Genomic DNA, 71,637 nt, shown 5'->3' on the forward strand with positions numbered 1-71,637 from the left:
GGAGGGACGATACGGCAAATGGAACAGGCCCTCTGAATTTTCCAGAGCACATGCACACTGCAAGGCTCTCCAGATGCTTCGTTTGCCTGGAGTGAGGCTGCGATGTGATGTTTGCGAGGGACTGAAGCATGAACTGCCCTGCTAACGACAGCAGATGTGAGCAACAAAGGAGAAGGAGTAAAAGCCTGATAATCAGGAGGAAAAGAAAACGGCCAAGAGATAAACCTTCCTACAAAGGCAGCATGAGAGAATATTAATGGTTAACTTTCCCCCATTGTTGGCTACAAGGAAAAACGACATTTTAAAGGAAAGAGAAGTTTACCTTGCAAAGCAAATTTTTCATTCATTGTGCCAAATTATTGTTGTTATTCTTTACTCTTTACCTTCTGAAAGATAAAGGGAAAGCATGCAAATCATCCTCAAACTGCAGGCACAGCCTCCCCCCACCCCCCAATCCTCCCCACCTCCCTGCTTGCATCCTCATTCGCAAAAAGAGGGGATGCTAAACACAGCCCTTTGAATGACTGGAGGGTAATTGATTCTCTGACGTTGAGAAGCCCACAGAACTCCTAAGGGAGCACAGGTATAAAAAGAGAAGGCGCACTTCCCGCAGCAGCTGGAGAACTGCCACGGGAGTTGGGGAGATCTGAAAGAGTCTTGGTCCCAGTCCTCTGGGACCCTGCACAGGTAAAGAACTAACGAGGAAGGAACCCAATCCAGTTTGCTGAAGTAACAAAAGCTGGCAAGAGAGTGAGAGAGAGAGAGAGAGAAATATTTTTAACAGGGAGAAGAAACCACGTAGAGATCTGGGAAGATCCTATTTCCTCAGGGAACGGTAAGTTTGATCCTGTGCATGTGTGTTTAACAAGATACCTGCTATTTGGAAACTGGGGACAATTCAGTTACACTACAACACAATCAGATTTGGCATCAGTAATAAGATTTATCAGCAGCCTAAGTACCAATCACAAAGGGCTTTATGGATTGATTAAGTTATAGACTGAAACAATTAATAACTGAAGTGTCTGATACACGTAAATATACTAAGTAATGTTTTTAGAATAGCCTTGCAAAAAATTCTGGCACAGAATCTGCTCCCCGATCTTACAATATTGATGATGAAAGCCACCACAAAACTAATGATATTGTACGCACCCATTAATAAATATTTAGTTGAGCCAAACAGAAGAGGTGAGTAGAAATTTGAAAGACTGACAGGAAATGCAAATCCAATTACAGGATAACAGAGGAAGCAATTTGTAAATATCCTTGTACTTTGAAATGCAATATTGTACTGTATAAAAATCTGAACCTTACCAGACTGCAGGAGAAATTAAGCTCTCATTGCATCCCCATAGCAGTATTTTCAGGACTGATTAAACACGGATCCCAGACGCAGTGAGGAACAGAAGGAGTGATAGATCTAATCCATCCATCACTATTTTTACAAACACTGCAACATTAAAATTGCATTACAGGGTGTCAGGAAGCTGTTATGATTTATCTTTTGCAATCATATTAAATGCTTTTCATCTTACAGGGAATTTCTTTATTCATTTTTTCCCCACACACTGCTAGAATGGAAAGCAGAGAAGTGAAATGAACCCTATCATAATTAAGACAGGGACAAGATTTTGCAGGGCTGTCAACTTGGCCATGTTCAGAGAGTGCCACCTGGACATTCTTCTGTTCATCCTCTGAAACAGCAGCCACGTTGGTGAAGATGAGCAGGACTCCAGCTTCAGTATCCCTCCTGCACAGGGTGGGAGAAAGACCAAAGGGGAGAGCAATGGAGGGATATGAGAGAGAGAGAATGGAAGAGTGGAGAGGGGCAAGAGAAGATAAGGAAGATAAAAAAAAACAAAAAAACAGAGAGAAAAGGAAAACAGAAAAACTTCTTTAAGAAACTAATTGGGTCAGAGGGGGGCAGAACAAACATTTCAAAAGGATTGACAACAATTTGGAGGAACACCTGGCTCTGGAGAAAGGGGAGCTGGATATAGAAGGAAAGGGTGATAAACAATGTGTGACAGGGTCTCTTTCCTTTTTTCCTCTTTGTCTTCCTGGGTAAGGGCTATATTCTCCCCGTGTGCAACCCCACTGCCATGTCATTGCTATGCTCATGTGTTGGTTTAGCTGTTCATAATATAAAGAACATTGATCAGCACTGCCCCAGACGTCGGTGCCAACACCCTCTTGAAGTGTCTAGGTCACCCTAACTGGCTTTCTCTGAAGTTGATGGATATGATTTGGGACATACGTTAGGTATTGGGGAGGAGGGGGGGCATGCTTCCTCCAGAAAACAGCAGTTTAATCCTAAAACCGGAAGCTCTATAATTCTGTCCCACAGGAGTAAGTCACTGGTTCGGTTCTCTGGCATTCTGAGGGTCTTGAGGCTGATGTGATGGTTTCTAAGAGGCAAGAAGTCTTTGGGAGGTGGAGTCCACCCACTCTGTTGCCAACAGTCAGCGCTGTCCTAAAGCTAGGACAAGCCACTTCACTGCCAAAAGAACAACAGATGGAAACGCTGCTGAAGGCTGAACCAGCCTGCAGATTTGAAGCGCAAGCAGCTGTAAACGGGGAAGCCAGACAGCAGGCTGAGGAACTGTTGACAGTAATGAATAGTGCCATCCCGCTTCTTGAGAGTCTGATTCTGCACCCACTGGTCAGTGGGGGCTTAACTTTGGGGGCAAAGACTATCTTTTTGTTCTGTGTTTGTACAGCACCTGCCACAGTGAGGTCTGGTTCATAACTGGGGCTCCTAGGCAAAACAATAAGTAAGTAACATCAGCAGCAGCAAAATCAGATCCTAGGCTGCAACTTCTTCGCTCTCATTTTGTCCCACACAGCCTCTCTCTCCTCGTTCAAACAGCTCTTTAAAACACAATCCAGCCACGAGGGTTTTCACTGATAACCCACCAAACAGGATCAAAAGCACAAACTCGCCCAGCCCTTCCGTGGGTCATCGTGCTGTTTGATTTCCATGTTGAGCACCTTGGCCCGGGGCTCGTATCTGCGCAGCACCATGTGCTCTGGTGGCACTCCATCGATAATCAACAGCAGCCACAATGCTCTCTCCTCAGGGATAGGCAAACCAGCCTGTGCTTTGCAGACATGCAGCCGGGCCTGAACCCTCCACTGAACCTTTGAGGTTCACTCTCCCTCACCCACATGATCCTTTCTATTATTTTGCATTTCCATTTCATCTCCCCCATCTTCGATCATTTCCAAGTTATTTGCACGTGCAATTAGATGCCTTCTCCTTCATGGTCAGCCTCCTGCTGCCTGTTTGATCTCTTCAGGCATTGAAAGAGAAGAAGGAGATCTTTGTGCCTATGGCACAGGGTCAGGAGATCTGGGTTCTATCCAGGCACTAAACAAGCCATTTAGGGCTTGACAGAGGCCTGTAGGTGCTGCAGTCTGTTGAGGGGCAGCACAGCCTGCATGAAGCTCTGGGAGGAGTTGGCTGAGCACAATCCCTGTAGAACTCTGCTGCTGCCCCCATGCACGGAAATGGCTGGGCATCCTCTCCTCCTGCAGATGTCAGTGCGGAGAGAGAAATAGCTCCATCTCTCACATCATCCCGCTCCTCGCCGCTCACTTTGTCTCTTTCTATACGCAGCGCTGCACCTTCTTTCATTCCTCTGCTCGGCACAGCTTCCCCCTCACTGTGTGCCATGCAGCCTCCCTGTCCTCCCTCAGATCCCTCTTCGCTCACAACAGCTCCTTACCTGGATCTCCTTGTTGATAGTCACTCCAGGCTCTTGTGTGTCTTGACCTAATATCCTGCACGTGAGATCTCTCCCAGGGAGCGTGCAGGCAATTCGCAGTTGGGACTTTGGGCTTCCTATGCACTTTGCAGGGTGTCGTCTATACTCACAGCTCTACAGATAAATATGTGTTTGGATTTTTACTAAACTACAATAAAACAGCAACCATCTGTATTCTGGGAGCCCTTGGCAATATATTAAAAATACGCAAGTGAATAAAAAGGCCCGTTAATTACCCCAGATCTAACAAACTAACCCAGAAACATTCTAACTAAACTAATGACCTTCCCCAAAGAATGCCCACAAATGCCACTAGTCAGCTCTACCCAATTCCTCACAGGCAAGATGAACCTTGCACAGTGTGCCCTAACAGAACAGAAACCTGGGGAGGAGGGTGTGTCAAAGGTTCCGGGCCCTGAGTGAGAAAGCCCTGTCTTGTTTAGACCGATCCTCATACAAGAGGGGAGAATTAGGGCTACAGCCAGGTGAGTAGCAAGATAAACCTCATGCACAACATGTTCCACTAGCGCTGGGTTGTTTTTTTAAAGGGTATATATTTTGCAACATATTTGTGAGAAATGAACATTTTTCTTTTCATTTGAAACTTTGAAATTTTTCAAAATATTTAAAAAAAAAATCCCTTTCACCTCAGTGAGAATAAAAACCTCTTTCACTTCTCTCCCCTTTCCTTTTCTCCAGTGAAAAAAGTATAAAAGAATGAAAGTGCAGGTGTGGGCAGGTGGGGAAGTTGTGATTGAAACCTAATTAGTTTTTTTTTTGTTTTTTTTTAAACTAAGTATTTTTTCCAGTTTGGAATATTTTTGTTGACAAATTTCCATCCAAATTATAATGTCCTGCAAAAATTTTCATTTGGATCAAAAAGGTACTTTCCAGTGGGGAAAAAAGATTTGATGGAATTTTTTTCTACCAGCTCCAATGTCCACAAATAAAAGCACAGAGTTCAATTCACTCTGGTCTGTGGACTTGGAATATTCCTGCTCCCAAGTATCCAGACAGCTGCCAAGCAATCGTGAAAGTGTTCTCTTCTTCTGAAACGTTCATGGAAGTTTATCCCTCCGCAAAAATTTTGTTCCTTGTTTTCCCACGTCAAGTGCTGCAGCCATCCATTCAGGAGGAGAACCACATACCATGCAACTAAGATGACCAGCTGCACAGCACAAATAGTGTGTTGGCAGATGCTAGGCTAATGGACTAGAACCCAGCTCACCTTCCTAATTCTGTCTGTGCCTATGGTGAATCACTCTGCTTACTATGCCTCCTTTTCCTCCTTGCACTTTTTCCTGTCTTGTCTATTTAGACCGTAAGGTCTTTAGGGCAGGGACTGCCTCTCACTTTGTTTGTGCAGCGCCTGACGCAAAGAGGCCCCAATCTCAGCAGGGGCTCCTATGTGCTACCATAACACAAACAACTCCTCAGAGGGTTAAAGATATTTGTGCAAACTATCAGGCAAATATTTATAAAGAGCAAATCCATTCAGAGAAAATCAGGGCTGGGTTCACTAGCCCAAAAAAGAGCTTGGCTCTGAACAAAGTAGTTCAAACAGCTCTAATTAGGCCAATTAAATCCTATCAACTCAGTCCCAAACTCCCTACTTCTGGTCTCTGACTTGTCTGGTGAAACACGCCCCAGCAGTGGCTGGTGCGGGCAGAAAGGTTTGGTGAGAGGGACCGTATTCTGATCCCAATTCACAGGCAGATCCAAGGGCAGCGTTTGTATCACCATCAGCATCCCCCAGAAATGGGTTCTAGAGCCTGGAAATAAATCACCAAAGGAAGAGAAGCAGCTGGCTGACCCAGAGTTCCAGGCAGAGGCAGGCATTGGAAGGGGGTTCTCTTTCTTGAGATGGTGGCTGGTCATCCTGTATGTATATGATAAACATCATGCAATGCCGAGACACTGATATGCTGAGGCCACTGTCTTGTAAGGGAGAGCACATGGCAGGTGTCATACGGAGAAGGCGCACTGGGTGATTTCTGTTCTATGGATACTGACAACACAGAGATGCAGGGGCTTGAGTCTGGCTGAGAAAATGACGCAGGTGAGAGCTCCCACGCACATTAGACTCAGAAGATTAGAGTTGGAAGGGACCTCAGGAGGTCACCTAATCCAACCCTCACATTCAGGAAGCCTTCTCTCAGCTCACTGGCAGTGGTGTGTGCTCAGAGCCCCCACATGCTGCGTGTGAGATCAGGAGTTATGCTCTGTTACCGTCACTGATTTTGATTTCTCTTGATTTCAGGTCACTCCACAAGGGTAAAGGATGCTGCACAGGGCCATCTTCCTCCTGTTCCTCCATTTAGTCATGTGCTCCATCTCTTCTCCTCTCTATCCAGCTCTCAGGTAGGCTCCAGTCCCCCCATCTCCCTGACTTCACTCCTGCTATTTTCTGGCCTGGGCATTTGGTGGATTTTCATACAAGGCTCATGAAACTGCAGGCAGCATTTTGCAACCTTCCCCCCACAGCTCTGGCAGTGCAGTCCATGCTGACTGGCAAAGCCCTCTGCTCTTTCAGTCTGCAGTTCTTTTCAATCCTGATGGTAACATCCACTGCTATTTCAGTCCAGGGCTCCGGGGCCCTCATGCAACTCTGTCAGTTCACCTCACTCCTGACCCGCAGCACCCCGTGCTATTTCCGTCTTGATCTCTGCCCCTGGCCTGTAGCCCTGTCAGCTCATCTCTATCCTGACCCACACCCCCTCCTGCTATTTCAGTCTGGAGCATCTCCCGCACATGGCTCTGGCAGTTCAACTCAGGCGTGAGCTGCAGCACCCCCTGCCATGCCGGAGCTGAGAGTCTCCTGAGCAGACCCCGCAGGTTGTGCCAAGTTGTCTTGTTTAAACATTACTTTATGCTTCAGCGAGGACAAGCTTTTCCTCCTCCTCATTCCTCTGGCTGGGATGAGAAAGGGGAGCCTGCGCCGTCTCCGTGAGCAGCTGTTCACATTGCTGTTATGGGACCCGCAGCTTTCTGATGCGTCTGGGTCCTTGGCTCACAGAGGACGCACGGTACAATACTGAGTCCAGTACCCACACCCTGCCCGCTCTTTGTTAATGGGCATGCAGTCAAGATGTGGTCTAATGGACCACAAGGATTCGCTGTCCTTGCTGTTGTTAACATACCTTGGGTCTGACGTAAGGAGAAGCGTAAAAATAAGGCAGTTGAGGAGAAAACTGGACGCTGCTGAAACAAGGGACGGCAAGAGTCAAACGGCCTAAACAGTTTTAAAGCAAAGTATTTATGTAAGTTCCAGGCTGGTGGTAACAGCCCAGGCAGCAGCCCTGCGGCCTAAGTCCTCTGTTTACTCACAGCAAAGGTACAATGTGAACAATAGCACAGCAAGCTTACCCACTCACGGCCACAGCAACAGACCTCAGGCCGACTAGAGACGCCTCCTCTATTGGCGATAGCAGCATTCAGGCTCCACGGCACAGCCAATCCTTGGGCTCTCCACTGAGATGGCCAACTGGGGACCCAACTGTAGCAATAGATACTTATTTGTAAGGTGCTCAGATACCACAGGGCTGGGTGCAGGAGACAGAGCCAGTGGAAAATGCTTAGAATCACAAGCGCCTACATACGAACCTAGCTGCCATCAGATAGGAATTATTTTTTGTTGCTAGTAAGCCATGCTGAATTTGAACTGGTGACCTAGAGTGGCGTGTCTCCATAGATCATTAGCGATCCCTCAAGCCATCAGGCAACATCTCTCACCTTCCTGAGACATTATTAACGTTGCAAAGTCAAGCCCTGAAACGTCAGGAAGTGCCAGAATTCAGCTGGCCTGTGTAGCTTTAACTCGGCCCCACTGTGTGTGTTCATTAAGTGCTCAGACTATTTTTTCCATGCTAGTTTCCCCCTACGAGCTTGCTGTCCAAGTCCTGATCCTATTCTCCTTCCCCACAACTCGTGACCTCTTCCTTTGCCCAGCCAGTCCAAATTTCTCCCCCCACCAAACTCCTTGTCAGAACTCTCTCCCCTACCCCATTGTCCCCCCCCCACTGGTTCCTAGTCCCACTTCCAAGCTAGTGCCTGTCTTCCCCCATCCAATCTCAGTCCTCACCCCCATTTCCCCCACTGGTTTCCAGTCTCCGTGCCCAGCTAGTCCATTAGTCTCCTCTACGCCTTTGTCCCAATCTACTTCTTCCCGCACACCATGTCTGGCTTTTTTCCCTTCTGCATTTGAATTAGGGAGCTTCTTCCTCTGGGCTGGCTGGATGCCAGCAGGGGGAATCACTGACAGCACAGGAGAGATGGACTCCCTGCTCAGTTCCAGTGCCTGGCCCCACCCCAGCCCACAGCACCTGGGAGCGGCCATTACAGGGAAAGTCCTTCTGAGCCCCCATAACCCTGGGCTGAAACAGGCTCAGCGCTTACCCACACTTAAAACACTACAGTGGCACAGCTGCAGCTGCTCTGCTGCAGTGCTTCAGTGTAGACACTACCTATGCCAACAGGAGGGGTTCTTCCATTGTCATAGATAATCCAGTTCCCCGAGAGGCGGTAGCTAGGTCAACGGAAGAATTCGCTGTCTACACAGGGATTTAGGTGGTCTTAACTATGCCGTTCAGGGGCGTGGAGTCTTCACACCCGACTGATGTAGTTAAACCAACCTAATTTTCTAGTGTAGACCAGACCTCAGTCACTCTGTTGGATAGAACATGTGCAGTCTGGTCACATATAGGAACCATGAGGGGCTGGCCGTGCTTAGTGAGGACAGAATATTTTAGCTGCTCAAAAAAGACGTATCTGAGCAGTTACAAACCACAGTTTTTCAAATGCTTGTAACTTGGCCAACTTTGAGTGGATTTTTATGGGAAGTGCAAAAGGCACATCCCTGCTGCAAAGGCTGTCTCCTTGCCAAATTTTGAGTCCCTACTCCAAAATACAGGGGTGATAGGGCACTTTAAACAAAAAGGTTTCAAAAAAAATTTTACGGGGGAAAACACCACATTTTGCCCATGCCTTGTTCTCGGAAATAGCTGAACCATTTTGGTTAAAATTTTCCCAAAAAATTCAGCAGGCATGGAAAATTTCAGCCTAAATGGTTGAAGTTTGGTAAAATTAAGCAACTGAAAACAGAGTTTTATAATGGGAAGTGCTGAGCAACCTTAATAATATAGAGGGTACTGCCAGCCCTGCCTTTAATTAAAAAGTTGCAAGTACAAATTAACTTCCTTTGCTTCTTCTGTATTATTGTCCACTTGCCTTGAGGCGAGAGGTGTATGAACTTTGGTATTACATGGATTAAAGGGTTGTGTACTAAGGCCTCCCTGTAATTCATTTAAGCATCTCTCTGCCACCTGTTGAAGTCAGTAGATCTACAAAACTGAGTATAGCTGGACTCTGGTGCAAATGGATTCACGCCATTTTTTCCCCATGGAAAATGCTTTAGGTGTTGCTTTCAAGAACTGGCACAGTGAAAACCTGATTGGTCATGTTTTGCTTGAGTAAATTGGCAGCTCAGGGGAACCTCTCTGTTAATTTGTGACTGGGATTTCTATGTTTCTAATCTCGAAAGGTGCTTAGCATATTGGGATAAGCAGCATCTAGGCAGCTTCCAGTACACAGACAACCTGTGCACTGTCCATGAGACGGGGAAGGGAAGAATAAGAGAGAGGACAAGCCACACCGAGGTGAAACCAGCAAGTGCCACATACGGGCTGCTGGTGGTTGGCCCAGTGGAGAAGGCCATGCTGATGGAGGGGGAGATGGCAAGGATTGCAGCTGGGCTGTGCTCAGTGCTGCTGGCTCATTCTTACAGGTACAATCCACTGCCCATCTCTAGCAAGGCGGTCAGCTTTCAGCTGAAGGATAGCAGTCCAGAGCAGAGCAACAATCTCTCTGTGGAGGAGCAGCAGGAGGAGGAGGAGGGTTTTCTAGCCAACCCTGCTGAAAAAAGGTATGTGCCTCAGTCTCCAACCCAACACACCAAGGAAGCCTCAGTTAAGTTCTTCCTACACTGCAGACAATGAGGGAAACAGCAAGAGGATTTGAGGGCATTTGAGAATATTTTGCAGAAATTACAAGGGAGGGTTGATGTCTAGGGCTGGTTGAAATTTTCCAGCCAAAACCTGTTTTTTATGTAAAATTGGGTTTTTGATTAAATTAAGACTTTGCAAAAATTGTCTGCTGTCTATAGAAGATATTAAAACCCCAAACATGTGAAATCTGAAAAGCTTTCACCCGAAAATGAAAACATTTCAATTTGGAAATACAGCTAAAGATGCCTCTTGGGAATTGTAGCAGGGCTGCCTCTTGGTCTCATTCACTAGTGGACTACATACATCTCCCATGATGCACTATGGTGGCTCAGCAAGAAAGGAGATCATGATGCATGATGGGAGATTTAGCCCAGCCAGTGAGCCCCACCCAGAGAAAAGAACAGGAGCATAATGCACCTAAATGACAACTCCCATGAGGCACCGCAGTATCATTTCCATAGAAACATTGTCATTTTGTTTGGCTCAGAGCGGGCAGTTTTGGCCAAGATTTTTTGGGTTTTGTTATTTTGCCAAGAAGTCAAACCATCTTCCAGCCACCTTCATTGATTTCTCTAGTGGTTTAACAAACAGGAATCAAACTGAAAACAGGCGCACACTGTGCAATCTAGGTCAGAAACAGAAGACTCAAGTCCATTGAAACAATACAGGAAAGGGTAGGTAGGAAGTGTGTAATTAATCACACTGGGATTTGATCAAGATGCTTGGAATTATCACCCCAACTCTTGCCAGAAGTCCTACAACAGCATCGTTACTGAGCAGATGTGGGCAGCAGCACATCTCCAGCGGCACAGAGCCCCCTCGCAGCACACGGTCTCGTCAGTCCTGCACGAATGCAGGGGGCGGAGTGTCATCATGCCCTCAACAGATCCAAAAGTGCCGATAATTTCCTTAAAAGGTCTCCCCTGCTGACCCACAGAACCCTGCTTTAGCGGATGAAGTCTGTGCTCATAGCCAGACTTGTAGACAATGAGCTGTGCATTCCATCCACAGTTAGAAGGCTGTCTCCCTACACCTCAGAGTCAGTCAGCTGAGGAAGGGTTAGCTCTTCCAACCTTTCCAAAGAGACAGTTATTGACTTATAGCAAAATGAGGAACAAGATCAATACTCCCCCTGCACCACTCTTATTTCATGCAAGCAGCAATTCTGCTGGTACTCTCGGCATCTCCGGGTATTGCTGCAGCATCTGTTCTCCTCACAAAGATTCATGAATTCATCCTCACATCACCCCCACCAGGCAGGACAGGATTGTTAGTCCTGTTTAAGCAGGTGGGGGCACTGAGGCAGACAAGAGCCACGGGGTAGGGTTGATGGATTGATTCATCCTTGTCCTGGTGGAGACCCAGGGAGTGCGGACTGAATAGGATGGCTTGCACCTCCCCTCTCGTGGGGCTTCTGGGAGCTAGATCCCAGCAAACATTCGAGCACCTCTCAGGGCTTCTCTGAAACTCGTGTCCCAGCTGCATTCGCTCCTAAGGGTCCCATGGTGCTGCTGGTAAATAACCAGTGCATAGGAACATCCTAGCCACACTGCCCCCAACCCAGCCTTCTCCCTGCACCCCCCACAGGAACCTTCGGGCACTTTACACCTTTTTTTTTTTTAAATTTGAAGCCACTTTTCCCCAGCAATTTCCAATTGGTTGGTAGATTTTTCCTGCTGTTTCCAGGTCATGATTTAAAGAAAAAAAAATATTTATGCTCCACCAGAAAAGCAGTCAGACAAGGAGCTTCTGCAATGGTTATTTGCCCCTTAATCAGCCCCCTCTCAGCAGTATCAGATGTGAATGGTTGGGGCATTTTTAGAGTTGATTTCTTACCAAAAGGGTACATTACGCAGGGTGTTTGATGCATCCAGTGTCTGTCTCTTATCTTTAGGATACAGCGTCATGCTGATGCCATATTCACTGACCACTACCGGAAAGTCCTGGGGCAGATCTCTGCCCGGAAGTTCTTACAAACCATTATAGGCAAACGGCTGGGGTAAGACCACCTTTCCTGTTCTCCTATTGTTACTGGATTGGGGCTTTGCACTTCACTCCTGGCAATTTCTTCCATGCCCATAGCTAAAGTAGAGAACTTCCTGTCCAGTCTGACAGAACCATCATCTCTCCCAGTCACATTCATTTCTCACTGTTTCATCAGGAGTACAAGAACAAGCCACTTTGGGCTAAGAGAACCCTGCATCCCCATATTTTTTAATGATCCCCACAATCACAGTTTTCTTTGGGCATCCTATTTAATCCTTTCCTTCCCAACCTATTACCTTCAGGGTTATCTTAAATCTCTACTGCCTTGGTAACCAGCTAGAACCTTTGTGGGAAGCAGTAACTGCTATCAGTCACTGAGAGGAAGAAACTTGGCTTCCCCCAGTCCCAAAGCGGGGGAGGGCGGGGGAAAATCAAGATCCACATTGCTGCTCCCTCCCATGCACTTCTAAACAAGAGAGGAGACACCTGTCAACTGCAGCACATCATTGGTCTCTCACTTGACCAACCCCATTCCTACTCAAGAGACTGTGAGCAGTGAGTTCAGTTATTTCATCTTAACAGTGGATGGGCAAATGCTTTGCAAATCAAAGTAAGATCCTGCAACAACCTGATCCAACAGGGAATAGCTAAGCCATCCCTGCAAGTGCAGCAGGTTACCCTTCCTTGCAACAAGTGCTCGTAAACAAAATGCTCGTAAAGCCATTCTAACAGCCCATTCTTGTTCTTTGCATAACTGAAGCAGCGAACGCAGTCCAGGGGAAGGAGAGCATGAATTTTTGACCAGACGCCAGTCTGAGAGCATCTTGATGGACAGCCGCTACCACCAGCAGATGGTATTAAGGAATTTCTTGGGTGCCATACTGCAGAATCAAAGGTAGGTAGAAAGCTCTACCTTGAAATGTAGGACCCTCTGATCCTAACCCCATTTCAGGCAATAGGAGTTTTGCTGAACACGTCAGTGGGAGCAGGACTAGGTCCTTATTTCTATGGGGGTGAAAAAATGGCAGTAGGTAACATTCCTCCAGCACATTCTTGGTCAGAATAAATCTCCAACTGTGCAGAAAAGCCTGCATCTTTTTCCCATAGTAAGCATGGCACAGTTGCATCGGGGGAAACTTGGATGGAGCCTCCACTCCACAGCATGGCTGGTCCTAGCCCCATACCTCTCCAACTTGTCTCTTCCCCCAACTCCTCAATTGTCTAAGAGAGCAATCTCAATAGTGAGCTGTTTTCCACATGGAATTATACCACCACCTACCCAGCTCTCTCCTCTTATTCAGGCCTCAGGATGTCAACAGTGATCATCTAGAGAACTTTACCAACACCCTGGCCAAGCTCATGAAACTGTAAATCTCTCTCCTTTCTTCCCCCTTGCTCTGGTGAGTACCAATCTCCAGCTACTGAGCTTTGTGCGATATCCAGCTTTTGTAGTGCTCTGTAGTGGAAAAACAGAGGCTTACAACAAGTTTTACTGTGCAGATGGACGATTAAGCGTCCCTCTCACCATGGACAGCGCCCACAGAAGTCAATGAGTGGTGAGTTCCCCACACTTCTGGAAAAATCAGATCACCTTTGTACCTAAAAATGGATTTAGAGCCTAACTTTAGTTTGAAAATATTGGCCAGGAAGACTGGTACTGTTTAAAAGAACTATTTAAAAATCAAATGCCTTCGTAAATGTAGAGCTAAGGCAAACTTGGGCACCCTCCTTACCCATCTCGCTTCCCTTCAATTCTTTTTCCTGACTTCTTTACATCTGATTCTTGCAGCCAAGCAATGATAGCTCTGCCGAGCCTGTGATTAACGTAATAAACAATCTGTTATGTCTACTCACAAACAGCTGCCTCAATTTTTTTTTCTTCTGCACAGGAGTCATTCAGAAATCATGGACCCAACTGTAGAGTAAACCACCCACGGCAGCAGAGACAAGATCCTGGACATGAACAGCTGTAATTCATGCATATCCATCTTGGAACCTAGAGAAACATTTCATAAAGGAACAAGATTGTTTTAAAAGTTACCATGCCTAGGTTAATTCGAATCAGTCCTTAAATTAATTCCCCCCTACTCCCTTTTGGGTGTACTTGACCAGACAGATCTCTCACTGTTATCTGCTACTGGTCTGTACTCTGTACAGGCTCCTCAATCCTGTACACACACAGCCCAGGGCAGAGATTTGATTATCGACAATCTCAACAAAAAGTTTTGAATCAAGTGCTAAAAAAAAATCTGGTGAATTACTGCTCTGTTTGAAAGTTTGTTTATTCAATAAATATGCAGGCTACTAAAAACTACCTTTGGCATACACGTAGATTTAGTCTATACATTGATTTGACTCTTCCCCCTTATGGATACACTTCCAAATGGAGACCAGATCAAGCATTACACGACAGCTTGCTAAAGATCCCTTTCTTCTTTAGAAAACACACACGTCTTCAATGTACAATTCTGTCCTGTCCAGAACTCTTGCAGCAGGACTGAACTCACCAGCAAGTCCAGCCTGGGGTTGGTTTGGTTTAAATAAGACTCCTGTGCACATCAGAGGGGAATTTTAGATTATACTGGTAAATATATTTTAACTTTCATAACGGAGCATTATTAACTCTACCCCTAACTCCACTGCAACATTACTTCCCACATTTAGGGTGGGCTGTGTAACTCCTCACTGCCCTTTAGAAGAGGAAATGTTTTATTGTTTCCCCAGTGCCACAAAAGTCCTCTCTCCAATGTCAGAGCACAGGAAGAACATTATTCTGTTCCCTACTGCACATGTAAGTTATGCATTCAGATGATATGTAAATAATCCTGGGTGGGTTTTGCTTTTCCATCATCACAGCAGAAATAAAAGTTGTTCTGAATAAATCTGTCCAACAGCATGTCAAGATTCCTCCTGGTCTCTCGAGACATGTGCCCATTTCTGGTCATGAGCTACATTTTCTGTCCGATGCACATTAAGGACACCCTGTTTGCCAATTGGTTTCACAGAGGCTAATTCTAACAGCTGTGCTAGACTATTAAAAGAGCATGCAACTGTGTCTGCACTTACCTACTCCAGACACAGGTATAATTGTGCACATACAAAAGTGGAGGATGAGGCCTTTGTAGATGTCTCTTTGTATTAGATCATCACGTGGGTCAAACTTGGGCTGGAGAATCCTTCTGCTTTTCTTTACGGCCCTCTGCTCAGCACAGTTCATGAGGTGACACACATATGAAAATGGCTCCAGCTTACATGTTGGAAAGTGAATTTTTACATCACACATTGGGGACACTAAGGGCTAAATATATGAAACGGGCAACAACTCAGCCTCTAGTTTTGTGGGAACAATTTTTCCCTTCCAACTAATGGCAGTCGCATTCGACAGTGGGCATTAATGACAGACAGCTCAATTCTCACCCACATGTGCAATCAAGGAGCCAGGAAGCGAAAGTCTATCATCTGCTCCCCATTACATATATAACTGAGTGTGCATTCAAATTTAGATGACCCATCTAAAAATGCAGCCTGAGGACCACCCGATCCCTGGCATAGCTCCACGTAGGCTGACTGGAGTACTACAAAGTGTTTCTCCAAGCTTCCTTAAGCCATCCTGCATTGTGCTAGCAAAGTGACTCCTGGACCGTGCTCGACAACTGCAGTGATAAGTGACAGCTACAAGGAGGGAAACCGAAAGTCCTGGCAGAGTACTAACATTAAATATATATATATTTTCAAACAGAGATAAGGTATTCAAAACACAAACAAACAAACAAAAACTGGTTTAATTTATTCCTTCGTTATTAGTTGTAGATTGAAGAGGAAGGATGGGGGTAAAACCTCACCCCAAACTGTTTTTAAATTCCATGTTTTCACAAAAAGAGATTAAGATAATGTCACTAAAAGATCAGAGTGATAAGCCACTAGGGGATGTGGATTGTTAGGGCATTATTCAAGGCATTTAAAAGCTTCAAACCTTTGGCCTTCCAGTACACCCAGGCTGGGCTCCAAGGCCCAGGAATGTATAGCCAGCATGGCTTAGTGTTTAATGAGTCCTTTAGACTCAAACAAATCCATCAGACATTGCTATGTCAGAGCCAGCAAGCCCATTCAGATTCTTGACATTCATTTATCAGAAAAAATATCTCACACACAATCTCCGAAATTAGCCTACTATAAAAAGACACAAAACAAAGAAGTTGTCTTTGAAGTGGTGAGATCTGCATCAAGCGCTGGAATGGAAACAAAGATAGGCTAACAGAGCTGCTCTGATGGCAGAGTTTTAGGCTGAACACCCATCATTGGAGTCTCACTGATGCTGGATGGGACCCATTAAAAATAATTAACAATTGAGAGTAAAAGGGAGAATGTGCTTTTGTCTTCATATTTCAGCACCATGGACAGTTTCTCCCCTCTAGTTTAGGCAGAGACTTGACTCTTGATTCTTCTAGTTCTAGGATCAGGGTATCTAACACTAATACAAAACAGAGGCCCCATCTAAACAGTCCTTCAGTGCAAGCGGTAGCAATTACTGGAGAAATGCAGATGTGGGCTTCACAGCTGTATCCTCTGCAACCATCATTCATGAGTGCACAAGAGTAGAAAGTCCTGTTGCGTAAACTTATTTATTCTGGAACAGAGTGGAGAGAGCCCAGGGAAGGGCCTGAAAGCAAGCACTAGGCAAACTGCAGGAGCAGCATCACGAAAAGAGAAATTTCACACAACAGCATGCCTTGCCTAGAATGAAGGCATTATGGGCTAAGCAAAGCCAATCAAAACGTGTTTTACTGTCACATGGAACCCAACTTTACATCGCAGCCTCTGAAACCGCTGGGAATAAAACACTGAACAATTCTTTCCTCTCATTATCCTCTTTATTTCACAAGGGGGAAACAATGTCAGAATCACAAAATTTGTACGGTCAGAATTCAAACACTTGGGGTGCGGGAGGGGGAGAGAAGACATGGCCTTTGCTGGCTTAATTTCAGAAGTGCTCAAACAGTCACTAACACAAGTGAGGGAAAACATTAAAAAAAAGTTTAACCACAGTCCTCTTGACTTTATAAAAAAATTCTTTTTTGCCTTCCAACTTCTGGCCTTTGGACTGTTTCCTGGCCACTTTTCTGTGGAGATTTGGGTTTTTTCCCCTCCTCCTATTTCCTCCATTCTTCCGGTATTAATGTATCCTGAAAGGAGAGAGAAATCCGAACAAAATTAACATTTTCAATGCAAGGTAACAATTCCTTGTGCATTAAGTGTCCCATGCTCTTTTGAGAGAAGACACAGGGTTTCTTTTTGCATGGTAAAGAGGCAATAAACCATATCACAACATAACAAGGGGAGGGGGGGCAAACAGAAGGAGCAGTGAAATGTCTAGGAAGCGCAAAGGAAGATTTCTGGCATGTGGCAGAGGTGACCAGCCTTGCAAAACAAAAACTAAATTAAAAAATGGTGGCTGAGTGCAAAGCTTACAACAGGCTTAGTCCAATTCTTAAACTTACCAAGGAACTGCTGGTTTATGCAATTAGAAGAGTGGGTCTGGATCTTAAAAAGAAGATCTTAAAATGTCTTCTCCAAATTACAACCACCTCCATGTGAACTGAAGAGTAAAGCTTGAGCCAAGAGAAATCTAACACATACGTGACAAACCCATGTCTTGAGAAGGGACAAGACCCAAGGTGCTGCACACCTGCAGGATCCACTGACTTCAATTAGAGCTCTGGGTGCTCAGCACTTTTGAGTCAGGCCCCAACACATTGCAGAATTCAGAGCGTGCACCTACACTGAACTCTGTTACAATGAAGTGCAAACTGATGCATTCCTGGAGTATCTGTGCAATCCTGGTTGTGGTGGGGAGTGGCTGGCAAAGACAGCACTTAGCTCTGGCTAAGGGAGAAGTGTACAGGGGACACACAAAGTCATTCCTTACCTACTCCACACTGGGGCATCAAGGATTTAATGTTATGAACATTCATCAGCCAGAGCAAAGTGAAACTAAGCTCACATATGGGTATCAAGCCAGTTCCTTTCTAGTTAGGCCAGCTTTTTGTCTTTGCAATCTAAGGTTCAAAAGCACCTATGAAGGAGTGGAAAGAGATTGTGACAGGGCTGTCTTGAAAGGGTCTAAAATGGGACATCTTCAATGTTGTGGACACTAAATGTACTCATGTGCAAGTAACTGCCCTAACAAAGCACACTCGATACGGATCAGGCAATTGCAAATGTAAACTCGAATTTGTACTCACAAGTAACAGTGCTATGTTTTAAGGATACAGTTACCTGTTCCCGTACTTATTTTGTACGTAAAATTTAGTCCCCTCTTTGAAAATTTGGATCCTGGGTCCTATTTGTGTGTGCCTAGAGCACTGGGTAGGTACAACTGTATATACTTCAAAACAAACAAATAGAAGCTTGAAAGATCCTTGATCAGTGTATTCTGCAATGGTTTCAGTTCTATCAGATGAATGTGTCACTGTCTGATTCTCTCTTTCCTCTCTCCTCCTTGAAAAAATACACGGAGTAGGAGAAATGAGGATATCATACATGCAAGGAAACAAGAGACATGCAGAAAGACAGGCAGCCTGACTCCCATATGACTACTGCATGGTAAATCCAGTGTGGACATGGTAAATAGGAACCTTCCCCACTCCAAATTAGCAGTAGAAATGAAGGGCTTTTTACTGGGACAGTGATGTGGGGGAGGTCTCAAAAGGATTTTATATCTGGAAGGGACTGACTGTTGATGCAAGGTGTCAGGAAGGGATTTTCTTCCCCCAGTATTGTGGGAGGTGTGTTGTTTTTTAAATATATATCTCCTTCCTCTGAAGCATCAGGGATGGCCATGGCTGGTGAGGGGACATCAGACAGGGGGCCAGGGCCCTGAGCATTCTCCCTCAGGTGCCTGGCTGGCTGGTTCTGGCTCACCTGCTCTGAGTCTAACTGCTCACCATGTGTGGGAATTCGGGAAGGAATTTGGGTTTTTTCCCCCTTCCTCTGCAGCGTGAAGGGCAAATCACTTGCAGGATTATCTGGCTATAATTTATTTAATAATTTCCCTGCCATTGCAGGGGCTGCGAGCACTGGTGCACCTTGGGGTCCCACCTGTTCTTTGCCTGTGGCACATAACAGTCTAGTCTCCTGTGGGCTGTAATGCTTTGCTCTAATTTGGGTTGTTGGATTTAGTGTGCAGGTGCTGGGTGATGTTGATGGTCTGTGCTATACAGGCAGTCATATTAGATTATCTAGCAGTCCCTTCTGGCCTTAAATTCTATGACGCCACAGTGGAAGCCACCAAATCTAGCCTAATTTGATACTTGGATAAATCATGGCTTAGGTCACAAGTCAAAAGAGGTGGTGGTTTGGCTTTGATTCTACTGGATATCTGATTACGCACGCCACAAAACCATGCACAATTCAGCCTGGCTGGTGTTCTCAGCTAAAGATGCCCAGGAATGACATAGCAGCAACACTGCAGGTCAGGACCAGGGAATAATGACGATAGCTGTGAGAGAGAAGTTTGGACAGTGACCCATTCACCACTAGACAAAATTAGTCATTCACTTACAGCCATGATAAACCCCCCCCCCCCCCCCAGCTTTCCATGCTTAATTAAGCTTTTGTTTCATTGTCATATAGAATCTTTAGGCCCACAATAAAAAGGATGCAAGTGTGTTTGTGTGTGTGTGTTACATAAACTTGAGAGAGTGAAGGCATCACACTGAAGTCGTTTTCTCAATGCACACAGATAACAGAACAACATCTAAAGACAGCCATAATTAAAAAAATACACTCTCATCCCAGAATCAAAGCCATACATGCCAGGTTGGAAAGTGGCTTCAGCTAAGATGTCTTTTGGCCAAGGAATGAGCGATGAGAATGAAATGAAGCAGCCAGAATGCCTGGGAAAGGCAAATTCCAAAAGAGCCCTTACTTCTAGGAAGAGCGGGTCACTAGTACAACCCCCTTTTACCGCAGCGTTCTATACTTTGCCAACCTACTGCTTTGTTCTGCAGCAATCCTGCCAAAAGGAGAGAGGGAAAAGATTCAGAGGACAGTGAGGAGGAGAGCGGCTCTGCTCCAGGAATTAGAGCAGATGAAAGAAAATGCAAAAAGCAGAACCAGGGCTTCCAGTAACGTCAATGAAGACCTGGGGGTGTGCCAAGCATTACTTGCTGCTACCTCTCCTGTGCTGCCCAAACCAAGGTCTGTGTCAAGTTAGCCATTGCTCTGACATGGGCTAGCAACAAGGGTTATGCTGGGCCGGCAGTAAGTCAACAAAAGATGCCTTTTAGCAGCTTACTCTCATCGATAACCTGAAGGAGGGGCCACCTCGACAGTTAGGTGGAAGTTCTATTTTAAAGTTGACATTTTGGTGAAAGCTCTTACGTGTCACAACCAATGAATCTGTATGGCTCAAGATGGGGAGGCTATCTGGAGAGGTAGGAAGTACACTCTCTGCCCCCCATTTATCTGCTAGTGCTAACAGAAGCCCTGGTAGAGCTGAAACAGTCAGATATAAGCTTCAATGAATCTCCTTTCCCTGATTCTCCAGGTTTCTTAATACAGACACTAACAATTTCTGCTACTACTTTTACCATTTCTATTTATCTTCTTAGCAAGAAGCAAACTTACTGGCAATAACGGAAATACAGGAATGAATCACAAAACACCACTCCATCTGAAAATAGAGAACTCTATGCAACCAAGGAGAGAGGAAATACCACACTGAGCATCCCAAGTATGGCTAGAAAATGCTGCTTTGAGAAGAGATTGAGCTCTATTGATCTAGCTGATCATCTTTGCCTGGCTGCAGTATCTGAATACTGCTTATTTTTAAAAGGCAACAAAATCAGCATAAAGTGACGGAAAACACTATTTTTCTCTCGGGTATTATTGTTCAGATTGCTTGGAAATTTGATATATCCTTAATTACAAAGTGAGCCCACTGATTCTTATAAAAATGCAAGCACATGCATGTGCAAACTCCTTCCAGGGGACCAAGAAGGGCCAGGTAAGAAAGGAGAACAAGTCTGACTAAAAATGTGTCAAGAGGTAAGCCCAGCAGCCAGGCATTGCACTCCCAAGTCAGGGATCAAAGCCTGAATCATGAAATTAGACTCCAAGTGATCGTAATTGAGCATGGTAAAGGGCACTTGAGGCTCTGAGGAAGAGAAAGCCTGACACTCAGTCTGTGGTGTACTTTACTGGACGCTAGGGTCAGGGAGCAGCAACCTGAAGGCAGTCTAAGTCGGTGTGTGTTTGCAGGATGACTCTGCAGTGGCGAGGTATGTATGAGAAGATCTATGAATACCCTGATTAGAGGGCCAAGGATATATCCATGGGGTGATGGCAACTAACTAAGCTTTAGATTTATGTTCCTATGAAGATTTGTTTCCCCTAGGAAGGTATGTGCTGATAGGTAAGCCACAGGGAACACTGACAGCAATTGTGCAGGCAAAGGGAGGTCTTGCCTGGGGCACAAGGAATGTAGCTGGTTACAGGCTCACATTCCTAACTTCCTTAAAGAGCATCGTCTTTATAATGGTGGGGAAGGGAGGGAAATTCCACATGCACAGCAAGTTAGAACCACAATCTCATGGCTGAAGCCTTTTAAGCATTATTAGGTCAATCCAATGAGAGTTTTTCCATTGGCTTTAACGGGAATTGGATCAACCCTAGACCGGTACAGGAAGTCAAAGCAACATCACTTTCACCACAAAAGCATTTACCCAGTAAGTTGAGTTGTGCAAGGTTGGAACTTCAACACATTGACAGTAACTTTCATTATAAGGTTACTCAGATGCGGAGCACCCACAGAGTTTAATACACCATGTAGCGAACACTCAAGAGAATGTGCTTTGTTGTAATTACAATTCTCCCTAGGAAAGCTTTAGCCAAGACTTTCAAAGCTGGATACCTCTACATAGGCTCCCAAATCCGTATTTAGGCACCTCAAGGAGTGGGCTGGCTCTCAAAAGTGCTGAGACACCAGCAGCTCCACTGAAGTTCATAGAATCCTAGAAGCGCGGCGCCTAAACTAGACACAGTGCTCCAGCGGATGCCTCCCCAATCCTGAGTAGAGCAGGACAGATACCTCCCGTCTGACATACAACACACCTGTAAATGCAGCCCGGACTGATAATAGCCTTTTTCGCAACTACATCACATTGTTGGCTCATATTCAATTTGTGTTCCACTACAACTCCCAGATCCATTTCAGCAATACTACCACCTTGCCAGTTATTCCATTTAGGAACTACAAAATAAGAAGTATTTGTCTTTATTGTATTTCATCTTATTGATTTCAGACCAATTCTCCAATATGTCAAGCTCATTTGAATTCTAGTTCTGTCCTTCAAAGTGCTTGAAGCTTGGTGTCATTCACAAATTTTCTACACATACTGTCCACTCCATTATCCAAGTCATTAATGAAAATACTGAACAGTACCAGACTCAAGAGAGACCTCTGATGTGGCCCCACTAGATACAGCCTCCCAGTTTGACAGTGAACCTTTGATAACAATTCTTTGAGTAGTGTCTCAATCAGTTTTGCACCCTCCTTCTATTTCATCTAGACCACAATTCCTTAGTTTGGTTAAGAGAATATTATGTGGGATTGCATCAAAAGCAATACTAAAAATCAATATACAACATGTTTTCTGCTCCCCCCATCCATCAGGCCAGTAACCCTGCCAAAGAACAAAATTAGGCTGGTTTGGCATGATTTGTTTCTGATAAATCCATGCTGGCTATTCTTTTACAACCCTATTATCCTCCATGCTTGCTACTGGCTGTTCTGCACATCTGAAATCAGCCCACTCATTTAGGTGCTTAAATTTAGGCCCCAAGTTTAAAAGTCTTGGCCTATGACTTTAGGAAAAGCCAGATTCTATCAATGCACAAGGAAAAGTGCATTTCCTCTCCCAAAATTCTAAGCATTTGATCATTTTATTGAGCTGCTTTATAATCCATGCACTCTCCTCAAAATCCAACAGCTGGTAATTCTCCAGTGACAGCCACCCAGTTCCCTGCCACCAACTGCAAGCAGTTGACTCCTTGCTACTTAGCACTCCATCAGGTGTTTGTGCTGAAAATGGCCAGCAGACCACTGCAGAGTTGCCTGCCTCTAAATCTGACAATAACTGGAAACTAGTAACTTGGTGCTCAGCACTGGATCATTTGCTGATTTCACATGCTGTCAACATGGCCGCCTACTTTTCCCTCCCATTTTTGGAAACCAGCCTCTACAGTTAAAACCTATTCCTTCCTCTTACCTCTTTATTGCTTTCTGGGCCAGCATTCTGTTGCCTGCCAGGAATGTGACACTGCCCAAGATGGCCAGGTACTTCAGGGTCTGGAACATGTTAAGTTGAGTCCAATAGACATACATGAGCCCCAACATGGCTATGAAGAGACAAGACAGAAAATGTCATTTCAATGCAAGACCTTAGTTAAAACTGTTCATGGCACTAGACAGTTTAGAAGTAACATGTTGTACCACCGTCCCTAAGCCTTGTATTCCATTCACTCTCTGGCTCCTTGGCCCAGGAGAACCAGAGACACTCTACAGTCAGTTCCAGGGGAACAAGGGCCTTGTTCCACTGTGGTTGATGAAAGAGTGGCACTGGCGAGTTATGTCCAGTTCTCTTCAGACCAAAGATTGGTGGATATGATATGTAGGTTTGAGGGTGTTAGAGGAGGAGGATCTTCCAGGGTTCTCTGAGGACCCAAAAAGCCAATGAGAACTCAGAGCGCTCAGAGAAAACTAGGTCCCATCCACACCTGACCAGGACAAGCTGGACTAAAGTGTGCGCGTGTGTATAAAAAGACTCAAAAATCCCCCCTGTGCCAAACGGTGAATACACAGAAATAGTGACCTCTGGATATGAAAAGTGCTATTAAGTGTAGGAGTGGTATGCAAGAGGAGCCCAGTATAATGACAGCTGTTAAAAGCTGATGGACAAAACAGGTTTGTTTATCACCATGTTAACAATTCTGAAAGGCAGAAAGGAAGAGGAAAACGAGAGAGAAACGTTATGCTATTAAGTCATTATAGTTAATAGGTTGTGAGTCCATTTATCATCAGAGTACTCATCCATAAAGTCCATATAGGAAGGAGGTCAAAGCAGAGTGTCTCTGGCACTTACCAGCATGTCCCAGGTGGAAGATAATGGTGCTGGGAGCAAAGCTGAAGTTGGAGATGTTGGCACCAATCTTTATCCACTGAAAGAAAAAATGAAACCCAAATCACAATGGCTTTATTAGACAATAGTTTTATTTTAAAATGTAATCAGTTAAACACAAAGTTCTTAAACATGCCTTTCAAACTGGAGCTGCTTCAAATTCTCCATCAATTAAAATGATAGCCAAGACTGCAAAACCAACTTGTTTGTTACTGCTTGTCTACATGAGGAAAGAGTCTGGAGTAGTTACTGTGGAAAAGCTATTGAAGTACAGCTATTCCACCGTAGCGCCCCACCTGGACGCTCTAGTTCTGCACAAAGAGTGCTGCTGTTCAGTTTAGCTTTAATTCCCACGTTAGTTTATTTCACAATAGCTTCCCTGTTTGCCAGTCCTTAAAGAGTGGCCAGACCAAGATCACATCTCACCTTCACCAAACTTTTAAGGCAGAAGACACTGCTCTTATTGTAATAACGAATCTGTTTCTGATTTCATGAAAGCAGCCGGTCATTTAGCTGGTATCTAGCTCTACAAGAAATATTATCTTGGAGTCTGCAGGATCTCACATAAGTATTTTGCTAAAGAAAGCCTCCAAAACCTATCCTTCCCTCAGAAAAATCTGATTTGCCCTGAATCCATATGAATAAAACTGATAACAGTAAACATGATGTTCTGTTACTGCGCCCAGGATGAAACCAGCTACAGTTCTAGAAGAAATAAAAGGTTATGAATGACCAGGTAATAATGTCAGTTTGAAGGGAGTAGAAGAGAAGATGGAAAGGAGGAGCATTGCTTAGGGGGTGCTGGGTAAGTCATCAACAAGTGCACTATGGATTCCCAAGGTAACTGGACACAGATCTACCCGACAGCACCCAAGCCTTCAAAAGAGGAGAGGTTGTGTTTGGAACACACTACGAGGGAAGGGTGATGGTTTAAAGAGGAGCCACATGTTTATCCTACCAAACCACATATTATTTAACTTGATTCACAGAGAGATTTTAAAGTATACCAAGCAAATACTGATGTGGTGTTTATTTGATGACAGGTGCTTGGCTGAAGCTGTACTTTTCAGCTCTGGAGGTATGGACTCAAATGCTTATTAGGTGCACAAGTGGAAAGCAGTGTGGTGGTCTCTCACCCATGGCTTCCAGCATGTGAGTCCACATCAATTGAGGTCAGAACTGAGAATGTCAGCAGAGCCATGTGGGAGCAGCTTACACTGCACTATGCCTCATCCTTATCAGTGCTCTTAGGCCTGGTCTATACTACACAGTTAGATCAATGTAAGGCACCTTACGTCGACCTAAATTATGTCAGTGTGCACACTACAGCCTTGTCCCACCGATGTAAGTGCCATTACGCTGACATCAGAACTCCACCTCCATGAGAGGCGCAGGGCTAATGTCAATGTAGTCAGGGCAACTTACATCAGCTGTTGGAACCATGAAATTGACAACAAAGCTGGCTTCGATTCCCCACCTGGGCTGCTGCCAGGTTTCTGCTCCAAACCAGGCTGCCACCTAGGCTCCCAGCTCCCCAGGAACCCAGATACACCCCAGGCTCTCTGTTCCCTGCCGGGAGCACAGCTGCTGACTGGACTCCGGGTGTGGATCTCCCTGCCAGAGGCAAGAAGCCCCAGGAGGCTTCTCCCTGGTCCTCCCCCAACTGCTGGCTGGGAGCAGGGAGGTGAGAAGCTTGGGCAAGCAGCTGGGCTCCCGGCTCTCAGCCTCCCCCACTGTCCCTCTTCAGTTGGTGGAAGCGCTCCTGGTGAAGATGCACACCACCAACAGAAGGAGGGTCGTGTGGACATCAACCACCGCAGTAATTACCTAACCTAACCTTGGTCGGTTTAAGATTGTACTGTAGACATGCCCTTGTTTTTTTTTAACTGGAACATACATTCAACAAAACAGGTTAGGGACAGGGAGTTAGAACTGACAAGCCAGCCCAAGCCTTTGCACCTAGGTTGGGCCAGGGGTAGCTCCATTAATTTGCCTGAAAAATCTCATTTCCATAAGGCCCTGCCTTGTTAACATCAGGCTCTTCCTAAGGAATGGAGAGAAGCTGTTTCAGCCAATAAATAATGCTGCTGAGTGATGCAAGGGTTCCTCTAGTCACCTGATTTCCAAACACAGAGTGAGAGGATATCAAAACTGCACTTCTACTGAGGCTAAGGGGCTTTATTACATTTTCTTTAACCTGTTCAGTGCCTTAAGATGATTGGCTGGAATTATTCCTAACCAGCATGTAGGTAAGAGCTGTGGCTGTAGCTGTCACTGGGCAAGTTTTGGATTGTGGGGCAGAAGAGAAATTCTATATGGAATCTATTCAACTCACCAGAATGAAGAGCAAAAGCAGCGGGGAGAGGATCAAGGCTGTGAATGTGTTGGACACCACTGTAGGTGGTCTTTTCTCAGGTTCCCTGAAGAGGTGCTGTAGAGAGAAGTCCCATTAGAAGCACTTCACAATAGCTTTCATCCCAACAGGTGACCAGTTTCAGTCCTGGCCATGGATCTCACACATTAATTTTGATCAGGGTGTCCCTTTATGTATCCAAGGCACAGTCAATGTCATTCTTCTGAAAGCTTCCCTCCCACAAATGTAATCCCTTTTTTTCTTGCAGTGTCAATTTTTCCTTGTAGTCTGTAAAACAGGGAAACACTGGCTACTCAGCACGCATCACTGATGCTACTGAAAGGAGAGCGTGAGAGAGATTTTTAGGATCTGGAAGCTTTCTTTGGTCTCCATTTGATGAAGAGGAGAAAGTCTGATATCTAGTGACACGGAATGTATTCCTATTGCTCAAATTTAGATCTCCTCAATGACAGCATAATACTTTGCTGCCACACCAATGGGGGACAGAACTTATTTCTGCCTACTGGTAAGTAATGCAACCCCAAACGCTCTATCCACAATTTCCTCTAATGAGTATCACGAACATGGGGGAAGAAGATGCTCTCATGTGAAAGGCTACTTTTTAAGACTGTCATTGATAAGGGTAAAAATGAAACTGGGTATCAAAAAATAGAATTAATTCCCATCTTTTGAGCTGTACCTGGATTTCTGGCTTGGGAATGAAAAGGTTCTTTGACTGGACTGTGGATGGAGCATCTTCCTCTGGGAATTTGATAACAACATCAGCCTAAAATGGAATTGAACAACATTACAAAGTCACCCTGGTGTATGATCTATAAAGGCTAGTCACCCCCCGTCACGTCACCACCACCACCCCCGGTCCAAGACAGATTCCCCAACATAATGCAAGCATTAAGGACGACTAAGCAATTCAGTCACATGACAATGAACTCACCTCACGGACCTACTGAATTGCATTTTAAAATGACATTTCGTTTTCTGAACAGGGAAGGGAGTAACCGTCATTTAGCACTACACCGCTGGGTATGTTCAAATCCCAGCTGGTACACACAAGTTACTTCCATGACAAGCTTGCTTCTGATCCTATGCCCAGTCAATACAGGGCTGCTCTCAGAGGCTCTATTCCATGGCAGCTAATCCATGACATACAGAGCTGAAAAGTCATTCTAGTTTTGCTTTTGCACTGATTCAATTTTTTTTTAAACCAAGAGTCTACAAATGCCATAAAAGGAAGCAAGATCAACTACAGAGAATTACAGCATTTGTCTTTGTTCTTCTAGGCTTCTATTATTGCTTCTCGCTATACTGTCAGTGATCCCACAACCATATCACTGCATAGTCGGCAACATACCACGTTCCACAGGATTGGATTTTCCAGAGTGGCATCTCCAATTATCAAGTAAAGGGTGTAGGTACCAGAGGCAGAATCAAACTCTGTCTTTCTCTCAGTAGTGTCCAGTTCAAACTTGTAAACATTCTTGCTGTCTGGTTCTGCAACAAACACCACCTCCTGGCCAGTCTTTTGGTTGTGAAGACGGACAAATGTCTGAGGAGGAAAGTGATAATGCTTTATACTTTACATAGAGATTTCCATCACAGGAAGAAATCTTGCTTTTGACACAAATGAGGCAGGCAAGTATTCATATTTTACAGATGGGGAAATTGAGGCATGGGGTAGCAAACAATTTGCCCAAGTCACTCAGTGGCAGAGCTAGGAATAGAATTCAGTAATCCTGACTACTGGACACCCTATTGAATCACCAGAGCACAATCCTTCCCAGTGCAGCCACATTGTAATACAGGAACCAACATAGTCCAGAAAGCCTCTTGGGTGCCGGGCATTCCCTGCTGTGGCCACGCTGAGCTCCACTTGGGATGTTTTGCTATCATCATGATTGATCATGAAGTTGCTACAAGGACCAAGAAGTTGCTACATCAAATGCAACCTTAGGAGTGAGAGTTTCAGGGAACGTTCTGTATCCAATGTAGAAACACACTTTTGCAGCACAGGATGTAGCTTCTTCCACTCTGTATTTGTTTCTCTAAATAAGCCATAAAGTCAAGCTTAGCAGAAGCTTATTTAAAATACAACAAAAAAAAGTAAATGAACTGGATTCCCTCCCTTTGTATCCGATTTTCCTCCCCTCCCTTTTGGGTGCACAAAGTATTTATCTACAATTTTCCCATCATAATTCATTTCAAATACAGACACTAGGATGGTTTTCAAAGTCTAAGGAAGCTTTTCAAAGAGAACTGCTGGCTAAGATGCCTCAAGAGGCAGCATCCAGATGACAGGATAACTGCATAAATGTATCCTGACCTGGTGAGGGATGAGCTCAGCTCCACTGTTCACATCCACCAGCTGGAAGGACAAGGCAAAATTCTGATGGCTGTCAGCTGTGAATGATCCTTTGGCTTTGGCTGGATAAGCCACCCTGGGGAGGAGATGAAAGAATAAAAAAAAAGAAAAAAAAAGATGATTGGTGGTGGTTTCCAACAGGGGGTTTGGAGTGACTGACATGTAAACCTGGGTAAGAGTGTCACGATTTACTTGTAAGAGGAATTACTCTAGATTACTTGACCATGAGTTCAGGGAATTAAAATGCCTCTATTCCAGCACCCTCCCACAAAACTGAGGGGAAAAAAGTGAGTGGAATTATTTAGTATGATTTATTTTTACAAGCTATTTGTATGGTGTGTATTTTAAGAGGAAAATATTGGACTTAAGAAACCCCCCAAATATTCATTTATAGTTAGCACTGTGCAAATAATGGATTTCTTGGTTTGCTGGCAGTCCAAAAAAAAAAAACCACCAATGCTGAAAACTACATTTTCAGTGAAGTGAAAAGTCCAAAAAAAAATTGGTTTGGGTTGAATGAAACTGTTAGTTTCACTGGAAAAAAAATGTTTCATTTGCATTTTTAAAAAATAAAACTGAAAAACTCAAAATGAAAATTTATCCCTCCACCCACCCAGGTCAAACATTTTAAAAACGTCAAAACAAAATGCTTTGACTTTCGTGATATTTTGGCTGAAACAATTTGGCAAAACAGACAAACTTGTGGAACATTTTGGTGTCACTCAATCTGCATTTTTCACTGAAAATAAAGTTTCAGATGACAAGTTTCACTCAGTTCTATTTGTAATAGCATGACCCTACACCACCTTTTCATCTTAGATGTTCCTTCCTCTAGGTGAAATCTGCCAATACCATAAGCACTTACGCAATTGTTTTAACTACTTTATTTGCTAACTCGAGCACTGCCAAGATGAAGTAGCTGCACAGAAGCAACTGAGGGCTATGGGGCTTGTCTAGCTGTCAACACTTTCCTCAGGTTAAAAAAAAAAGCCATTTTCCCCCAATGAACTCTCAGGGATTTGTGAGTTGAAAGAAGGCACAGATACACTTCTGATGATGTTTAGATAAAAAAAAAAAAAGACTACTTGAGCTTCCATGGCAGCAGATCAGTAGTTACTGAACAGCAGCCTCAGGTCAATATTGTCATTTACCAGTGCATCTCACACACTGTTGCCTTACCTTGTTGTTTTTGGTGCAATGCTCTGATCCTTATCCACAGTAGAAAGATCCACATTTGTAATGCCAACTTCTGTGGAAACCTTTACTTTCAACTGCAGCCAAGCAGAATAGGGAAATTAACAGTACGTAAGTACATATGCACACTTCATGCCGACATTCTCCTTTAGAAGCCTAGAAATCCCCCTTACTCCCAGATCCCACTGTGCTAGGTGCTATACAAAGAGAACAAAAAGACAGCCCCATCCCAACAGTTGAAAATCCATGTAATCAATCAAATCAACTGGGATTTACTTCAGTCTTACACCCAATCATAAATAGTTGCTGCAGAGTTAGCTGTTAATTAGCACATTTATTCTCACATAAGAATGGGCATATTGGGTCAGAGCATTGGTCCATCTAGCCCAGTATTTTGTCTTCCGACATTGGCCAATGCCAGATGCTTCAGAGAGAATGAACAGAAAAGGCAATCATTGAGTGATCCATTCCCAGCTTCTGGCAGTCAGAGGCTAAGGGCACCCAGAGTGTGGAGTTGCATCTCTGACCATGTTGGCTAATAGTCATTGATGGACCTGCCTTCCATGAACTTATCAAATTCTTTTTGAACCCTGTTAAATTTCTGGCCTTCAGATCATCTTATAAAAACATTCCTTGGAGAGTTAAAATCTGTTAGTTGCCAAGATGTTTTCCCATCATGTACTAGGGTGCTAATGAGTGCCAGACCCTGCCGTACAAGAAGATTTATCTTACAAAAAGCCTACATAAAGAATTTTATTTATTTGCAATATTCAAAGGGAAAAAGAGGTAGGTCAGATTTTGGCTCTGCCAATCTTTACAACTGAAAATTAAAGATTTCAGTATCCTTGCTACCCATAATATTTCTCCTTGTTACTGGATCCTGCCCCAAACTAACCAGAGAACAGAACTTCACACTGGTTCTAGGACAGGAACAAAAGAAGTGAGAATCTGAACCACTTCCAGTTTAAAAGCCAACTGATGGCACCTCGGTGCTATTCCATGGAGCTCCCTTTACTGAGTCTATTACACACAAGCCCATCACACAAATATTTTAATGCTAGGAAATGCAGTGCCCCACCTGGAGTAATAACCCTCCAGTTTGGCTAATTATAGTAAAAAACTACCGTCCATTAGGGACAATTAATGGTAATGACAGCCTCGGAACACACAGCTCCCCGGCAGCTCTGCCCGGTAACAATGAGTCTTTATTATTAGGAGGCGATCACACAAAGCCATGGGCATTAATGCATTCCCCCTGGCGCCGCATGCCTCTAGAGAGTTTAAGCAAGACCATCAATCCCTTTCTGACACTCTAAGTGCGATTATTACTACAATTACAATGCCAATTTGATATGCATGGCAGAGGCCAGCACTTGTAAATAAGTGTCTCTCCCCCCACATTCTGCGCTGACTGAGCTGTAAGATTTTAAATGCTAATTTTTTCATTAGAGGAAATGGAGGGCAAAAAGTTAACCCCCCACTGTACATGTCACTTAAGGAGAGTGACAATTGTTCCCATCTGCCACCACTTCCGTGACTTTGTGAATGGAATGCTCTCGCTGGAGCAAATTTGGGGAAAAAGTAAAATTCCAAACATTTATTCACAACTATATTTTCTTGACTAACAAGACAGCGGGTGACTGTTTCTATTAGCAGAGGTGTGTTTGAACAAGTGCTTCTTAATTTGCATTCACAACTCGACTCACTCATTCTTGCTCTGACACGAACAGGACACATTAGTGTCTACCTGGTTTCAAGATGCCAGGAACGTAAGTTTGACTATAGAGTATGTGTACAAAGACCAAAAAACTCAGCTGCTTAACTTCGATATTATAGAGGGAACCACATAACATGGCTGTTTAACCACACCCTGATGCTTATGGACACAAATTCTGAATAGCTTGGGGAACCAACATTTCTAGTGAGTTTTTCCATCATTTCATACTAACGGATGTTATAAAAACACTTTCTTTACATCGCTGATGTTACTAATCTTTGTTCTGAATTTGATGTACATATATTACTTACTAAGTGATTGATAATCAGTACAATAATTCTAATTGATCCCCTTCCATGCCCCTCCAGATCTTGCTTTTGGATCCTGAGGTAAAGTCATAACAATAATAATACCCAACTCTTAGACAGCATTTTTAATCCGTAGATTTCAGGGCACTATATTCCCATTTTACAGATAGGGAAACTGAAATATAGAGGTGAAGCAACTTGCCCCAAGGTTACTGGGCAGGCCAATGGCAGAGCTAGGAATTGACCCTCCAGCCTCCCTGCCCAGTGCTCAATCCCGAGGCTAAATTCAACTCTGCTGCTTTGCAGAAGATTGTGATGGCGCACATTCAGTACAATGGGCCAGATTTTCAGATGGTGTATATTAAAGTAGTTCCACTGAACTAAGAGTTCACAATTAGACAGCAATCAAAACACACCCACCTCAACTTTGTTTGCAATTAATCGACTGTCACCATCCACGCTGATGGAAAAATCGTAATATCCACTAGCAGGTTTGACATTCATGAAGTTCAGCTCAAAGACGTCTCTGTGACAACAAGAGCAGAGGTATAAAGAACAGAACACACCCTCTACAATACCTACACAGGAAACTGACAAATAGGGAATTTGTGCAACTATGCAGAACTGAAAAACTCCAAAGAGCAAGGTACCCTAGATTTTCCTCTACTACAGTTAAAAAGTATATGAGAGAAGCAGCATAAAAAAAATCAAGGAATATTAGCCTGAGTTTAGCATGACTGCATGAGAAGAGAGTTTCACCCTTCCAAAAATAAAATATCTTCTGATATTTTCTAGGTATATTTCACTGTAGCTTCACTACAGCATTTTTCTTGTAGGCAAAAGCCTTATGAGATGCACTACCTAAAGAAGAGGTCCCCAAACTATGGGGCGCACCCCCCTAGGGAGGTCATGGAGGAACATTTGGGGGTGCACTGGGGCCCAGGCCAGCCCCCATGGGGGGCTGGGAGGGAGCATCACCCTGTTCCCACCCCCAGCCATGGCTCCATTCCCAGCTCTGCCCCCAGCAGCAGCCCTGGCCTCCACCCCGACCACAGCCCTGCTTCCGGCCTTAGCCCCCTTCCCCACCCCCAACTATGGCCCTGATGGCTCTGGCCCCTGTGGCCCTGCTCCAAGCCGTGGCCACAGCTGTAGCTCTGCTCCCGGCGAGGTGTGGGGCAGGACAGAGTTAAGGGGGAGGAGGGGCACATGACATAAAAAGTTTGGGGACCACTGATCTACAGTAACTGCAATGGTTAAGCGTCAGAAGCAGAGGGACAGTAAATTTATAACTTAGCAGCAGTAAAATGGAGGGCAGTAATGATCATTTCTTTCAAAGATTGAGCCACTTCATCTTGTCCTCACAAATTCTTGCTGGATCAGTCTGAACTGATTCATTAGGGCAGTAACCCCAATGTGTGGTTATTTAGGGCATCATCTGTGGCTCATGTTAAGTCCACATCTCAGGCGCAAGTCTGATGTCAGACAGAGCAAACTGTTATAAGCATACACCTCACTACCCAAAATAAGTAAGGCAGCCCTAAGCATACAGACCAGCACTGCCAAAAATCATTCTTCATCCCTCCAAGGAGTTAGGGAAAGAGGAGAAACACCATGTTCCCTCCCTCCCAGGGGTCAGAAATATTGTTGGGAGGGGAGAATTGCATCAGTAGGGAAAGGACCTGTGATAACGATTCAGTATCATTACTAAAAAACACTCTAAAAGTCACTACACTCACCAACAAATCAAGTCTGACTATGGTGCCTTGAGTATTCCATCATTCAACAAGCATTTCTTTTTTACGGAAGGCAGGGGATAGGAGCGGGGGAAAATCCACTATTATTATAACAGAGGTTGTTCTTTTATGTCAAACAGTAGAAACAGATTTGTTCCTTACCCTGAAAGGGCAAACGACACCTGGTGAAGGATAGTGGCTTTGGTAGATGCAGACTTGGCATGGTCTAGCTTCACAGCAGCTTGAGTCAGTGGCTGAGACATGACATTGGTCACTTGTAGCTAGAATGAGAATAAGTGATTAGTAAGAGTAAGAACCACGGTTCTGGGAAGGCTATCGCTCAGGGAGTTAATACTTGGAAGACGGAGATGCATACAAAGACTTACTGGTAGGAATCCCCTGCCCTCTACTACTATTTCCCATGGTTTGACTGGCAAACATGTCGTGTTTGAAACATAGCATCCTCAGTCTACCTCGTTCCTTATGATGCCTTCATATCATGATCAGAAACATTAATTCTCCTAATCAAAGCTATTATGCTGAACACTAAGGGCTGCTTTTTGTGGTAGTGTCTCTGCTTAGTCCCCAGTACACAAGGGTCCGTAAGATTATTTCACATAGGCACCGAATGTGGATTTAGGAATTAAGTATGCACTTGAGCCCTGGTGCCAGAAGTGAAAGGTGTTATCCTGTGCACTAAGCCATCCCAACTCTGCAGACTAAGACAAGATTAGAGAGAGATTCGGGGTCTAGGAGCTCACCCGGAGTATGGGTTGATGATGAGACACGGCTGCTGGCCCATCAGGGATGACAATGATAGGCAAGTGGTAGCGGTTCTGGGATAAAGAATCTGCAGCACAAGCCACGCTGAAGGCCTCAGAGAGTGTCTCAAAGTTCTTCTTGCTAAAAATTGCATTCATCAACTGGATTATCTGATCCTGAAACAAAGAGGAACCAATCATATGTTAGCCACACTGGGGTGGGGGTGGGAGGACAGCTTTCCCCAATATTTGAGAAGAGCCTAGCCTAAACAAAGTGCTAAAAACCTCCTTGATCAGGAACAGAAACTTGGACTAACACTCTTGTGATTTTACCTTCGATTTCTATGCAGATATGACTGGCAGAACAGTCTAATTTAAATACAAATACCCAACAGCCACAAGTTTTAGGTTTCTTATATTTTAAATTCGTTTTGTTTAAACTATTACTAGGTCAGCTCTGTAACAATGGAAGGCTGGTTATCTGTATTTTGGCTTGGTTGAACCTTAGGATTCTTGCTCTTGGATCTAGAGTTCCCAGCACAAGACAGGAGGGTTAAGCCAGAAGCTTGAGACTCAAGAGCGGGAATCCAATTAATATAGAAAATTTAGACTACCTATTAGTTTCAAAATATAAGACCACCCCTTGATATAAGCACAGGCATCTGGGCTAAATTCTGATATGACAATGGTATGGTACTTACAGCCAATAAGAGGCCTATATACACACATCTCATGTCCCAAGAGTACGTCCAGTATACGGGGAATGTATACAGCTCATTTATCATTCTGAAACCAGACCAAAACACCCACCACAATCACCTCCTAAACAATCTCCTTTTAATTTTCTCAAACATACTTCAAGTTACCTCTAGCTGCTCAGTTTCCCGTGTTTGTATTTACTGATGTCTCAGTTTCCCCTGTGTTTGGATGGTCAATGGACATCAGACCCCAACTGAAGGCACCCAGATGGAAGCTCCAGATCCTTTATTAAGTGTGAGTCCCACAAAGTGCTCTTCACCTGAACAGAGCATCTTGCAGGATCGAGGCCTTAAGTAGCAATAGATACACTGGTTTAAACGCCATGAAAACCCTAAGGAAATTTGTTTTAAATATTATAAACCCACTAAACTTTAAAACAACTCTGGCAGCTTTCTGAAAAGGAGGTATTTTCCTCATTCAGTTAAGGAGTCATCCAACAAAAGAGCTCCTGACAATCTGATTTAGAATCAACGCTGAACAATTTTCTCTAATTGGACCAATTTATTTTTTTCTGTCATTGGGATTCTGACAGTCTAAAATGGGCGACTGTGTTCACCAGAACCTGTGTCAAAAGCGACATCAAAATTAGTCCACCATCAAGTCCGCTTGGCAGCAGCATGGAAAAGAGCCAAGAATGAACTCAGATTCTGTACATAGACTTCTTTCTCAACCCCCTCCACTGCTGCTATTACCTTAATGATGCACCAAGTGGCTCAGCGTAGCTTCTTTTTTCAGGTCCTTACATAAAACAGGTTATAACAGTACACTGAGGTTCAGTGAACTTTACCCCCACAAGATACTAAGTAAATGATCCTGCAGAGAGCTCACAATAATGATTTCTATCTAATCTAGATATCTACATAATTCTGTTCTGCCTATTGATGCTCATAGTGTATGAGCACCAAACTTTCGTGTGTGGATTCATGCCTTAAGAGTACATTATTTTGAAAACTACTTTCCTGCAGGGCATATTTTCCTGTTGAAATCAAGTATACCCCCTATATTTAAGCATTCACAAACTAAGGTGTTTGCATTTTCTCCTGGTTAGCTAATGTTTGTACACCACTCCCAAGTTATACAGTGCTATGTAAAAGTGTGAAATATAGGAACTGCATCCAAATCACTGGGCTCTTTTTTCAATCCATTTCAACAAATTCCCTCAATAAATACAGAAAATCTAGGATGCAATTACCATTTCCTTTGGTAAATTTGAGAATAAATTATTTGCATCTCTGGCACTTCAGTCCAAGTTTCCTCCTGGCTGGTAGTTAAATAACGGGCCCTGGCATATTTCCCTTTTACCAAATTTACTTATAGTTTGCTATGGGTCACATTCTGCTCTCAGTTATACATGCTAATAATAATCTCCAGATACAACAATTAATGTTTTCACAAATGTTTTTTTTACCAGCTATTATACCCTCTGGATCAAATAATCTGGTACATACCTCCTTCATTGCTGGTTCTGTACCCACATGGTCTGACAGTCTGTAAGTAGCAGCAACAAATAATGCAGTAGCCTCAAGTCCTTCTTCAAACTGCAGATATACTCCACCTAGATCATCCAAGCGGGCAACAAGGTCCTGGCAGCAACGAGAGAGAAAAATTGCATGAAAGGTAAAGACAAATACGACTGACAGCAGAACTACTGAGACTACTAGTGCAATCTATTAGGTATACATTCATGGAGTATTTGTATTGGGGCCACTATGACAATTTTCTCTAATCTGAACCACCTTTATATCCAAGAAACGAGACCTGGGAGTACTGAGGGACTTTAACTACCCAGACATCTGCTGGAAAAGTAGTAAGGCAAAACAAAAAATGTCCAATAAGTTCTTGGAATGCACTGAGGACAACTTTTTGTTTCCGAAGGTGGAGGAAGTAACCAGAGGGACACCCATTTTAGACATGGTTGCGACTAATAGGGAGAACTGCTTGCAAATCTGAAGGATGAAGATATTTCATGAAATGAGATTTCAGGATTCTAAGGAAAGGAAGAGCAGCAGAATAAGATCAATTGATTTAAAAAAGGAGACTTTACACTCAGAACTGGTAGGTAGGGTCCCATGGGAAGAAAATCTAAGGGAAAGGAGAGTTGGTATTTCCTCAGAGACAGTATTTAAAGGCACAACAGCAAACTATCTAAATGAGAAGGAAAAAGAGGAATGGTAAGTGGTCAATTTGGCTCCATTGGGAGCTCTTTAATAATCTGAATATCAAAAGGAATCCTACAAAAAGTGGAAACATGGACAAATTGCTAAAGGTGAACATATAAAAGAATGTAGAGACAAAATTAGAAAGGCTAAGATACAACATGAACAATACTTAGCAAGGGACATAAAAGGCAGTAAGAAGAGGTTCTTTATCTTTCTCTTGTTCCTAATGTATATAAAGGAAAGTGTAGGTCCTCTACTTAGCAGAGAAGGAGAGCTAATAATGGACAACATCAAGTAGTCATTTAATGTCTATTTTGCATCAGTCTTCACTAAAAAGGTAAATTGTGATTAGTTAACTCCACATAGTTACTATTAACAAGGGGGAAGGAACACAAGCCAAAATAAGAAAAACAGATTAAAGAATATTTAGATAAGTTAGATGTAGTATTCAAGTTGGCAGGGCCTGATGAAATTAATCCTAGGGTACTTGAGGAAGAGGCTGAAAATCTCAGAACCACTACAATTATCTTTGAGACCTCATGGTAGATAGGTGAGGTCCCACGTAACTGGAGAAAGACAAACATAGTACCTATCTTTAAAAAGGGGAGAAAAGAGAACCCAAAGTATTACAGACCAGTCTAACTTTGATACCTGAAAAAATATTGGAACAAATTATTAACCAATTTGTAAGCACCTAGAGGATAATCGGGTTATAAATAAGAACAAATCATGCCAGTGCAACCTAATTTTCTTCGACAGGCTTACTGGCCTGGTGGATGGGGGAGAGAGGGAAGCAGTAGAGAGGACATATCTTGACTTTAGAAAGGTTTCTGAGACAGTCCCACATGACATTCTCTTAAGAAAACTAAGGAAATTAGGTCTAGATTGAATAGCTATAAGGTGGGGGATGTATTAGTGGTGTTTTGAGTGGAGTCAGCCTTCAGTCCTGTATCATTTAATATTCAGGAATGACTTGGATGATGGGAGTGGAAAGTACACTTATAAAATCTGCAGATGAGATACAGCTGAAGGAGTTACAAGCACAGTGGAGGACAGGAATAGAATTCAAAACAACCTTGAGAAATTGGAGAATTGGTCTGAAATCAACAAGATGAAATTCAATAAAGCAAGTGCAAAATGCTATACTTAGGAAGGAAAAATCACACGCACAGCTACAAAACAGGGAATAAGTAGCTAGGCAGTAGTACTGCTGAAAAGGGTTCGGCGGTTATAGTGGATCACAAATTGAATATGAGTCAATTGTGAGATGCAGTTGCAAAAAAGGTTAATATCATTCTGGGGTTTATTGACAGGAGTGTTGTACGTAAGACACAGGAGGCAATAGCCCCGCTTTACTTGACACTAGTGAGGCCTCAGCTGGGACACAGGGTCCAATTCTAGGCACCGCATTATAAGAAAGAGATGGACAAATTAGAAAGAGTGCAGAGGAGAGCAACAAGTGTGATAAAAGGTTTAGAAAACCTGACCTCTCAGGAAAGGTTAAAAAACTGGGCATGTTTAGTCTTGAGAAAAGAAGATTGAGTGGGGGCTTGATAAGTTGTCAGATATGTTAAGGGCTGTCAGAAACAGCACAGTGATCCACTGAAGGTAGGACAAGAAGTAATGGGCTTAACCTGCAGCAAGGGAGATTTAGGTTAGATACTAAGAAGAGCTTTCTTACTCTAAGGATAGGTAAGCACTGGAATAGGTGTCCAAGGCAGGCTGGGGAATCCCCATCATTGAAGGATTTTTAGAAACAAGTTAGACAAACACGTGCCAGAGATGGTCTAAGTATACTTGGTCCTGCCTCAACACAGGGAGCTGGACTAGATGATGTCTCAAGATTCCTTCCAGTCCTACATGACGATGATTCTGTGAATTACTCATGTATTGTTTTGGAAAAACCCAGAAGAAATAAATAAAGGCATTAATTGGCTTGAACCACCATTAGTAACTTTCTGGGTTTAATGTGAACTTAAGATAATTTTTGTTAGATGTAGAGTTCACATACATGTTCAACCTTATTCACAGGGAAGAACTCTGCTTTGAAAGGAGTTTTCAAACAAACTCCAATGCTGCAGGAAAAGGAGGGAGTTATCCAATGTTTGCATTCTAAAACATCTTTCAGAGCTGCAGATTTCTAAAGACTGCCTCAGCAATTTAAGTATAAGCAAGTTCTTACCTCTATCTCCTCCACAATGCCGCTCAGGTCTGCCTGCTGGGACAAGTAGGATGCTGTCTGCAATGCCTGAATGGTTCTGGAACAATGAAAATTAAAGCAGGGATGAGCAAGTAGTGTGTGATTTTACCAATTTAAAAGCTTAACATTATTAAAATCAAAGCAATTACATAGTTTGAATTCCAATTGAAAGGAAAAAAACAGGTGGTTAGTATATTCTGACAGTCAGGAGGCCTCTCAGTGGCAACAGAACCTGAAGAGGTACACGGGAAATTAACTATGTCAAGTAAAGTGACACTATTGGGTTAATAAAAATGCATGTGTAAAAAAATAACATACTTGCATTGCTGATAAATCCTTAAGTCAAATTGTTTTGCATTTCAGTGCTTAAGGTTAGGTCCCTAAATAAGAGGCTTTATTTCCAGAGATGATGAGAATCCAGAAGTCCCATTGACTCTGATGGCAGTTACGGCTGCTCAACACTTGTGAAAATGAGAACACTTGTACAAGTCCCTAAATACGGATTTGGGGGGCCTGATATTAGGGACTTAAGTTTGAAAGTCTGGGCCTTAGATTATTCAAAGTAAATTATAGTATTATAAAGGGATTGCTCTCAGGATGCATGTAACAGTTTTCACAACTCCCTCTTCACTTTTTTAAATATGCATGTTCAGGCCTGGGTTTCGTACTATCTCTTATCTACATACAATTATTTAGCTTATTTTTCAAAATGAGCAGAAAATTGCTTAGAGTTGGGTGTGGAAAAAGAATGGATGTCATTACAAACAAAGTATACAAAGGTAGGTCAAGACGCTCAATCAAATGTATTATTCTGACATTATGTTAAATAGTGAATGCCCATTCTGGTCATGATTTGTAAGTCTATTCACTGGCAAAATAAATGCTTATTCTGTATAGATTCTGGGTTTTTTTAGTACATTTCCTGCCTAATAAGCGAACTAAAATACTGACTGAGATACGAGTATCACAAATAAACTAACTGCATTGAAGTTATAATACTGGCAGGACAGAGCTTCTTATTTAGAGCCTCAATGGAATGTTCAAAACAGAAATTGCTGCTTGTCGAGCACACCTTGTGAGATAATATTGTCAAATCACTGCCATCAGTTCAGGTAACTCCAGAGGTCTAAGACATCAACAGAACTAATACTACAAGCTGCTGATGTGCTCAGCTCCCACTGTCTTTCAGTGGGAGTTCGAGGATCTTAGCACCTTTCAAAGTTTTCCTCTCTTCCCCCCACCTTCTTAGAAACAGCTCCATTCTCTTTCCTAGCTCATCAACTTGAATAAAACTATTAGCAAATTCTTTTGGTGCTAAGTATCAAGAAGCAAAGGATTTTCCCCAAATTGACATCTCTTGACCTTCGAGCAATGAACTGAGGTAGAACACAAGCCAGATTCTACACAGATCAAAAAAATGAACTTTTTTTTTTTTTTTTTAAAAAAAGCCAGTCAGTTTCTTCAGAGGTCATTGTTCTTAATTAAAACAAAAGCACTAAAAATTGGTTTGCAAAACCTGAGGGCGAACAATTAAGGGAAGAGAGATTATTTTCACCTGCTCATTCACAAGCATTTTATTCTCCCACACAGCATACATTGGAGAGGATAGAAGTCACAGCTGGAAATGCAGTGTCTAATCCACTAAATCTGCATTATAAAAAAAACACATGCAAGTGCCCTTCACTTCAAAAAACTATATTTACAAAGGATGAATATGCATCTGAGTGAACTGTTTTATTTTGTGCAAAACTTACGCCAGGACATTCTCTTCCTTGCTAAGACGAGAAGTGAGGGCACTAAGTGCTTCCTGGGATGCTAGAGGAAGCCCAAAGCCACTTAGGGCTCCAACAGCATGGAAGATCTGGTTGACTGAGGAATCCTCACTGACAGCTGCAAGAAGCAGCTCTCCGGTCTCATTTGAAATGGCAACCTGAGACAGAACATAGAAAACGTAACAACAGGTTTAAATGAACCAGTCCTCAAGAATGAAGGGGTGCTCAACATTTCACCTAAGAATGGATAGAATCTGGGAAGGAAAAAAGATCCTCCGTCATTTGTTATCTTGTAGGTTAAATAATAAAAATCTTTAATATTAATATTTGTATTGCAATAGCACCTGGGAGACTCAGTCATGGACCAGGCTCCACTGTGGTAGGTGCTGTACAAACACAGAACAAAGATGGCCCCTGCCCATAAGAGTTTATAAAGTACAATTTGACCAGTTTTAGTGAGTCCTACCAAACAGATACTAGCTCCTTCTTTTTTGGCTTTACAGTAACTCATCAAGAGCAGCCCAAACAACATGAGGGCCACTCCCACCCCAAAAAAGGTTGACTGCCTGAGATACCATACTAGCTACCTGTTCATGCATGCCATTTGCTTGATTGAGGCCTTAGAGATGGAGGATGGGGAGGCAACCTTCACAGCCCTGTGAACCTCTGACATCAGGAATGATGTGGAGGGGAATGTGTGTTGAGGAAGGTGGGTGACTGTCCAGAGGCAGAAGGGATGTGTGCGGGATGACCTGTTGCCACGTGGAGTAAGGATGGAGAGTAATTGGATGGTGAGGGAGGGCCAGCTAGCAATGGGGGTAGCTGTATACTGACAGGGTTCGGGATGTGTTCGCGTGTGAATTCTGAACGTATTGAAGAACATTTTGTAACAAGACACATACATAACTTAGCAATCACGTGGTCTTATGCATGCATCTGTGTTGTGATACAGGCTTTAACTTGCACGTTATTTTTCCACAGGGCTCCCTGCTTCATTCAGTGCCCAGGATGGACACACAAGGGGACAGAATTACAGTTGCATGGGCCATGCGAAATCTGGCATTTTCTAACTTTCGGTTGCAAAGTCAAGCACTCAATGTTATTTTAATGTAGTTTTTGTGTGTAAATTTATACAAATAAGAGCTGTGCCCCTGCCGGAAAATGCTGATTGTGCTGAGGTACAAAAGAAAGCCATACTGCTCTCAGCCTCATTAAAACTAAATGCGAGGTGAAGAAAGAAAAATTTTGTCCAAATGTTCAACATTGTTCAGGATCAAAATCTTTTTATATATCAACTTCTACTTCCCCCTACTGTTCACATGGGGCAAGGTGGCTGTGTTTTCACTGTATTTTATACATATGCTTTATTAAATGCCTTGGGATCCTCTAGAAAAAGGTGATTTTATATAAAATAGTCTTTTATCCTAGAGGATTTCAAAGTACTTTGTAACCATAAGATAAAACACAACCACCTTACAGCATGCTAACAATAGGCAGTAGTAGTAGTTTGGCCAAGAACAAGAGTAAATGTTTACTTAAAATGACTGTGTAATTTAGGGACTCGAACTCACCTCACATCCAGACAGAGCCTGACTGGACTGTGCAGCATAGAAAAGGGAATCGACACTGTTGGGATCCATGTTAGACTTGATAAAGTTACATACAGCCTGTGCAGAAAGAGAAGTCAATTTATGGTTTGAGTCATGCCCGTTGCAACTAAAAATGGAGTTCAGTGACACTCTAAGAATACCCTAAACACTCTTTGCAAAGGAGACAACTAAACTCACTTCATTCCTGTATTGACCAAAAACCCAAAGTAGGATAACACACTTTAGAAAGCACAGTGATCAAATAATTTTCATGCTGATTGCAATGTAACTAAATGCTGAATTAAAACCGTATCCAATTTTACTAAACGTATTGGACTTAAAATGTATTTAGCAGAGTCATCTCTTCAAAGATAGAGGAAATCCATGTGAACGTAATTTTGTATATTACAACACAGCTGAGCAATACATTTAACATGAAATTGTTAACAGATGCAGATCCAGACTTCTAAAAACAAACAGAAAGAAAATCAACTCAACAAATACAAATGTGAAAGGCAGGCACTACGAATTTTTCTCAGTAACCTATGACAAGTTCCTTACTGACAGGCTAGTAGGATAAGCAAAGGTTAGATCATTAAGGTAGGTAATAGGAAAGAGATTTCAACCATTTGTAGATGTTATATGAAGCTGCACCTTGGATAACTGAAAAGCAGGTCTGTACCACTGGGTTTGGATAATTTATTCTACTGGATGAAGTTAAATACTATGCAATATTTTTGGGTATCCAAATATTATGAATATTTGGCTAGCATTTTGTTACCACTACTTGTATAACTGGGTTAAAAAAAATAGATAAGTTCAAAGAGGATAGGTCCATCAATGGCTATTAGCCAAGATAGTCAGGGGCACAACCCCATGTTTTAGTTGTCCCTAAACCTCTGTCTGAAGCTAGGACTGGAAACTGGGGTTGGCTCACTCGATAATTGTCCTGTTCTGTTAATTGCCTCTAACGCATCTGGCACCAGCCACTGTGAGAATGAAGAGTTGGCTACATGGACCATTGGTCTGATTCAGTATGGGCAGTCTTATCTTATTACCCTTAACCGGAGAAAAATATAAGGTTGCTGACAGAATGGAGAGAGTTCAGAGAACAGCAACACTATCACTAATGGGCGAGAGGAACTATTCATGAGGAAGGATTGAAACATCTAAATATGTATAGCTTAACTAAATGACACCTGAGTAGGGTGATATTTACATCTTTTAAACACTTGTAGATATCACACTAAAGATGTTGAGGAATTACTTGTAGTAGGAAAAGAGCGTACAGATACTAGGAGCTTAGGACACGCTGTGATGCATGATACAGATCCTAAGCCTTGAAAGAAGACAAAATTAGTATTAAGTTATTTCATACACAATTTTAATTTTGCTGCTTTTGGAAATACTTAGTGGAACAGGAAGCACCTAATCAAGTTACTGATATGCAGAAATACTTCCAGCCTGTTCTCAAAACCCAGGATTTAGAAACATAAGAAAAAGATCTCAAGATTAAAGAAAGGGGGAAAGGGAGAGAAGAGAATTTTTTATAACTATACAACTTATTGAAGCATCTCCTGACCTGTTCATCAGACATTTGCACTCCCAGCTTGCTGAGTCCTACAATGGAGTAAAAAGCATCTTCTAAATCACTGAATGGGCGCTCCAAGGAAGCTTTCAATCTCTCCACATCACGGCTTGTGAGATAATGGGTAGGTGTCAGGGCTTGGATGCTGGCCACAAACGTTAATGCCAAGAGGAAGAGGCTGTGTGAACCTGAAAAAAGAAAGATTATAGAATCACAGACCTATAGAATTACAAAGGACTGCAAGGGTCATCTAGTCTAACCCCCAAAATGCTACTGAACAGAGTGCAGTTTGTTTTATTAACAGAAAGCGTTTGGCATTAGTGAATAGTTGGCATCACCGGATGAGCCGTTACTGTGCTCCACCCAGCTAGAAAACACTTCAAATGGAAATACCTATTCTGGGCCCTCCGACTCTACAGAATCAAGTAGGAGAACTTAGTCTGAGGGCCACTTTTGGTCTCTCACTGGATGGCACAGGCTGGGAGCACTGCAGACTTGATACTCTCCGATCCCAAGAGACAACCCATTCAGGTCGGAAGTGGTGACATAAGGCTTTGCAAAAATATTATAGAGAAGTGAAAAATATTTAAGATGCAGGATTGGCCAGGAGTCCCTTCTGACCAGTTTATGGAGCTCAAGAGTTGACCTGACTCTTACTTAACTGAAAGGTCTCCCTAAGGTCAGAAGGCAGCTGGGGAAACGAAGTGCAGGAAAGATATCAATGTGGGATTGCCCTTACTGCACAATTCTGCTCTGCTGACCAGTATTTTCCATTCTCTAGGACTACCAGATAGGGAAATCACCAGCAACACAATTAGAAAAAGACAGCACTGTGGCAAAGGCAAGGGGAAAAGAATGACAAGGGATGGGAAGAATGCATAAAAATAGAGAACACAAGGATGAGAGAAAGTGCGAGGTCAGATTTATGGCTTGGGACCTAATGTTCAAAGAAATCGATAGATCAAGCCACAAGCACGTGAAAGATTAAAATGTCAATCCATGAGTCAGTGTGTGGGGGGGTGGGGTGGAGAGAGAAGAAGGGGCTCTTCTGGGGCAGTGCGGGTCACAAAGCCCGGGGTAAGGGCGTGAATTAGAGCATTCTCGGTGCAAGGGAGACGCTGTGGTGCAAACGCCCAGGGGAACTGGCAGGTCCCGAGCCTCCCGAAGGAGATCACAGAACTCCCTGGGCTGAGAAATCACGGATCCCACACGCCCCATTAGCGGGGCAGAGCGGGCCCCCCGGGCCGGCCATCGGGGATCCCACACGCCTGCTGGGGGAAGAGGCCGTAGCGCCCTGATGCTCCCTGTCGGGCGGGGACTGCCGCGTACACAGCCCCGGGCCCGGGCGCGCTCTTCCACACCCAGCCCATACGGCCCGAGTCGTGTGGGGGGAGGGAGGAAGAGGACCCCCTCCCGACAGGCTGAACCATCTCACTCTACTAGGGGGAGGCTGGCACTCCCGCCACGGCCCCGGGGGTGGGGGGGTGAGGGCTGCGGGCTGCTCCTTACCCGGGGCCGCCATTCTCCCCCTGGCCTTCTCAGTCCTCACGGCCCGGGAAGGGAAGCAGTCAGAGGCAGCAACGCCCCACTCTGCTTCCGCCGAGGGCGTCAGCCCCTACCACCCATCCCCGCGGGGCGGGGGGTGGAAGGGGCGAGGTAGAGAGTCAAACGGCAACGGCCGCTGGTGAATTAACCCGTCTCGTCCCTCCCGAATGGCGAATAAGAACAACACGCTCGGGAAGAGGGGGAGCAGGAGCAGCGCCGGGCTACTTCCAATCTGAACCCCCCCCTCCCTGATGAGGCCCCATGGTTCATTCCTCCCATCTCGCATGGGTCACCCGGAGAGGGGTGGAGCCCTGGCTGGGATGTGTACTTCGCGGATTGGCTGGATGTCCAGCCACTCACATAGAAGGAGGCAGATTTAAAGGGGCAGCAGGCGAGAAAAAGACGTTGGTTAAACTCATGGGGAGTAAGGGCTAGGTAGGGCTTTCTGCTGCCGCTCCCAGGGCCAGGCCTATTGGGGATTCCTTCCTGTCCAGAGGGAATCTAGCTAAGTCCCCACAATGAGCTCTCCTGTCCCTTCTGGGGTGCCATGCTGTGCTACGTAGGGTGACCAGATTGCAAGTGTGAAAAATCAGGACTGGCGTGAGGGGGTAAAAGGCACCTGTGTATGACAAAGCCCTGAATATCGAGGTCTGTCCCTATAAAATCAGGACATCTGGTCACCCCCGTGCTATGCAGAATGATGGAGGTGACTGCTGAGTCCTGGGTGAAGCTGCCCGGGGTGATGCAGCCAGACCCGTGCAAAAGTTCAAACTAGCCTGTGCTAATAAACGGAGCTAAAGCAAAACCAGCGCCAGTCACCACCCACACATCAACAGGCTGCTGCGGCTCTCACTTGTGCGACCCTCAGCGTAACCCCATCGATTTCAGTGGGCTAGGAATCATGAGCCTTAAATGCTCAAAAATCAGGCGGCCAGACGCACTCCCTAAATTATGACTTGGGCTGAGAAATCATGAGCTTTTTAAAAATAATAAATGATGGGCTCTTCATATTTGCCTTCTAGTTTCTGAGCACTCTGAGTGCACTTGCTCCACATTGTCTGGCCTTTTTCTGCAGCACTGAGGGTTAGAAATTACTTTAAAAAAATAAAGCTGTTATTCTCATGCAATCTCTTGATTCCAGCAACAAAGGCTTTAAAAAAGATCCTCAAATTTCAGGACACATCATAAAGTTGCGAGAGTTGGCAGTGCTGGGATTACTTGTAATTTACACTGGTGGAAGGGTGAGGGTAATCAGCCACAAAGGGCTTTACACGGTATCTTTTTTCTTGCCAAACTTAGGCACTAGCAAATCATGTAGAAAAGTGAGTTGTAAAGAGGGGAGCCCTCAGGAAAGCTCTGCTTTAAGCTTTGCAAAATTTTACCTTGGGAGCAAGCAGCAAGAACATTGCAGCTGATGGCTACTGCTGTAAAGGGTAATAGTAGGACTGTCTCTGATAAATTAGGAGACAGGCACCAAACTGGCCCTGGCACATGGAGCCATATTCTGCCCACTTCTCTCCATCCCCTAGCTGTTTTGCACTGTTTTAAAGAAAGCTAGCTTAACTAGCCAGCTGGGGGCTCTCCTTACACAAAGGAATTCTCAGTCGGAATAGGCCACTTCTTTTCTAGCACCATCATAGGGAACGTGGCCAAGAACAGCTATTTGGGCCCAGAGGCAACCTGAAAATGCTCTAACTTATATCTGAGTCTGGACCAACCTCTGGATGGCCTCGGAATCTTGGATGCTGCAACGTGCTATAAACTGCCTTTGCCCCACACTTTCTTGAGTTGCATTGAGCACATTTCAGATGCAGCTCCAAATATGGGTGCTGATGTCCAGCACAAAGGCAGCTGGGCCCCACAATCCTTTAAGGAGGGAATGAAGACTGCCCCAGAATGTGGGGGACATAGAGTGGTAGAGTCAGAGATGATTGGAACAGAGGGTAAAGAGGGTACAAGGACCATTGCATTAGAAAGAACTGAGGATTGCTGAAGGAAGATGAAGTTTCTTCGTCAGTATCATAGGTCTGGCAGCAATGAGATGGGGACAGGTGGAAGCTGTGGAGAGAGAAAGGGCAAAGACCGCTGAAAGGTAGTGAGCAGATGCAGGGTTTGTTGCAATGGGGACTACCGCAGGGGTCACTGCATGGATCAGCATCGTACATTGGTGAAATAATGAATGGCATAGAGAAGGAGATTTCTCTTCAACCTCTCTCATAACACAAGAAAAAGGGGACACTGAATGAAACTGAAAGGAGGCAAGTCTAAAGCTGATGAAAGGAAACACTTTTGCAGATTGGTTTGTGAAACTCATTGCCACAAGATATAATTGAGAACAAGAACTTATTATAAATGAACAAAGGACTGGCCATTTATATGGATAACAGGAATATCCAGTTAGAATAACAATGATTAAAACCAGTCGTTTGGGAAGGGATGTAACCCCCCATGCTTCAGGCGTAAACGCACCTCTAACTGTGGAAGACTAGGAGGAAACTTCCTCTGGGGGTAGGTTAGCCCATAGATGCTTACTGCAGAATTTCTCACCCCTTCCTCTGACACAGCTGGCACTGGCCATTGCTGGAGACATGATACTGGACAAGATGGACCACTGGTCTGATCCTGCCTCGTATGTTGCTCTATGTTCTCTTTAGCTGTAGGTGTTATCCCTCCAGGTCACAAGAGGCACGTTGCTGGGCGGTGGGGGCAGTTGCATGGCTGCTGTGGTGCTCTATCACATTTTTCTGCCAGGAACTCTGTGTCTGGGGCTGTCAAGCCAAGTAATTAGGGCACTTAAAAATCCTTGTGTGACTGGTAAAGAAATAAAGTTTGATTCTTCATCTGGCCCGCAGAGGGTGCTAGAATCTTATCTTTTTTTGTTTCACAGACCTACTGTTTAAAATGCCAGTTTCACAAGTTCCTTCAGCTTAAAAGGCATCTACATTTAAACAATCAGATTCCAGAGGCTATTACTCTCCCCCTGTGCATGATGCTTTGGCTCATTTTAAAAACAACAGCCCTGAAGTTATTCAAGCATGCAGCCAGAGGGAAGGCAGCAATCTTCTTTTCATAACTTTATTCTGATCCACTTTTCTTCTGCCTCACATATTGTTCACAGTATTGTACTGAGTAGAGAGACTGGCATCCTGATGGGTTCTCACGAGCTGCTGGGATGTAATGTCTTTTCCTTGACTTGTGTGTGTTGAGAATATGCACTGGATAGCTTCAATGGGAATGGGATATAAAGCGTTTTATCTCTATGTGGCTGGTTCAAACCCACACTAAAGGTATGTCTATACTGACGGCGGCAAAGTCGCCACCATCAGATCAACCTATCTGGATTGATTGAGCAGTCAGTGAAGACCCGCTCAATCGATCCAGAAGTTGACGCTGGTAAACCACCCCCTCAAGTGGCGTAGCGCTACGTTGATGGGAACGCAGTTCCCGTCAGCGCAGTGCAGTGAAGACACCGCGCAGAAGGGAAGCACAGCAGTTGACGGGAGTTACGCAAGCTAGCTTGCGTAACTCCCGTCAACTGCCGCCGAATCGCCACATCAGTGTAGACCAGGGCTTAGTCAGTAGATACCCAGATTTATCATCAGCTGGCTGCTCACTGGACTGTGTGAAATGAGGTCGCTGTCTCCGCTCCATTTTTAGTGGATAGGTGTCGACAATCACAAAGCCCACTCAGTTAGCATTAGCCTTGCTGCTAGTTTCAGCACAGAGTGCACAGACTGGATGGCCTTGTAGACAGAACTACCCTCTCGCACTGGGAGTTGGTTGCTCCAGATGAGGGTCGAGACTCATTATCAGGAGCAGAATAGGTCAACTTGCAGCATCTCTGTCTCTTTTGTGGCTGCACAGAGAACTTCAGTCTATAGCTACATGATATATGTTACATGCTACGACTACATGTTACTCCAGCATGTTTCACCAGCGCTAACTACACCTACACATGCCCACACCCACAAAGGTTGTTAAAAATATGAAAAAACCCCACAAAGTTTGCCAGAGCTCAGACCCTGTGCTGGTCCCAGCTGATTGGAAAAACTTGGATGGAACCATTTTCTGTCAGAAACTGCATCTCCATTGAAATCAAAATGCTTAGAGAAATAGGGTTGATATTGCCAAAATTTTGCTTCAGAGGAAAAAGAGTTCCTACTATATAAACGTCCAACTTTGTCAGAACAAAACATTGTGATTTTTCACTTTGAAATGACTTTTCGTTCTGAATTTTCTGAACTTGGTATTTATATTATAATATAAAATTTTAAAAAGTGCCAATGAACCATTATGAGTTTGTCAAAACGAATGTTTTGATCTATCCAAAACAAATTTCTTTTTAAAAACATTTTCTTTTGTGGAGAATTGAGAAATGTTCAGGTTTCGTTCCGAATTGCATCAAAACCAAATGTCAAAATCTCGAAAGTCTTTGTGAAATGGAATTTCCAATCTCCCCCCAGCTTGAGGTAGACATGCAATGAGCTTGTGTTCTAATTAGAGCCCCAAGTGGACATTTGCCCACATCACTAAACTACCATGAAGTTCATAATGAATGGCAGCCTCTCCTCAAGCCCACGTCTGAAATAGCAGGAATGCTGCTATTTGCCGGGGCGTGTGTGTATAAGGGGGTTGTGTTGGTAGGAATGTGCAATGAGCCCAGAATATCACAGGTTAAGGATGTCGTGCATTGGCAGAGAGCGTCTGCATGAAGCTTGCAGAGTGTCTGTTTGCACTATGCCTGACTCTATCCCCTGCTATCATGGGCATGGAAATTCACTCAACATTTCCCCAAAGCTTCTGAGGTCATTTGAAAGCTGCAGGCTGCAATGCTCACAATCTATCCTCAGCCAGACCTCTGGTTTTGATGAGACTTGAGCTTTGAATCCAGCAGTAGCGCCAGGAGGAAGACATTAGTGTCTTCTCTAAACCCATTTCTTATCCTTGCAGTCCAGCGACATCTCCTCTTTGGGTAAAAATGCCAAATGTGCTTATGGCCCATGCATGCGAGGGGATAAAAAAAATAATCCTACAGTTGAGTTCCTCCACCCGTCACAGATCGAAAGGAGCCTTTTATGAGATGAGAGAGAAAAAAGCAAAGGCCACTTGTGCAATTAAGTGCCTTAAATGCAGATTTTATTTCTATTTAATGGGATGGCTATTGCATATAAAATAAGTGCCAGATGATTGTTAAAATCTTATTTACTGAGTTTTAAGAACTGTGCACTTGATCTGTATCCTATTACAGAGCTGCTAACCCTCATTATGAAATAGCTGCAGAGCCCTGCACACCAACAAGCTTTCTGATTGGTCCTTGATGAGGTCAGATCCATGTCGCTAATGCCCGGTAAGCGCATTGGGTCTGAGTGTTTCCCTTCTTTTTACGGTGTGTATAAATTCCACTTCATAATAGCAATAAAACTCCCAGCCTGGTGCACTTGGAGGGAGTGGGTTATTGTTCTCTTTGGGTAGTTAAAGTCATTCTGCCTTCTGCTTTTATGCCATCAGCCATGGTGAGGTCCTGTAGTCTGACTGGAAGCCTGGAACTCCTGGGGTCTGCATCGCCTTTCATGCAGCCTCTTGTGGCCGTGGGGAAGCCACGAAGGGTATGTCCACACAGAAATCAGAAATGAAATGGCAGCACACGTGGGCCTACCTGAGCTAGCTGTGATCTAGCTGGCTCACTAAAATCATCCATGAAGCCACCACAACACAGGAATAGCCTGGCTGGCTACCTGAGTATGAATCCAGGGTCCGAAGCAGGCTTGGACTCAGGGGTCTGGCCTACGCTGCCATGGCTTCCCTGCTCGTTTAGTGAGCTAGCTAAATCAAAGCTAGCCTAGGTATATCTACACATGCTGCAGTCACACCTCCTGATGACTGTGGGGACATACCTTTAACCTCTCTGTTCCCCTAGCTGTAAAATGGGGATGTTAATATTCATCTACCTCTCAGAGACCTTGACAAGGTTAATTAGTTAGTGTTTGCAGAGCTCTTCGAAAATTCTACGCATTATTAGATTTAATTGCTCAGGATTACACTTGCTTTTAACTATCCATCCTGGTTCCTGAGTTCCTGCACGGATTACTGCCTACATTATTATGATACAGGAGGGGCAGGAGTGGCTCCGGAGTTAAGGTTTCAATGTTAGCTTGACTCCACAGAAACACACTCTCAGTCTTAACTTTTCTCTGTTTGTGAAGAGGTCAGATTCTCCTGGATTTTCCTTGCTACTGTATAAAAGAAATGTGAAAAATCAATGACAGTACTTAAAGCAGGATGCCAAACACCTTACTGTGTCCAGCACTGAGCACCTGGCCTGCAGCAACCAACCTTGGCCCGGGCGAAGGCTGTGTCTGCAGCTTGCTGGGAACTGAAGGGCCCCACCTCGTTCACATGAATTGAGCTAGTTACAGCTGTTCTCATCTTTCCAATCCCAGAGATGGCAGGTCCCAACAGTCAATGCCTCACTCAGCTAGATCAGAGTAGGAGATCCTGACTGCGGAGAGGACACATCCAGCATGCAATGCACCATTTTGGATCCACACACTGCATGCTGGGCAGGATCTGCAATCAGGTGGTCACAGCTTGGTGGTGTTAAAGCTGAGGATGGCTGCAACCTGTATTGTAGACCTCTGTGGGCCACACTTATCTCTTGGATCACATTTTGGTTATCCCAACCCTGACCTGGGCCATTCCTCTTGTCTTATGAATGATACCACTTTTTAGCAACATGCTGGCCATTACCTTCTTCTTCTTCTTCAAGTAACGTCTCTGATATGGAGATTGTCGACCACTACCTTCCATCTTTCACAGTCACAGCAGATTTGTAAAGCTTCCACTCTCTTTTGGTCCAGTTGGTGATATTTGCAACATAGCTGGCTCTCCTTCTTCCGCTTCCTGTTGTTCTTTTTCCAAGGGTTGTCAGTAACTGTGCTCTTAAATTCATCCTTCTCATCACCCCATCATACATAGTTTCAGTTATTCAGTTAATTTTTAACATTCTTCTCAAAACACTCTGAGTTGTCAGTTGGTGTCCTTTTTAAGAATCCAGCTCTCACATCCATATAGGCGAAATGACCATATGCAGCACTTCAGCAATCTAGTGCAGATGTGTAGATTTAATTTTTGACATCCTTCCCCAAGTCTTTGGAAGTTACTGAATACATTTTTGCGAGCTGTAGTCTTCTCTTGCTTTCTTCATTGCATCCTCCCTCTGATGTTATTAGACCCCATAACTAGGGGAAACTATTCACTTGTTCCACCACTTGAGCAGAGGTATAGGAGTTGCTTACCTTGCGTGTTACTGTGATTACTTATTATACTTTTTGTCTTCCTAACGTTGATCATTCCATATTTCTTGCTGGCATTGGTCACACCAGTAAGTATGTTCTGAAGTTCTTACCTAGTTGAAGTGATGCAAACAATGTCATTGGCCTATCGTTGACCATTAACCTGTATGTCCTGGCTGGTGTCTTCTAAATTTTGCCTCATTATACCTTCTACATATATGCTGAATAACTGTGCAAATAGAATGCAATCAGGGTACACCTTTCTTGATACTGCAATACCTAGTGTACTCAGAAATGCAGAGTACCATGGGACTGACATTTCATGCCTCAGGCTTACACCTGAGGCTGGAAACCCATTGTCTGGAAAACCAACCAGGGAACCCACCAAAGGGCCAGTGCATCCCATCTCATAGCAGGCCCTTGATGAAGTTTCCCAGGGAGCTGACTATAGTGACCATGCTCATCTGTTGGTGGACATCTCAGCCAACCATCTGACTTGCAGGAGCAGTGAGCCAAATGCAGCGAAGGTCTGGTGTGAGGTCTACCTGACTTCCAGTCTCTATCGGTCAACTGAAGTCAGAAGTGCAGTGGGGATGATTTTTTAAGAGATGGTTTCCAGAGCTCAAATGAACAGAAGGTGAATGTAACCAAGCGGCCTCCTCTCAGGTGCCCCCTCGTGGCCTCAGGGCAGTCCTGCAAGTGGCCCCTCATCTCAGTTTCCCTTTTGTGCCCCCCGTAACTCCATGGAAGCATGTACTCAAGTCCATCAACATAACTTATTAACCAAACATAGCGCAAAAGTCCCAAAGCATAGTCCATGCCGCCCCAGTGCAAGTAGTCCTTAAAATCACATACCCTCTTGGCCACTTACGTAACATCTACCACTTTTTGGCATTTTCCACCACACTCAGTCCTTCTCTGTCCCTCTACTAGGACAGCCACCCCAACCCTTCCTTCTGGGGTGTAACTTACCTCTTCCCAACAGGAACTCCCACAGCCTCTCTGCTGGGAGCCTCTCATGGTTCCTCTGGGGGCCAGCTCTCTGGCAAGGAGAGGGAAAGCCCCACTGCTGCTGCCCTTTCTGGCCCTTCGCTCTGGCTCTCCATCTTAGAACCAGAAGGCATCTCCCTCTGCTGCTCCTCCTGCCTTCAATCGTCTCCTGTCCTGGCTCTCTGGCTTGGGGGACGTCAGCCGGGAAACCCTTGGCTGCTCTCCTGCTTTCAGCCCTCTCCCAGGAACCACCTTATTGCTCTGGCAGCTTGCATCTCCTGATGGCCCCAGTCTGCTCTGACACCCTGGCTTTTGCCAGGCCCCTTATAGCTTTCCAGATGCTGCCCTGCCCTCTTAATTGGCCCAACTGGGAGCTCCTGGACTGGACCAGGAGTGCTGAGCCCAGTGTCACTGAATGGGCCAGCTACCCTGTTACAGTGAGAGACAAGGTTTGATGGGAGACTCAGTGCTGTTGGCAGGATTGGCCTGGAAAAGCTTGTCACTAGTAGCTTCAGAATCCAGGAGAAGATGCTTTTGTGAAGAGGACAGGGTGGCAGGGAGGAGAAGGGAGGCAATGCAAAGAAGGAGACCAATCATGCCGACGAGGAGATAGGAGCAGAGAGGCTGTGGACAGACCAAGGCTGAAAAGGGGCCTGTAGGAGAATGTTCCCCTTCAGCAACTCCCTGAATGGTGACTTGGTGCCCACTGCGCTCTTCACAATCAGCATTTCAGGTGCCTCCCAGCTTGGGAGCAGAAAGGAGCAAAGACCAACTGGTTTTACAAAACTTTGGTGGTTGGAATTTGTTTTGCAACACTCAACCCAGAGCCAGTATTGGTTTGGCTCTGGCTCCCCTTTTACCAGACCCCCACAATGAGTGGGAAGAGCTAGGGAATGTTTGGAAATGGTTCTGAGTTTGGCCCGTATCTGGAAATAAACGCTATTAGTTGTTTAAGGGGCTGAATTAGGATAAGCCTGAACCAACCCTCCCAATCCAAACCCTCTGAGCTTTGGGCATTTCCCAAGCCCGTTGCTGCTGGAAGTAGGTTTCCCAAGTTCAACTTGTCCCCAAATGTTCCTTGCCTTGTGGCCTCTGCACACTACACCCAGCAGGATGAACAAAGCCCACAGCTCAGAGGGAAGGATTTGCCAGTTGTGTTTGAATTTAGTCCTGACTTGCCCACTCCTGATTTACTGGCCATCGATACGCTCATTTTGCCTGAATTCTAGTGCTCACCTTCTTGAATGTTGTTAAGATTTTTGGGTGTCCAGCACCAGCCGAGAGTGACTGAGGAATGAAGAGAAGTGAAATGAGTGGGTCACTGCAGTGAACCATACAGACTTAATCCTGCAGTCCCTTCCCAGACCTTTCGTAGGCAATTCTCCCAGGCCCTATTCTTGCCCCTCTTCCCCCAGAAAGAAGTCATCTCACTGAAGTCAGTAGAATGTACCTATTTTGGGGGTGGGAGGATGGCTGCCCTTCACCAATGGAATGCACATCTTCCTCAGAGGGCCCCATCTAAGTGGGCGTTCTAGTGCAGGTGTGCGAGTGGATGGGGTAGTCCTGCCCCCTGGCAATTCTGCACAGCTACCTTAGGACCCACTGACCCACAGGGCTCAAGTTAGAGCAGCCCTTTGGACTGTTCTCATCTGTGACAGAGGCTGAACTTGCCCCCAGTAACCCCTAACCAGGGGAGGTGCAAGCCTTTGGTCCCTGCACTGGCCCTAGGACCAGCTCAAGGATTAATTTGCCCCACTCACTTCACTGGGAGCTTTGCCTGAGTAATGATTGCAGGGCTGGGCCCCAAATCTTCTGGAATGTGTCATTTTACATCCCCTCTCCCATTTTCTGGCAGTGGGTCAGACCGCAAGCATTCCTTGTTTGGTAAAAGATTCTAACAATTCCCTTTTTAGGATCAATAATACTAGTCCCGTGAAGGAATGTCAGCCTGTTCCCCTCTCTCCCCCCCACCTGGCACCCTTTCAGGCATTAAAGGAGCTCTGACAACACAAAGAGCATGCAGCTGACACTGCAGCTGAAACTAATGAGCTTCCAGTGGACAGGCTCCTTTAAATGCTAAAATACATTCTCAGTCTGCCTGCAAATGGATTTTCAAGACACCCCCATTTTCCAGGGCGCTATTGCCTGTGGAATTCATCGCACCGATTCGGCATTGGCCTCCTCAGTGGGTTCTCAGTACCACAAGCAGCTACCCAAAGGAAAGAAAGGAGAGAGAGAGAAAATGTGGTGTTTTTTTTTTGTAATGTAAAGGGTTATGAAAGACACCTTTTGTTCCAGTGCAGCCCTAGCTGTTGGCCGATGTTACTAAACCTACTTTCCTGGGTAGTGTACCTTTTTCTAGGCCAACACAAGGGTTTTATTGCACTGGCCTGAATCTGCTTTCCTTATTATTACACTGGGAAAGCTCTCCGTGATGAATCCCAGCTGGGGATTTTTTTTAAATTAAATTGTTTATGTTTTAGGTTTTTTTTTAAATTCCGTATGGTCCCCTGGTTTGTAAAGGGAGACTCAGATCTGCTAATGATACCAGGATCCCTGCACCCGATACCTCCCTCACCGCTTCCCCTGCTCATGCTGCTGGAAACCAAGAGCCTTGTGGGAGCTTCACACATGCAAGGGCACTCAGAGGTGCAGAATCCAGCACCGGGTGCTATAGCGACCCCCTACTGGGAGAGAAGCAGCAGCGAGCATCTTCAGAACAAGAGCTCCTACCGCTCTTTTGTACAATGACCCATGCTAAGCAGCTGAGAGTTACTCTAGTCAATCCAGCACCCTGCTCCTACAACTCTAGTTAAAGTGGCTTCTGCGGGGAGAAGCTGGAACTGGAAAAGATTCGAGACCCTTTGCTGCTTCCAGCGCACACATCCCCCCCACACCCAGCTAGTGCTGCTACACTGTCCTCCGTTGTGATCCCATCGGAGACACACTGGGACTGGACTAGTTGTGAGCTCCCTGCAGCCAGTGCTCTTGTCCCATTAGCGTGAGTGATTTAATGAGTTCTTGGTCTGATCCCACCCAGCTGGAGCTCTTTGCATTTCCCGGAAAGATCACTACAGCAGGAGATGGGAAAGGAGCTGTGATCTTCTTCAACCCATCCCTGTGTTCAGGATGAGAAATGAGGAGTTGGAAGCAGGGACAGGAAGTCGTTCAGAGACTCAAGCAGATGGGATGTGCTTGCTCTGTTCCCATCGCACATGTTGAAACGCTCCTCTCTCAGGCTGATGTCAGATGTGGGACGCTGGCTCAAAGCGCTTCACTAATTTGATTCTTTTTTCTGATGGAGAGTACAGAGGGAAATGGGGGAGGAGGAGGATGGAAAGAGTCAGATTCACAATGGATACAGCCACTTTGATGGCTCCTTCCCAGATCCCTGCCTCTCTCTTCTACTAATGAATTCACCTGGTCTCTTTCTTTTTCTGGCAACCAATTGCTGGTCTTGTGAGCTGTGTCAGCTTGGCTTGGTATTGCAATTATTTCCCAGTGCAGGATCATGCCAACTGGACAACTGGCACATCCATTCACTGCAAGGGCTGGTGAGGTGGTGGTAGCGCCAAGGTGGTGGGTTTAATAACCACCTAGGGCTTTCCAGCCTGCCATGTAGAACATGTGCATGAGTTTCTCCTGATGACTCACTGCCTACTGATTAGGTGTTAAGTTATTTTCCTGGCCATGACACTTCCACAGCTAGAGTTAGCTCTGTCTGTAAGCAGCACAATTGCTGCCCAGGATGACTGCTGTTCTGTTCACACTTGGTTTCGGAATGCCAGAACGATAGCAAGGCTGCGATCACTTCCTATTAGACCTGGCGGGAACCTTTCACACTCAGGAGAGGTTAAGGAAATCTGATCTGTGTGTACACAAGTGCATTTTGTATTTGAATTTGCCCTGGGCAGGTTGTTGAAGTTGGTGCGGTAAGCTCAGTGTCGGAGAGAAGCCTGTGCCAACACAACCACTGTGCAATGCAATCTGTGCCAGGCAAAGATCTGAGCCAACTCAACCATTTAGCAGCCAGAGCCAGAGCACTTTTACTTTCAGAGCCAAATGGAAACTAATGACATTGCAGCCCACTGTCCAGCCAGAGCCCACACGATGTGCCATCACATGTCTGGCAGAAGCAACTGCAAATACAGCCCCCCATTCAATAAGAGCCAGGCAGAAGCTCATGCCAGTGCCACCGCTCTGCTTTCATTGCCAAGGGGATGATACTCTAAAGCAGTCACTCTGCACTCAGTGTCAAGCAGAAGCTGCTACCCATGCTCATGCTCAGTGCCAAGATTTACTTTAGCCATCTAGCCAGCTGTTCGCCTCTCCCAGATGCAGGTCTGAGGGCCACCATCTTAAAAGGGAGCCGTGTCTCTGACCCCGATGCCTGCTGCTTGTCCTGGAGGATGGAACGAGGCAGGAATGAGCTCAGAAAGCACCAGGGCCTTTGCGATTCCTCTGTGATGAACCCCACTTCTCTTCTTGAGGATGGTGCTGGGGGAGGAGGGGGGTGTGTGAGTTGGAATCCCAGCAATTCAGTCAGCCAGAATGGCTCTCTGATCGGATAATGGGAAGAAAGGGCTCATTGTTTCCGTGGCCTGTAACCTGTTTGGAGGCACAAGCCTCTCTCACAGAGGCCCAGAACGTGGAGGGCTGGGTGGAGGCACACGTGGGATAAAACTCTCACAGCAGTGGACCAGATCCTCAGCTGGTGTAAAGCAACATAGCCTTGTTGGTTTCAATGGGGCTCAGGAGGAACTGGCTCAGTCTCATGCTGAGGAAAGCTGAAGGGGCAGCAATATCAATGGGCTCCATGCATCACCAGCAGTGCACCCGCCCATGTTCCACAGGCAGGAATTCTGCAGGGGTCTGAAAACGTCCCTCCTTGTAGAGGTGGGGGGAAGGAGAGGGCAGGGTGATGAAGGACAATACATACATGGGACAACACAAAAAGAGTTACTTTAAAGTGGCACAGTTCCAGTGGAGCCCTCATTACGGCATCGCAAGCTACAGTTCTGTCTCTCTTACCTTCTCCTGTGTGAACTCGGCTGCTGCCTCCGTTTCCGCTGGCTGATCAGGTAGTGCAGCTCTCTTGCTAAACCTCCTCTTGAACATAACTTCAAGCACAGACCAACAGCTTAAAACGGGAACCAAAGTCCATCCTGCTCTGGCCACCAGCTGTTTTCCAAGGGCCCAGACACTTTTACCCCTCAACCAAGGAAGAGGAGGGGAGCTTCCTCCGACACAAGCTCTGGCCCCCAGAAAAAGGAAGGAAGCATCTGGTTCTGTTCTCCAAGGGTGGAGCCCTGTTAGCATCCACACATCAGCAGTTTCACAATCCAGAAACTTTCCCTCTTCCATCCAACCAGCTCTCAATACATCTCCTTCATCAGCCACCCAGGATCTGGGAAGAATCACAACTGCTACCCCCTCCCCCCCCCCCCGGCCTCCACAAGCTCGCTTACACTGAGGAAAAGGATCATCCCCTTCCCAGCATGCCCCTTTCCCAGCATTCCTTGCCAGCCTCTGACTCCCACGATTCCGCTGGACTAGGAGTCACATAATCTCGCTATTCTGGGTGGAAACCAGCAGCCCAGCATAGCTAGACCTAGAACCTACTTAGAAGGTCACCGTAACAATCTTTAATAAGAAGTTAGTAACTAAAAAAAAATTAGGTGGAATTCAATGGGTGTCAAGACCCTACTGCCTTGCTGAAAAGCAGTGTCACTTGCCACAGTAGTTACCCTGAAATAGCTTCTACCAGCTGACCCAAAAGCCTTATCCACAGCATAAGAGATACCCAAATCAGGTGGCCTAAGTGTAGCATGTGTCTTCCCTGACCTGGTTGTTGGTGGGCCATTGCTGACGATGACAATATTGTTGCAATACTCATCTATGGCTATGTATATGACTCTGAAGTCTGAACTCTGATGCACAGAGTTGGCCACACTGAGGACGTGGGAAGTCCGTATTTATGACGTTCAGTAATGCAGCTCTGTGGTGCCTTTCACTTACAGCCTGGAGATGGTTTCGTTGATCCTGCTCAAACCTGTTACATGCTGATCTTGTCAGAGATCTCCTGTGAGTAACCTGGTTAGTGCTTGGTTAAAAACACTGTTGCTGGGACCAACTATAACTGAGTTAAAGTGTTGGACTATTCATATGACAGGCAAAGTCCAAGGATTAAACTAAAACCTTGGTCAGTTTTGGGGACATGGTTAGGTCCTAACTGCATTGCATCTCTTAACCATATGTCCAGACTTGGACCCCTGAATTAAAAGTACATTTATCTCCCTACTCTCCAGGCTGGCTTTGGGGGGATCAGTACATAATAAGTAATAATATACCGAGCTGTTAAACAGCAGTAGGTCGCAAAGTGCTTTACAAAGAAGGTCAGTATCATTATGTCTTTTTTACAGATGGGGATATTAGGGCCCAGAGAACTGAAATGACTTGCCCAAGGTCACGCAGCAGCCTACTGGCAGAGCCAAGAACAGAAGCCCAGGTCCCAGTCCCAGGGTGCTATCCGCTGCACCACACTGCCTCCAAGGGGGCCACCACTGGGAGCCTCCGTCAGCCAAGGAGTGGGACAAAACACCTCAAACGTGGCCTATGGATGAAATTAGCACAGAGCCACCAACATCTCCTTTTTCCTGGGGAGCATTTGCCCGGTCCTGTGCACTGCAAGCAGGGGTAGAGACAGAATGTAGCCCCCTCAGAGGGACTTGAAAGGCTATGCCCATTCCTGGGGTCACATCCTGGCCTCAGTTACACAAGTGCAACCTTGTTAGACCTCAGTTGTATTTGGGCAGCCCCAGGAAAGGTGACAATTTGCACCGATGTAACTGCAAGCAAATGCAGCCCAAAGAGGCTGATTGTATTTCTGTTGATGACACTGATTGCACTGAGACTACTTGTAGGCGTCAGTGCTCACCAGCACAAGCAAGACTTGCACAGTCTTGCCCGGCTTTGAGCACACCAGGCCCGGGCCAGCATTCAACCCCTCATTCTTCATTTCCCCCCCTTCTAGATCTCTCCCCTTTGTTCAAAGAGGTCAGCCGCTAGTAACAGTTGCCCAGAGAACTGCAAATCAGTGCTGTCTTCCAGATAACCTGCTAACATCTGCTGCACATCTGCCTCAGAATGAAATGTGATGCAGCAGAGAGCGAGGAGGGGTTTTTGGTGCGTTTTTTTCCCTCTCCCCGCTGCATGAGAACATCACACGTGCTGATGCTCAGACCTTGCTACAGGCCTGTTCCCCTTGCCAGGTGCTTCACGTGGCAGAATTCTCTTGGCACTCCCTGCTCACCTCCTGAGATGAAAGGGGCCATACAGACAGGTAGACTGCCTTTGGCTAGTCAAGAGGCTCCTGTTTTAATCCAGAACGCCAAGTCGGATGGGCTTTGGCAGCCTCCCTGCTGGACGTTCGTGGAAGAATCCAATGGAGGAGCTGATGATCGAAAAATAAAATAATGTTTGGAGTGATCAAAGAGAAACCAACTCCATTCCCATCTGGAAGAATTCTGGACAGTGGGGGAAGGGGTCTTGGAGAAAGGAACTTAGTGGTGGAATCAGATGCTTTCCTGCATGCACACTACAAGATGTTCTTTAGAAATATTTCCCTCCCAGTTTCTTAGCCTGCCACCCAACTTGCTGAAATCCTGTCTCCAGCCACTGTGGCCTGACTCCTGGATGGCAAATTTTGGGCTGACCCCTGATTTTGAACCTCCCCTTTTTGCCCACCAAAGTGGCTGTGAATCTCTTTAATGTGTGCAGGTCCTGTATCTGCACACACTAAAGGCATCAGTCCCCATTGCAGCAGGGGCATGGGTGAGGGATAAAGAAACGGAGACATTACACTGGTATATTGATTGCTTCTCAGCTCATTACATCACAGTCCTGAGCAGGTGGAAAACTGGGGCTCCAGGTTGCTCCATTTGTCAGGTGTGCCCCTTGTGTTTGCTGAAGCTCCAAAGAGTAGATGCATCTTGCTATGGGAGTATGAACTACCTTAATGTGCCCCTGGAATAAGAATACCCAGGAAGCAATCTGACTCCTGAGGCTATCTAAATGAGGTGATTAAGCAATGTGCAGACCAGTGAGAACATCCCACTCACTGCAGCTCAGGCTGACGGATGCAATGCTAGCACAGCTGGTAGGGCAGTATTTATTTATCCAGTAGGCCACCCAGCCTCCTCTCAGATTCCAGTTGTGATTTACAATGTTTTGTGCCCGTGCCCAATAACATGAGTTAGGAGATGACTCTGACTTTTGACCTCCCCGCGCATGTGTTGAGGCTGGAGACTGATATATGAGCCAATTACACTGACAAACCTGTGTTTAATGGATGGGGCTGCTGAGCAAGTTTCTCTCTCGTATCCGGGCTGGATTTTCCATCATCATTTCAGAATTCAATCATCCGTTGACATTTTGCTTGGCTGAAGCTTTTCTGCTCTGCTCTCAGAGTAGGACATGCCTGTCAGCTGTCTGCCATTCTGAAGGCTCTCACAATCTAGACCCACATCTTGCGCTTATCTAGCTTTTATTGTCTTTAAATAATCTATCAGAATAACTGATTCAGGAAACTGAAGCAATAAAAAAATGTTGCCTCTCTTGAAGAAACGCCTCCCAGCTAATTTGCAACTTCCTGCCCCCATACATTTTCTCAGGTCCCTCTCTCTAGCTCTCTGTCCTCCCAGATCTGAAGCAGGGAGGCTAAGAGCATGACAGTCTCTATAGGTCTGAATATCCTCCCACCCTAGTTCAGTGTATGAGCTGCATGTGTCCATCAAGTGCTCCAGAAAGTCTCCTTCTCCCATTGTCCATCCATGCTGGCAATTTGACACCCAAGTTTGGGCTTGCACCAGTTTTGCTCAGCCTGCAGGCTCACGAGAGGTGGCTACATGGAGGATCTGAACAGCACAGGCAGAAATGCTAAAGGCCACTCGGAAAGAGACATTGTGCAAATACAAGGAAAACAAACATATGAAAAATAAAACTCAAACCAGCGGGGAGGTGCCCTTCTGGCATTAGACCCCACAAGACACCCTTTCAGTCCTGGCCTACAGATTTGCACACCCAACAATTTCATTTGCATAAGGGTGGGCACTCAACCCTCTTGCACCCTTGCCCCTATCTGCACATGGGTCTGCTTTCCAAGCTTTGGTGAGCAACTACCCAATCAGGGTAACTGTGTGTGCAAATCAGCACCTAAGTATGCATGCATAGTTGAGGAAATCAGGCTCTGAACCACTCAGGCCCTCAGTTTCCCCTTCCTTGAAGGTAATACCACTCACTAGGTTGCTGTGAGCCTCAATTCACAGACATTTGCAAATGCTTTCAGATCCTTAGACTGAAGGGGCTTTGGGTTTGCAAAGTGGTATTATGTTTCTGTTATTAAAACAGGCAGGCAAGGAAAATGTGATTGGGACATCCCTGTGGTACCTTGTCCATGTGGCTGCCTATGGAACATGCTGCCACACTGGGGAAGGAGGAGTACTGCCCAGATTCCTGATGATTCTGAGACCCAGCCTGTGGCACAGATGATTTCTTTTCCATCAGAACGGAATTCGTGCTCTGCCCCATTCATCAGGGATCAGCTGGCAGCTCGGCAGGAGCGGTGAAATTGAAACCAGCTTTTGTAGCATTTGCCCAGCATCCCTTCTCTTTACAGTGCATATTGGAGGTCTGCGGGAGATGGATTTGATATCTGGAGGAGGCAGCAGCTATGAGCAGCAACAGCATGAAACAGGGGAGAGCTCACACATGCCATGTGTACATGTCTGTGTGGCCATGTACAGGCTCTGTGGGTGCACAGGGGTTTTGTTCATGTACTGTGTAGAGTATGTGGGCCATCCTCTCATTTCCACTATGCCAGCGCCATGTAAAGGGGGCATCTTTTACTGCAGGGGTAGTCCAGACCACCAGATGATTTTGAACAGACCCTGAAATCTTTTTATTTACTTATCATTTTTTTATTATTTTCTCTGGAGTCTGGACTACACCTTGACCAAGAAATTTAGACCTTGACAAAAAAATAATTGACTACCCTGCCATTGTGTAAATGAGAATCAGCCCTGTCTATTGGGGCCTGCTTGGCCCATCTCCACAGCGTGGTATGTAGGTGGGGTTATGTAGGATGAATGATAGGACCCAACTTTAAGCTCTCGCATGGCCCTCCTGGCCCCATGTAAAATGGGCTTATTTCCATCACCTTTGCCTGAGTGTGACTTGCCCAGGACAGAAGCAGCTATTGAAAGCTTGACAGTTTGTTTAGATTTTTGTTTGTTTTTGGTTTGTTTAAAAAATTAAAGCCCAGCAAAGGAAAGAGCAGATTGTGGCTCTGGGGACTCACTTCATCCTGTTTGATCCAAAGATGATCTGCAGCGTCCTGATGTCCTGCGAACAGACTGCTCGGTCTGTGTTATGACAAAAGCATTGACACTGCCCTGCCTTCTATGGATCCCCTCAATACTGTAGGAAACAGACAAGGCCCTCCTTCTTTTCTGTTTAGCCCTAGGACTCACTCCCATCCCTTTGGTTCTGTGCAGAGGAGAGAGATCACTACAGATCTCCATGGTTCTCCACTGCAGTAGTTCTCACTGCAGGAATCATGTTCCTGATGCGGAATATGAAGCCAGATTCCAGAGGCTGAGAAGTTCTCTGCAGAGTATAAACTTTCATTGAATAGAAAGAATTTTCTGAAGGCACCATAGGACTGCAATCTGACTCTTGGTCTCAGCACCCTAGCAGGAGACAGTCCTAGGGCAGGGGTCTATTACAGGAGTGGGTGGGTGAAGTTCTGTGGCCTGCATTGTGCAGGAGGTCAGACTAGATGATTATATTAGTCCCTTCTGACCTTAAAGTCTCTGAGATTTAAAGCTGGGCTGAATCAGCATTTCTTCTAAGAGCCGTCGCTCTGAGGAGCGCTCCTACCCAAGGACTATTTCCCAAGAAATCTGAGTGTTTCCCAGCCACACCCATTGCCCCAGACACTATCACCCAGGGAACAAAATCATGCAAGAAAAAACATCAATAACAATGGTGAGTGAGGATGGAGAGGTTTGTGCACGTATAGGGGAACCCAACAGAAAACTGTTGCAGGTGGTAAAAATCCCTGCCTGGCTTGTAATATTTCCCTTCTGCTCAGGCTTTGCTCAAGTCCATAAACAAGGGAAAGGGCCCCGAGGAGCACTTAAAGAAGCTATTAAAAATAAATTAAAATAAAATAAATAAATTTGAGGGAATTGAAAAAATAAACTCCGCCTGCACACGAGTTGTGGCTGCCTGTGCTCTCTCTGCCAACGCTTCCCCAATGCGGGATCCCCAGGGTTCAAAACAAAAGATACTTTGCTGAAGGACGATAGAGACTCCCACCAGCCTAGTGGGCAAGAAGGTTTCCACCCACAGCAGCTGGATTCAGCCTGCAATGCACTTTTTCCTGGCTGGAATGCCCACCAATCACCTGAATGTCCCTTGCACGTCTTGGTCTCCTGCTTGCTTTTACATGGTATAGACCATTCTGCATTTACATGGCCATGGCAACAGATACTGTCATTGCATGACAAATACAAAATACACATGTGGTATGTCTTCAGTCAGCTCTGGCTCTCCCAGAAGGCATGGATAGCCCACTAGTGGAAAGTCCACATTCAGGGAGTTGTAGTGGCACAAAGCACCTGCAAGCTCTACTCTGCTAGGGGGCCCAGAGATGGCCCTCAGAGCCCCTCAACTGAGCAATCCTTGCCAGGAAAAGGGCATGGTCCAGGTGCCTGTGAGATGCACTGGGTTTAGTGCATCTCGTAGGCCATCCACCTTTGCCAGCAGGACTCCAGGTGCAGCATGAAGCTGCTCTCCCCTGATGGAGTTCCCTAGGGGAGGGGAGGGATGAAATTGTTGCCTAGCCTTCCTTGGAAGAAGCCATCATTGGTACAAAGGGAAGAGAGTGTAGTTGCAACCCCTTAAGCCAGTGGGGGGTGAATAAAGCCCAAAGGATCAAATTCAGGTGCAACTCCACCAATTCCAGAGTAAGAGCTTCTATTTAACTGGTGACAATGGGTCCAGATCATTTCTTCATGGGGAAAAAACAGCCAAGAGGCCAGGCCATTCCATGACTTTCACCTGGTGGAGTTTTTGCACAAGCACTGCACTGTCAGCCTCTCATCCCCTTGGAGCGGGCAAGGGTTCATGGCAGCCCTCGTCCCTTGCAGGTGGCCCAAGGTCTGCACCGATCTCAGGAGACCAGCGCCTTGGCACAGTTCTCCACAGCAGCATGGCTCCTGTGATGCACTCACCAGTCACTGCCTCTGAGCATCCTTTCAGGGAGGACGTCATTGAGCAGAGGTGCCGCCAACGCAAGGAAACGCTGGCAGAGTCCCATTATCTTATGTGACCCAGTCTCCCATGGCTGAGGAGGATGGTGTGGAGGAGAAGCACCCGTACCCAGGCTGCCGCCCTAACGCACAGAACTCTGACGCCACAGCGCACCTGTAGAGGGGGATTTTGTGAAATGGGAGGAAGGGAAACAGTGCAGCTGAGCCACTGAGGCCCCTTCCCCATCCCAGTGATGGCCATTCCAGCTTCTTCCTGTGCATGGTAGGAGGTCAGACCCCTGACATTTGCACGAGTGATATTCTGTAGAGCCATCCCATGCTAGCAAAGGATCCGGTTCTGCTCCCGTCAAAATCTACAGCAAAGCTTCCAATGATTTCAGTGATAGATGGCTCCTCTGTCTGAATCAACACCAAACTGCAGGATGAGAAGGAAAACTTGGGGCCCAAAAACATTGTCATTAAAGATTCCGGGCATTCATTACAGTAGTAGCGATAAAATATTGCATTCTCCCTTCGTTCCATTATTAATTGAAAAAAAAAAAAAAATGGCACAAGATCACCTTTTCACTATGAAAAAATTCGTTTTCCTCCCAGCTGTTACATAATCTGTTATCCTGGGAGCATCTGCAAAGCCATCTTTCCGTTCTGAGGCCTCAGGGTATATCAGCAGCAGAGGTAACTGGCTCTAAATGTTGGTTTTGTAAGTGTAGCGAACTGTTCCAGCTTCGTTCCCCGTCTCCAACAAAATGCTGAACAGACACTGTGGAAATCTCAGGGACGGGAAGCCAAGGAGTGATCGAGAAGGAAAATTATGGGGGATTCGTGCAAATTCACCTCAGACTCAGTAACCAACAGCTGCACAGCTCCCAACCCGCCAATGATTTGAAGACTCCAACATAGCATTTTGTCACGGCTGCTTGGTTCCAGAACTTTCTGGATGTAAATTAGAGGTGAGAGCCTAATATTACACTTAGTTTTCCAAAGATGCTGGGGGAAGGCAGGAAATGTGTGATCTTCAAGGAGACAGCGAAGAAGAAAGTGGGATTGATTAGTGTCATAGGACCAGATCCTCAATTGGTTAAATTAGCATCATTTTAATGTAATCAATGGAACTACATCAATGTTTACCAGTTGAAGACCCAGCCCACATGAAGAAGGTTGCAAAAGACCTATTGATTATTTGGTCACCCTTGTCTCCTTACTACCCCACTAGGGCAAGATCACTTCTACCTGACAGCTGATCAAATAGGAAAAGAAAGTGATTGGCGAATTTTTGTGTGAATAAGAGTTTCAGGTTCAGTTCCCTTTGATTCTAGGAGTTTGATTAGCTCTTTTCATGAATATACAACCAGCACACAAAAGTGTCTTTGAATCCCCAAAAGTTTATACATTTTACAAGAATGATGCTTGTAAAAACTGGAACTGGAAACTGTGTTACTTGCTATTTGTTATTCTCCTGTTTAATACTTTCTCAGTCATCCAATCAGGGAGCGAAAAATCCCCAACACCCCTGCCCCCCCCCCCCCCCCAAAACCATGTGATTTATGGGACCAATCACACAACATGAACAATGAATGTCAGAGAGAAAACACCCAGCGTGAACACCTTATAAACAACCCACATGCTGAAAATTATTCACCCAGCAAATACATGCAAACAAACACATTCAAGGAAAATCAGGATCAGCTCATGAAAAATTCACTCATCATAAAAGGGGTTAAATTGTCAGGGCCAGATAGTGAGCATGTCATTCCCACTGATGAGCAGTTACTCACATGAGGAGTTCCACTGAAATCAATGGAGTCACTCACATAAGTAACTGCTCACTGGTGTGAATAAAGGATTCATAATTTGATCTCCGATGTATATTATTCTTAACCAGCCAGCTCCATTTTTGAATGTTTGCCTAGTCCCATTTTAAGTGTCTCAGGTAGTGGAGCTTGAGAGACTATCCAACAGCCTCCTAGATATTACTGTTAGGCTTATTTAGAGGAAAAAAATCTTCCTATTTTTTTCCCCTTTTATCCATCTATCTGGAAGAGATGCACAAACAGGCCTAGCACTTGCAAAGTGAATTTAATAAATCACACACCCAGGGTTTCAGCATACTGCTACATAGGTGCCATCTTGCCTTGGTACAGTATCTCAGTTCACAGCAGCTGCCTGCTTACTTGCTCCATCAAATTGCCCAGCACAAGTTAGCCAGGACCAGGATATACAAGCCGCACACATGTGCGTATGGACTCAGGTCCAAACTTGCAGCAGATCAAGGTTTTTAAAACCTGCCTTGTTTATCCAGAGATGGGGGCACGTTAGATGGTCCAAAAAAAAAAAAAAAAAAAAAAAAAAAAGGTTACAGATTGACACCACCACCTAAAATGAGAACAGTGTCTGGGGCGAGGTCAAGACGATCAGGGACAGAGAGCATCATTGAAGCTATAGTGCCTGGTTTGACAGCACCGAGGAACCCCTCCGTGGCCGTGTGTGGTGGGGGAACGATATGGTGTCATTAAAGTTAGCCCCAGGGTGATGGTTCCATGACTGTCAAGTCTTCACCCAAATACACCAGCTGGATTTGGTGATGTTTGTCTTGAGTGTGGGGTTGCAGTAGGTTGGCAATCGTCCCTCCCTCCAAAGTTAAGTAGCAGGGGAATTAGCAACTCAGCAGTCTATGGCCCTGGCTCTCTGGGTTGGTCAGGGCAATAAGCAGTCTAGAGCCTAGCTCTCTGGCTGAGCAGATAACAGGCAAACACAGGCCATTCAGCCTAATGTGGGGAGACTGCCACCCCAGGAGTGGGGCTGGCAGCAGGGGGTAGGAGGAACCAGACCCAACCTACTCCACCGGGACTCAGCCCAGGGCCCTGGCAGAAGGTTCCACCAGTGAGTAAGCAGGGATCCCACCAACACATACTGACTCACGCTTTGACAGCAAAACCAGACTAAAGTTTGGTGTCCCTGGGCTACCTCCTACCACAGTCTGGGGATAGGGCTCTGTAGTCCAAGGGTCCTCCATCTCCTTGGGTATTCGTCAGCTGGCAATCCTAGCAGCTCCTCGGGATACTGGTCCAATAGCAGTCCACTCCTGACAGCTCCTTGGGGTCCTCCATCGGGGAGAGGGATTGGCAAAGCTCAGTTTCTAGTCCATAGGCCAGCAGCAAGGCAGATGCATCTACCTTCTTCCCTGGCTCTGGCCCAACTGAGGTGGAGGCCAGAGGCCCTGCCTCTTATACTTCCTGTCCCACCTCTCAGCTTCTGACACAAGGGGTGGGACTGGATTAGCTCCACCCACCAGGGGGGCAGAGAGTGGTTCCTCCCTCTGTAGCTCAGAAGGAGCCATTCCGCTTCGCTACAAGGGGTATTTGTTTCTGCAGCAGCAAAGGAGAATAAATCAAACGGAGTCCCTCTGCTTAGCCTTAGTTTCGCCTATGGCTTCGGCTCTATTCATAATACCACCCAGCTCTGATACAGCACTTTCCACCAGTAGATCTCCAAGTGCTTTACAAAGAAGGTCAGTATCATTATTTTACAGTTTGGGAAACTGAGGTATAGTAGGGCAGTGACTTACCTAAGATCACCCAGCAGGCCAGGGGACAATCCAGAAATAGAACCCAGGTCTTCTGCGTTCCAGTCCAGTGCTCTGTTCCTAGGTATCTATGTCTCTCCCAATCAGCTTCCCTGCACTCCCACAAACCTCTGAAGGCAGCTCATTCAGGAGCTCACCTTTCCTGTGACTTTTATTTTTTAAGATACAAAAGAAAACAGAGAGAGTGGTTCATATTATTGGGCACAGGGGTGAGGGGAGAAGTGTGGTCGACAAGGTATCAGAATTGTGCCGTCATGTTTCTCGGGGTCTGTAACATGTTGTGCAGCACAGAAGAGGCCTACTGTGTCCAGTGGAGCTCTCTGGGCTAGGGAAAACCTCAAGGCAACTTCAAACATGATGTAGGAGAATCAGGTTTGTTCTCACCTCCTCCTGCTTAGTGCTTTGGGAATCCAAACTCAGGAATCACCATCATTTCACTTACCATTAGGAGAGGAACTGTTCCATTATCACACACACCATTATCTTTCATACAGATATTTTCAACATACCCTCCTCTGTTGCCTAATGTTCTCCCCAAATCTATTCCAATTCAGCACAGAAATCCACTCCACATTCTTTCCTCTCTTATTCCAAGTGAATGAACAGAGGGCTGGAGTCCTTCAAATCTCTGTCCGGGGGGCCCATTTCATTTTCTCCTGGGACAGACAGTGACAAGTAAATGCTGGCCTGGATTTCTGCATCCACCAGGTGCTTCTCCGAGGCTGCTTCTTCATTCGCTGCCCTTCCTTCCCCCCTCCCCCCGCTCCAGGCCCCTTTTTAAAAGAGACATCTCTGCAATATATTCATCCCCTCTTGTGTGTGTTTGTATAAGAGGGGGCTGTACCTGACATCTCAGCACTAGATGCTAGGATGACTAGAGCTGTATGAATATAGATGAGATAGGTAATTCGTGGGTATTTCTTAAAGTTTTCTGTCGGGGGTTAATTTCTATCATAGCTTAGAGTTATACTCTGTCACTCATCACTGTAGTGTCTGGGCTTATTTCCACCAATGCAACTCAACCCAGATCACTCGGTGTGACTGAGCAGAGAATGTGGCCTGGTGACTGTATACTTGTTGTTGCAGTTTTCAAGCACAACAGGGAAGGATCACGCAAAGAGTGGCCTTCCTGTTATGGCTGTACAAGATTTCTGCACTGTCTTCCCTTCCCCTGTCTGGCTTTGAAATACATCCCTGAAAGCCTGCAAAGATTAGTGCACTCGGCCAGCTTCCGAGCACAGTCACCCCAGAGAAGCTCCACTGAAGTGTAACTGAGATCAGAATCTGGCCTGTCCTCCCTAACAGGAACCCGCAGAGACGTGTCACAAAATAGAAATGTGAGCCCCAGCAAAATACAATCCTTGGCAGCTGCTTCCTTACTGTTCAGCAGATCTCTGGATAATAATCCCACCTGCTTGTATTCTGCATGGGCCTCAGCCCAG

General features: G+C 45.2%; 2 protein-coding genes across 3 annotated transcripts; one reads left to right on the top strand and one right to left on the bottom strand.

Moving 5' to 3' along the window:
- Positions 1 to 6,051: 6,051 nt before the first annotated feature.
- Positions 6,052 to 13,129, top strand: GHRH (growth hormone releasing hormone). Its single transcript, XM_067554651.1, has 5 exons — positions 6,052 to 6,131; positions 9,553 to 9,690; positions 11,667 to 11,771; positions 12,522 to 12,653; positions 13,060 to 13,129. The coding sequence occupies exons 1-5, from the start codon at positions 6,052 to 6,054 to the stop codon at positions 13,127 to 13,129; spliced, it is 525 nt and encodes a 174-aa protein (XP_067410752.1).
- Positions 13,130 to 16,607: 3,478 nt separating this feature from the next.
- On the bottom strand, positions 16,608 to 46,098 carry RPN2 (ribophorin II). 2 transcript variants are annotated; one of them, XM_067554377.1, is made up of 18 exons: positions 45,960 to 46,098; positions 44,445 to 44,638; positions 42,845 to 42,940; positions 41,256 to 41,431; positions 39,484 to 39,559; positions 36,591 to 36,725; positions 34,384 to 34,560; positions 33,785 to 33,903; positions 32,310 to 32,415; positions 29,850 to 29,941; positions 28,632 to 28,746; positions 27,663 to 27,857; positions 26,991 to 27,077; positions 26,273 to 26,368; positions 23,902 to 23,977; positions 23,029 to 23,158; positions 19,686 to 19,772; positions 16,608 to 16,941 (listed from the first exon to the last, which is right to left on the bottom strand). In XM_067554377.1, the coding sequence occupies exons 1-17, from the start codon at positions 45,970 to 45,972 to the stop codon at positions 19,721 to 19,723; spliced, it is 1,935 nt and encodes a 644-aa protein (XP_067410478.1). In that variant the 5' UTR covers positions 45,973 to 46,098; the 3' UTR covers positions 16,608 to 16,941; positions 19,686 to 19,720. The 2 variants fall into 2 exon arrangements, with proteins under 2 accessions (XP_067410478.1, XP_067410479.1); XM_067554378.1 differs by lacking the exon at positions 19,686 to 19,772 and having other exon boundaries at positions 45,960 to 46,091.
- Positions 46,099 to 71,637: the final 25,539 nt, after the last annotated feature.

This window comes from Emydura macquarii, unplaced genomic scaffold (assembly GCF_026122565.2).
Source record: "Emydura macquarii macquarii isolate MOO-44397 ecotype Brisbane River unplaced genomic scaffold, CSIRO-AGI_Emac_v2 contig_1483, whole genome shotgun sequence".
Taxonomy (NCBI): domain Eukaryota; kingdom Metazoa; phylum Chordata; order Testudines; family Chelidae; genus Emydura; species Emydura macquarii.

Bases quoted from the DNA above. Each gene is read 5' to 3' on its own strand.
- GHRH (XM_067554651.1), top strand. From the start codon at position 6,052: ATGCTGCACAGGGCCATCTTCCTCCTGTTCCTCCATTTAGTCATGTGC. The intron at 11,772-12,521 runs GTAAGACCACCT...TAACTGAAGCAG, and splicing joins ATTATAGGCAAACGGCTGGG to CGAACGCAGTCCAGGGGAAG. The intron at 12,654-13,059 runs GTAGGTAGAAAG...CCTCTTATTCAG, and splicing joins GCCATACTGCAGAATCAAAG to GCCTCAGGATGTCAACAGTG.
- RPN2 (XM_067554377.1), bottom strand. The intron at 23,978-26,272 runs GTGAGTTGAATA...TTTTTCTTTCAG, and splicing joins TGCTTTTGCTCTTCATTCTG to TGGATAAAGATTGGTGCCAA. The intron at 19,773-23,028 runs GTAAGAGGAAGG...TCCTTTTGGCAG, and splicing joins GCCCAGAAAGCAATAAAGAG to GATTGCTGCAGAACAAAGCA.